General features: G+C 39.4%; 2 protein-coding genes across 2 annotated transcripts; one reads left to right on the top strand and one right to left on the bottom strand.

The window, feature by feature from the left end:
- Positions 1–6835: 6835 nt before the first annotated feature.
- Positions 6836–28294, bottom strand: FAM210A (family with sequence similarity 210 member A). Its single transcript, XM_063130517.1, has 5 exons — positions 28176–28294; positions 24859–25045; positions 19049–19544; positions 14886–14997; positions 6836–10166 (listed from the first exon to the last, which is right to left on the bottom strand). The coding sequence occupies exons 3-5, from the start codon at positions 19531–19533 to the stop codon at positions 9867–9869; spliced, it is 897 nt and encodes a 298-aa protein (XP_062986587.1). The 5' UTR covers positions 19534–19544; positions 24859–25045; positions 28176–28294; the 3' UTR covers positions 6836–9866.
- A 181-nt stretch (positions 28295–28475) lies between these two features.
- On the top strand, positions 28476–48659 carry RNMT (RNA guanine-7 methyltransferase). The gene is made up of 12 exons (XM_063130534.1): positions 28476–28565; positions 30554–30819; positions 32278–32475; positions 33408–33528; positions 34367–34489; positions 36127–36242; positions 37094–37275; positions 39510–39677; positions 42192–42309; positions 43253–43351; positions 45521–45554; positions 47665–48659. Exons 1-12 carry the CDS (start codon positions 28499–28501, stop codon positions 47700–47702), a joined length of 1530 nt encoding a protein of 509 aa, XP_062986604.1. The 5' UTR covers positions 28476–28498; the 3' UTR covers positions 47703–48659.
- The last annotated feature ends 16301 nt before the right edge of the window (positions 48660–64960 follow it).

The following is a 64960-nucleotide window of genomic DNA, read 5'->3' as shown; positions in this document are numbered from 1 at the left end:
TGCTATAGGGTAAAGCGAACATGTGAGAGCAGAAACAGCCCTATGTCTCTTGCAAAATAACATAGATTCACAGTTAGTCCAGTCATGCAACCTGTGTTAGTACTTTAACAAAAGACTTGCCGGTCATTTTCATATTCTTTCTTTCTTTCTTTCTTTCTTTCTTTCTTTCTTTCTTTCTTTCTTTCAGAGGCTCCCGGACAGCTAGGCAAACAGCTGGAACCTAGCAATATTTTAGTAACAGAAACAGTGTTTCTCCTCCCTGCTACAAGCCTAAGCAACATCCGAGAGCTCTCGAAGCCCCCTTGAGAGGTAGCTTCAGCTCACTCCTGATTAATTTAACTTTTACCAATATTACAGAGATTGACAGTTGAGTAAGTGGAAAAATCCCAATTTAATCTAGTGTTGAGTGTGCTGCAGACACGGGCTCAGACAGCTTGACCTACATTTAACCCTACACAGCAGGGATCTCTTAGGGGAAAAAAAGAAACTAATTTTATTCTCTTTATTGTGGAATGGATTTTTCAGAAGCATCGTGTATGTACACACTGAGGATCCAGTCCTCCTTTAGTAATACTCAGCATGGATATGAGTGTGATGCTAAAGACTTAAATACATTTTTTATAAAAATCCCACCATTCTGACAGGTCAATAGCTAAATGTCCAGAGAATGCTTGTTTTATTGTTCTCCTATTTGATGACAAGGAAATGCCTTCAGGAGAATAAGTGCCTCTCATGGGATTCTCAACCTAATTAAATCAAAGTCCTTGGATTAAGTTTATTTAGTTGCTCCTGTAATAGTTGGAACCAATTTACACTTCGGTTAAGACAAAGGATTTGTCTTTAATCTGATTTTGAATCATTGACATAAATGGGATTCCATAATTTTTTAAACCAAGCCTTTTAGTTTAACTGGGTTGGAGGAATGGGGTGTGTGGTGCTCTTAAAGTTGAAATCTTATCACAGTTCTATTTACCAGTGGAAAAACATGTTTAGCATGTTTAACAACTCGTGGGGTGTCAGACTGATTTATTTTTATTTATTTATTCTTGAGATTTATATCTCACACAAGGCTTTAAAAGGAGCCCTTGGAATAGCAAGCACAAGATGCTGGTGAAACGCACATTTCTGGCTTTGCGCTTCTTAAAAACTAGTCTGCATTGTGATCTAACCTGGTCCATGATGCTGGTCCACGAAGAATACTGAATAGGAAAACTGCATATTGCTTTAGATAAGTTGTGGCTAATTGGCTGGTGTAATGCAGTCCTTTGGCAGATCCGGTACAGAGTAGGAAGAGCCAGAGCCTCCCCCAGCTAAACAAAAGAACAAAAAACTGGAGGAAGGAAAGAAGGACAAGGGTGGGAGCTTTAGGGAGCTGGTGGTGGGGCAGGCTGGCCTTTCGTGAGGGGAGGGAGGGACAGCAGAAGCCCATCAGCAGCACTATGCCAATAGCACAGTGGAGTCTGGCACCTGTGCTGTAAGGAATCACAGGCTTTCTAGACCAAAACATCTGGTGGGCCACAAGTTGCTAACCCCTGATTTAAATTGCGGTTGGTTAAAATATTGTAAATACTAAAAGATTTAAATTTATTTAGCAAAAAAAGGCTCTTAAGGCAGCTCACAAAAATATTTCTTATGACAGTCCCTGCCCACAGGCTTACAATCTATAAACAAAACAAAAACATGACACAAAAGGAAAGGGGATTGGGAGGGAGGAGGAAAAAAGAAGAATCAAATTCAGGCACTAAACCACCTTTGTTTAAGATTGCACTCCTAAACACATTTACTAGGACATAACCCCGCTGAACATAGTGGGATTCACTTCTGATTAAACTCATTTAGGATTGGACTGTATAAATTGAGTCTGTCTGTCTCTCTGTCCATTCTCCTTTATGAGCGAAGTGTCTCATCTACATCAGGGTCCTCAACATGGTGCCTATAGGCACCTCCAATCACACTCACGAAGGAATTTCCAAAGTGGTGCCCATAGGAACCTGCAAAATGTTTTAACCCTGCCCCTCTGGTCCCCTTTTCCTGACTGGTCAGTGGGTAATTTGCCCATGACATAGACATCTTGGGAAAAGGGGACCAGATCGGCCACTTTGAAACTTGGTCGTCAGGGTTTGAAGTGTTGAACTGATCATAGAATCATAGAATAGCAGAGTTGGAAGGGGCCTACAAGGCCATTGAGTCCAACCCCCTGCTCAATGCAGGAATCCACCCTAAAGCATCCCTAACAGATGGTTGTCCAGCTGCCTCTTAAACGCCTCTAGTGTGGGAGAGCCCACAACCTCCCTAAGTAACTGATTCCACCGTCGCACTGCTCTAACAGTCAGGAAGTTTTTCCTGATGTCCAGCTGGAATCTGGCTTCCTGTAACTTGAGCCTGTTATTACGTGTCCTGCAAACCGGGATGATCGAGAAGAGATCCTGGCCCTCCTCTGTGTGACAACCTTTTAAGTATTTGAAGACTGCTATCATGTCTCCCCTCAATCTTCTCTTCTCCAGGCTAAACATGCCCAGTTCTTTCAGTCTCTCTTCACAGGGCTTTGTTTCTAGACCGCTGATCATCCTGGTTGGGAGTATACTTGGGAGTACTCTGGAAGTACTTGAGAGTACTCTGATTCCATTGCATACTTGCCCAAGTCTCAAGCAAGTGCTTTTAACACAGATGTAGCCTCTGCCTCCCCCTTTCCCAGCTCCCATTTGCAGTAACTGCAGCAGCACTTCCAGAGCAAAGTGGGGATGGGTGGGGGGTAGGATTGAGAAGTTATTTGACAAGTATGAGATATGGTTCTGCTGGGCTAAATGAAGTAATGTTTGGAGTGGAGGAAACTGACAAGGATATTGACAAGAGGGAATATGCTTCCATAGGGCTACATATTGGAAATGCACTCATGCGCAGTTGCACAAGAGCAGCAACAGAAAATAATGACATTTGTGCACATTTCAAGATCCAAATAGTTACAATTTGTGTAAATGGCAGAACCTGAGGGGAAAATGTGGACACTTTTCCCAGAATCTGGAAATAAATATCGAATGGAAAATTTATCTCCTTCCTTCGCTAGTTCAGATGAAGGGAAGCTCATCCCTCGAAAAACTGTGCTTTTTATTGAATGATTTTAACAAATATGTAACTTTTAGAACTGCTAAATTTCTTGTGCTGGCCCTGCTCTTGCGCACAAAGGCCAAGGGAATGAATAAATGAATGAAACACATCTATATGAAGCTGTATGGTGGCTGGTTGCTAAGTACAATAAACTTGACTTGGAAATATCAAATGTAGTCCACCCCCACTTTCCACTGGAAATGCTATGGAAATCCATTGGGCTTAAACGGAATGGAGGTCCCATTATCAGACTTCCCGAGAAATTCATGGTGTGTGTCCCCCCCGCCCCGCTTGATGAGCTCATATCTTTTTTCAGGACCTTAGAGTGGTGGTGCATATGTGCATGTTTTTAACAAAATTATACCTTACTCAAGGTTCCAAAATACTTTTAGCTTGCCCTGCTTATTAAGAAACCATTTGTTATAATTGCAATTCGCTACTTAATAATAATAATAATAATAATAATAATAATAATAATAATTTATTTATTTATTTATTTCATTTCTATACCGCCCAATAGCTGGAGCTCTCTGGGCGGTTCACAAAATAAAACTAACATATTAATGCACACAGTCTCCTGTGTTTGTCTTATCAATTAATCAGTCTGAGAAACAAATTCAATGTTACAGGCTCCCTTGCAGGCTTATACAATCAAGATGTGTTCTTTCTACTTTCAGAATCATCCTCATCAAAATAGCCAGATAATTGCTAGAGGTAATTAAGGTTCTGTAATTATTATTATGTCTGACAGTAAACGATTTATGAGAGATGATAGAGCTTGATTTTTATTAAGCTAAAACCCCAATGGGGTCATAAAGAATCAGCAGACCCGAACATTAACCCACCCTGACAGAGAAGCCAGAAAAGGGGGGAAACGTATAGGCTATGCCAATATGAAAGCAGGCTACTGAGAGTCTGTTGCATAAAGATTCTGTGCACACATAAAATTGCTGCTGTAGTGAGACCTAGGATGTGAGGCAAGCTGCAAGTTTAGTTTATCTAGTCATTTATTAGATGTAAAACTATCAAGCTAAAATAAATTCATATGTAAATAAGCTGTTGAACACCCATGTATGCTGAGTGTTTTCATTCTTTGGGGGTTTTAAGATTCAACATTTGGGTATTTAGAATGTGTTACAGAAATATAAACATTTGCTTAAGCCAGTAATTTTCTCCATGTTGAAGGTGTTGTCTTGCAAAAGGAGATGGAAACAATGATCATGAACCAAAACCAGTGCTGAATTTATGAAACTGACAACTCAGTACATGAGGTACTGTTCAGTTCAACTGAACCTAGTGGTTATACATCTATTGGTTTATGTGATCCTAGTCAGACTGAAAATATGTATAAAACACAGTTGTGTGAATGAATTAAAATAGTGACTGGAAAACCAGTAGAAAGGAATTGCTTAACATTTCCCCCTCTGGCCATTGTTCTAACGAATGCCCTCATAACTTTTCTCCCTGTGAGAGCCCCCACCCCGCCAGCCATATGTCATAGGTTTGTTAAGGTCCAGTTCTGAGTAGATGAACAACTGGATTGGGGGGGGGGAGAGAGGAGGAGCTCAAGCACCCTAATCTCTGCTGGTGTGGAGGCTCCCATGGCTACTTTTATAAATTATTATGATAATGAAGACAAAGGACACAGTTATGCAATTGTTATCATGTTTCAGCCTCAGAATAGTATCCCTTTTCTTCAGACATACTGGGGTTTGGCTTGTTTTTTAAAAAAGCAAGGAAGAAAACCCATTTATTGAATCAGTATTGGATTGGACCACCACACAGCTCAGTCAGTCCAACTTCATTGGAAGCTGGATTCCTACCTAAATCCCTGATCTCCAATTATGAATATAGCAATAAGATGTACGTTAGGCAGCAATGTTTGATACCTTTCATCTGGATGTTATGTGTCGGTTCCATAGATCCAAAGGCAAAGAACAGCTGTAAAGTGACATCTTTATTGGTTCACTGTTTACAAGCTGAAGCTTCTGAATGTATGCAGTTGTTTTTGTATGTGTTCAGAGAAAAACAACATTGTCTGAAACCTACAATTCCTTGTGAATCCTGATGCAGAAAATGTGCCAGTGGAGAGCTGAAACATTACACATAAAATTCATGTTACTAAGAAGCTTGCTTATACACAGCAATTACATCATAGATGGGGAATTTCTCTTGGTAGCAATGCAGAAATACCAAATGTCTCATGCTGTTTTAATATGAATTCCACAAAGCACCCAAACCTCTGTACCGCTCAATGAGTATTCTGTACTTCTAGAGTTTATTTTGGTATTTGCCATGGAATACTTAATTTTGTTTGGCTATGAAAGTCTTAATATTTCTTTCTTGAACTGAAACTCTACAAAGTTTTGGCTCCAGCCTTTGTTTCACAATGTAAGTCCTCAGACGGTTTTAAGCAGGATGTCATGGTCTGATGGGGTGTATGTTTTAATAGCTGTTATAGACAATGAGGGCATTTGCACAACATGGCAGCCTATCATGTGGCTGACATCTTGAATATGCAACCTCCACTCAGGGATTGTTGTGTCATACAAACCTGGCGAGCATGCATTGTGCAAGGGTTAAACATGTACTTCTGTATTTATGTGAAGTTAAACACATGGCCTGCTGGAGGAGACTCGTCAACTTAACAGTCTACTAGCATTCAAGAAAGCTATAAAGACTGATCTCTTCTGGCAGACCTATCCAGTGGAATTTTAAGATGTTTTTAGAATGTTTTTTAGGATGTTTTAACAATGTATATGTTTTAATTCAGTTTTGTGTATTTTACCATTTACTGTTCTCCGCCTCAATCAAAATGGAGAGGCGGGTAAGAAACATTTTTTTTATTATTATTATGGCCTGTTCTAGGGTAATGCCAGAGACAATAACTGGGTTTGCACACCATGACAACCCCAGAGCAGGGTTGGATATACAACCTGCCACAGAGGTTAAATAATCCATGGCGAGCTATAGAGTATCATCTGAACCCATATCAGTGTTCACTGCATGTAAGCACAACCATTAGAAATTGTTTTTACAGATATTAAGTTTTCTGTTATTTGAGACATTTGTGGGTAATTGATATAAATTATTTGGAGGTGAATGTACTGATTTTTTAGTCTTTTGCAATACTAAAACAGAATGCTTTAATGGAAGAAAGTATGAAAGTTTGGATTCTTGCCATGAAGGGTTTCCCTCCAAAATTATATATGTAAACAATATAGAGTACTTGAGTCACTGTATCAGGGTGCTTGCACTGCACATAGCTCCAGTGGACTTAGCCCACTATCACAAGTCTTACAGGATGCCCTCATTTTCTCCTGAATCCCATCCCCAGAAGAACAAAGATAACTAGCGTGTTAAAGAAAAAATAGTTCAAAGGAGCATTTATAATAGTCAACCAGTTACTAGGGAACAAGTGGATAACGGTTGTGTTGCAATTTGGTATTAAAATCATTTCACGTCCCCGTCCCCTCCAACTGGAAAAAAAAATGTCAATGTTCTGGGAAAAGTCTGCAAGTTCAAAGTATCTCAGCAGTAACAATACAAACCAATTATGAAAGGTGGTTCCCCCCCCCAATATTATTTCCGCTTTTAGTTGTGCCCAGTGGCAATAACCCCATATTTTATGTAGTAACATGGTTTTGCAGTAGACTGGAGAAAGGTAAAAGGCAGTTAAAACTTATAAATCCCCTCAGCCAATGTGACAATGAGAACTAACAGACACGAATGTGGCATGAGTAGTTTAATGTTTTGCAATATTAATACCAGTAAGAGCCATCTGCAGTGAATATAAGAAAAAGACAACTCATTAAGGAATTAATTGGTTGAATCAGAATATTCCACCAAATTCTGCTTTGCTATCTCTGTTCAATGTATCTGGTGTAGTGAGCCTGGGAAAGTCTCGTTGAAATGAATGGCTGTTGTGTAGCAGCAGTGGGCAGATATTGCTTCCATTTACTTCAATCCAATGTCCTCCCACTATCATTTTAAATTCCTGGCATTATTACTAGAACAAAACCCAGATACTGGAGGAGAAATTATTTCATTTTAATTATACTGGCATTGTCAGACTACACTCTTTAGAAAATGGTTTTAAAGTGCAGAAGCAAGCAAGGGGAAGTTATTTCAGTATTGTCTATTTCTAGGCTGAAATCCTCACACTACTTCCCACTGTGCCATTCTTTTGTTGGTTAATTTAGAAATACATTCTGTACTAGGGTGAAGTTAACATGCAGTTGTCATCTTGCAGCATAACTATTCACCATACCGCTTCTAGGAAAAACAAATAAATTTAAGCCCAAGCCTGCTTGCTTGGACTATACTTCCAACCAAGTCTCTTACTTCATTGTGCTACCTGTTTTGTATCCTTTTGTTGTGCCCACCAAGTTCTTTAAGCAGATGCCTGCTAGGCGAGTAACACCTCATTAATGAGCAGCTATCCACCTTGCATTCAGACTTAAAAGTTGGGCTGCTAAACTAGTCAACGGGCTGGTTCGGGAAATAAGCCCTACTTTCCCTAATTACCCTTGCTAGCATGGCTTGTTTGAACCTGGGAAGTATGGCTTGCTTGGGGTGGGCATCAATCCTCAAATAACCCAACAGGCCAGGTATTTCAAGGTTGCTGCCCTCTCAAACAAGCCATGCTGCCAGCAACATGGCAAGCAGATATTCATGGCATATCATCAATTCTCTAAAGCCATTTTCTCCCAATGTTTTCTAGTCAACTAAAATGGTACGAGTGAGAAAAGAAAGTTGTTTCATACAATGAAAAACGGGAACGGCTACTGAATCCTCACTCACCCATCCAGCCCATCCCTGTCAAATGAAGCACTCTTAAAAGAGCCTCATACTAGGTGGATACAGATTACTATTCTACCATATCTCTTTACCTGATTTATGGTAAAATTCATGGTACCATCTCTCAGGATTGTACAAACCACAAAGTTTCTCTTCGATGAGGACGAGTAAGCACTCCTATGAACTAAGGTATTTTGAACAGCTATAGGCCTATTTTAAATGCCAGGATAAACATGTAGAGGGAGAGCAGCCACTGAGCCTGATAGGACCACAGAAAGCATAGAGTATTAAAAGTCAAACTGCCATGGTGAGCACTTGGAAGATGGATTCAATAAGAGCAAGGCTGTGCATACATGTTGGATAAGGTCACTGTGATCACATTGAAGGAGTGCTGAGTAAATGAGGCAGCAGTTTATTCATGGTTCAAGATTAAATTACTTCATCCGATATGGGAGTCTGCGCTGGCACTTTCAGGCATTGAACTGGGGATTGAAGGATAGTGTTCAACTCTACTATAATACTGTATGTAACTCTCAGGCTTAGTTCTCAAAAGCATTAACTACTCTTAAACAAGTGTGGTTCAAGGGTAAGTGCTTCTTTCTTATACTGGACTTCACCCAAGAAGAAAATACAGTTCTCTAAATCAGCTTCCCTAAAGGTAGGCAGGGCATTAGGTTCTGCCATTAGACTTGCAGTTGCCTCCTGGATCTTCATCAATTCAAAGTAGCTTTTTTACTCTTTTCCTGAAAGAGTCTTTATGACATTAATAAGTGGCAGACGTTTTGTTGTAACTTGACAGGAATGACAGAAGCAAGCCTAGAAATAGACAAGTACAAATTCCTTTTCATACAATTTTAAGCCAGCTGGATTGTAAAACGGGCAAGCTGTTTCAGTTGCAACCCCCACACCCAAAATCACATTAAAAACATTTGCTTCAATAACAGCAGAAGCAGTGGTATATGTACAACAGGCTGCATGGGTGCACCAGGAGTTGCTTGAGTCTCTCTCCCTACCCCCCCTGATTCAGTGGTCCTTTACATTTCCAACCTAGATTTTTTTAAAAAACCAAGGAGAGCTGAAATGCCATGTAGTGGTTCAGGCAGAGCTTCTGTCACAGAAACAACAAAAATGATGGCGTCACAAGCTGTAGATTTTGACCAGAACAAGACTGGGATTAATCTACAGTACAGAAATGCTCAAATTTAGACTCTAGTGAAAATATTCTAGGATTCATCTGTGTATATGGTAGCAGTGTTTATTCTTCCCTCTAAACACAGCAATGGAGATGTAAACTTCTATTCCATGATTTTTTTCTCCCTTTTAAAAAACTTTTCAGTGGCATGAAATTCATCACTTATTTCAGCCTAATCATAGAAGAATCAATACCTATTCTGCATTATAATATGCAATTAAGTTCAGTATTGTTTTAGTCCATCTCTCTCATACACTATTTTAAGTCAAACTTTAATAATATGGAATAGAATATGTTTTGTGATATTCCTAGAATATTAAGAGTGAATGGTTTACAAATATTGACACCATCCCCTCAACATCAAGACAATGTGTGCATGACCCAACCATTCTAACACTTTGCTTCCAAGATGGTGGGTGGTGAAAGATGGAGAAATCAGTTCAATCAGATGTGTAGACAACCTGATTTCTTTCTCCATATAGATCCAGACACAACTAATGACCATAACTAGGGAGAACCACAGAATACCCTTCTGGGAGTTAACAATGAAGAAAGTTGTTGCTCTTGTATTTACTATATCCTACCCAATTAAGTGTGATAATTTTCAGAAGATGGATGTAAGCCTTAAATGTTATTATTTTAATTTTTAGATTACTGGTATCTTCCAGTCAGCCAAAACAGCTCAAACAAAAAGTAGCAAGAATACACAGACCAAATTTTCTAAAGGCTTTAGGATGCATAGGCTTTGCCATCCCACCTCCTTATTTTCCTACTCTTTCTTTTTTATAAAAGAAACTTTTTCTTTGGTTTCTTGTATCTTTTCTGTTATCCTCTCCTTTGTTTCTTCCATTTTTCCAGTTAGCTTTTCTTTTGTTTCTTCCATTTTGCCACTAATCATTTCTCTGGTTTCTTCCATTTTCCCTGACAGTCGCTCTTTTGTTTCTTCCATTCGGTCCTGAATGTATCCCTTCACCGGAGGTGGTGTAGACATGTAGCTATACTTACGAAGATACTTCACAGTCATAGATGTCCCTCCTAAAGTCACTGTGTATCTGGCTGGAGTTGCAATCTGGTCCGTAAAGGGGTGGGGTGGAAGAAAGTATACATGTGTAACCTCAGCAACAACATTCTGTTTAGTTTCAACAGCAAAATAATAAAAAAGACTTGAATAATGCCTTTAGAACTCAAGAAAAAAGGTTTCTGTTTATAAAGTAATGTTCTTGACAGGCCTGTTAATCTGCTTTAGCTGCAGCAGTACTTGTGCCATAAAAACTAAGGATTCATCCTAACTCAGGCAAAACCCCCCACACAACCTCTCAATATCATCCGTCTTTTTTGGAAGACTTTTTTGAAAGGCATGTGCAGGGCTCTGTCAGCTTTCAACAAGCTTCAATAAGTATGACCATAAGTCACTAAAAGAACAAGTGGTAGTATTTGTAGGACACCATGACCATATCAGGATTCCAGCTTGTCCTTAAATGACACTGCATGATGTTTGAGGAAAATACAGTAATTCATACAAAATGTAAACTTATTCAAATAGGCTGCATCCTTATGCCCGGAGGACAATAAACTTACACATAGCTCTGTTGGTAGCATCAAGAGGATATGACACAAGGTTACTAAGTCACAGGGCCACATCCAATTGTATCTGTCCACCAATCAAATGGCATCTATTAGTGGAGCAGATTACCCTTCCTCAAATCTCCTCTGGAGAGTTGGAGGGACTATCTGGAGAAAATTTGGGGGTGTGGAAGGAGAAGTTCACTGTAGCCCATAATGACTTGTCCGAATTACTGTTCTGTCCTTTAAACATCTACTACAGTAGAGTTGTGCAGCATCATTTATGGAACAAAATGGAATCTACCCACTGAAAGTTACTCACTGATGTTGTACTATGGAGATGTGACGCAAATTCAATAGAAAAGTAGCTTCTGAGGAACAAGTGATAACTTTAAAAAAATACTTTTTCAGAGCAAGAAGATAACTTTATCTTTGTAAGGGCTAAATAAGACCTTTATGTGCTTTTGAGTGTCCTTTTTAATGTTGTACCCTGTGTGCTCGCTCACTCTTTCCTCCCACCCAAATCTTTGTTCCCAGTTTTTGATTTCCACATAATGACATATAATCAGAAAATAAGTGGGAGGACATGTACTAATTCCTACTTCAATGAAGGCTGATGGTTCAGCAGTTTGTATCTGTCTATAAATGCTCTCTGCCTCTTGCATCAGAATATCCACTCACTTTACTTAATACTGCAGCACTGGGCAAGAGAGTCAAAGCTGAGAAAGCTTCATAAGAGTCTAGCCAGAAGTACAACATTAAAAAAGCATGTCCAAGAAAATAAAAAGCATTAAGACAGAAAACAGCAAATTGTATTTAAACAAGAAAGCAATGGTTCTGCTTACACATAAGAGTGACAAATCATGGGTTAATGGTGTATGTTACTTTTGCTTTGCATAATCAATTTCTGATCAGACAAATCAGAAGTTGATTCATGATGAGCAAACCTGGAAACTATGGGTTAATCCTCGGTTGAAGAACTCTCAGTTAACAAACAAACTGGGCTGATTTGCACAATTGAACAGACCCCCCATGGCTTATTAATGCTACGATGGACTGTGACATATGCCAGTGGCCATTTTGAATATTTACCACCAATGGCCTATTCTTGGATTATATGAGGATTGTTTAACCCTCACACAACCACCGCTTGCGTGGGTTCACACGGAACAACAAGCCACAGCCGCAAGGGGGGGAATATTCAAATCCCACTGGGCATGCACTACTATTTTGATCCTGTGAACCGGGTCATTGTAGGTTAACTCTGGATTGTTTAACCCATGATTAACCCATAGCATCCAGGTTTGCTTGTCATGAATCAACTGATTGTAGGTTGATTCTGAAAAGTCCTAGTGGCATGTGCTACAGCAAATCCTGAGTTAATTAGCCCACAATTTGCTGCTGTTATGTGCAACCTGGGTCAATGAAACCTGTTCTGTACTCATATGGCAAAACAAAGCTGTTCTCTTTAAAGTACTGATAGAACAGAAATTAAAAGGATAAAAAAAATATTTGTCAAGAAGGTAAACATTAAATTCCAGTTTTGTCCTTCAGTGCTGAAAAAGCTGGCAATTGCTGCATTAAATATATCACCTTTTTAAAGTTGCTTATTAGAAAATAGAGTAAAACCTAAAATCTCAGGTTTGATAGAGCTTAAGAACCTTTGAAAGGATTTTGAAGCCTGGGCCTCCTTTCTGGACTCGATCATATTCATTTCAACAGAAGTAAAGCTTTTAATAGGAAGGTAAGTATAAAACCATCCATTATGGTCTCCCTAGCAATTGAGAACACAAATGATTCTGTTTGAACAGACAAGCGAAATATCTAAAATATATGAATATGACAGTGGGAGAGTAACTACATAAATATTACTATTGATGCCATGTTACCTAGTGCTTTCTCTATACTAAGTACTTCACCTGGCTCACAGTGGTCAATTCCGATGTGCACGTGCTCATCATCACATTCCCTTAGCCACCCCCGCACAAGGAGAGCCCAAAATTGCAAGCAGCTCTATCGATCCATATCAATATACTAATTTTAGCACTTTCATCTCTGTCAGGAGCAAGTCTTTCGTAAAGCTAATGGGTCTTAATTGCCCATTTAAGACCAAGCCATCCCAAAATACTTTACAACAAGGAAGAAAATATTGTTGCTGGGAAAGTTCATTTCCCACCAGCTACTCTGGAGATTCCAGCTATGCTCAGAGGGAATAGTTAGTTCTGGGGAAACAGCCAGATGACATCAGCTTCCCTGCTAATAAAGAAGTGCTGGCACTGTGTTCCTACAAGCCCTGGCTCCACTACACTACTGGTTGCTCATCCTCGGAAGACGCTTGTGGAATCTCCATCAATCATCATCATCATCATTCCCATTGCAGAGATAAGAAACAGAGATAGCATCCAGCACTCAATAGTTCACTGATGATGAAGCAGATGTTTGATAAGTTCACAGGCTCTCCTCTACATAACTGAACTAGTTTTTTTTAAAAATAAAATAAAATATAATAATTCAGGAGAAATCAATATCATTAGCACTGCATTGTGTTTCCATGGTGTGGAGCTAATGGCAGTAACTTCCAAATCTTAGTACTACATAATCTAAATCTAGGAAGAAGAGAAATACTATGCACAGCTTCTCTGCTGGTGCTGTGGATACTGATGGTGAGTGAAGGCTCTCAGATGAAGAAAGAGATAGATAGTTGTGTGTATGCATCCCCACAAGTATTGAAGAAAGGCATCAAAACAGCTTTGCTGTTTTGAGAGGTTTTCTTCCTTTCTAGCAAGGAGACAGAAAACAAGAAAGCACAGCAAAAATATGGAACAATGGTCTGGTGGTCTTAAAGAGATTCTTAGGGCCTTGCTAGACCAATTTGAAAATCTGGGGGGAGAGGAGGGGAGAACTCGCGTTATGACTAACGCGAGATCTCGCCCTTATGCACACTTGAGCCGCGACGAGCTCTGGAGGAGAGCCGTCGCGGCTGCCTTTTTTGTTTTGCTTTAAAGCAGCAGCAGCACAGGAGCCAGGAAAGGTAAGTAGGTTTTTATTTTTAAAAGAATTTCTTCTCCCCCCACCCCGATCTCCTTGACCTCTCCCGCCAGGTCTGCTCTTTCCCCCCGGTCCCCCTCTCCCCCCTGTGATTCCCCCCAGCCCGATGGGCACAGCGCGAGTAAGCCGTGTAGCCAGGAAAAGCCCACAGAACCGGCTAGACCTTCTGCAGCCTGAGGAAATACCGGGCCACAAGTGGATCCGGTTATCCTGGGTCAAGGGAGGGTTTAGCCCGGGCTGACCCCGGGATCCCCTGTGTGTTATCTGGACGCACAGGGGTGAGCCCGGGTATCAGCCCAGGCTAAACCCTTGTCTAGCAATGGCCTTACTTGTGTGCCCTATTTTTAAGAACAGTCTCTTCTCTAGTTTTAGACTGGATTCAGACAACACGATAACCAACTACTTAAACCACCATTGGTTATTTAACCTGCTATGGGCAATTGTGTTGGGTGGGGGGAATTTTTTAACCAATGCTTGATTATTTGGCCAAAATAACCAATGCAAACTAATGCTGTGCAGAGTTGGCCATCTGAACCACCATTGGTTATTGTGTAGGGTGGAGGGCACCGTTGGTTATTTTGTTAGCCTCAGAGTTGCAAGGCAAGAATAGTCAATGCAGTTGCTGCCACTCTAGTCCAGCTGGTAGGATAGATTTTTGGCAGCAATGCCTGATGGGATAGTAGCTGGAGGACTAATGGGGGGAGAAAGGGATGAATAAGTCAACTCAGCATCGACTCATAGTCAACTCAAGGCTGATCCTAATCCACACTATGGTTGATTATCATCATGTTGTGTGGGGAGTAAATAAACAACTGTTGAGTTGATTATTACCCTAACATTAACTATCATTTTGTCTGTTATCTTTAACTTCCCAAGAACAGTATTACTTTTACCTGTCTGCATATGTTCATTCCCCCAACCTCCATGTTCTTTAAATTATATCTCTTTCCCATTGTTCCTCCTCTTTTGCCAACATTCTAGGCTAGGATCTGTTTTCTTATTAACTGCAGTATTATTTATCTATTCTCTGAGTAAGTTTATTTACTCTGTAAATTTTAATGTAAAATTCCAAACTACCAGTCATAACACAGACTACAGGGCTGATTTGTGGCCACTTCATTACCTTGTATTCTCTCAAATTTTCTTATAAAGTTCAGAAATCTATGCAATTACTTACCTTATACATGGCATATGCAGTTAATGCATTTCCACTCTGAGAATGCTTTAGAATATTTACAATGCTTTCTGGCAATCCTATGAATTCAAGGAAAGGAACCACATTTACTCCTCTGTGAAAGAGAGACAGATTAAAATGGGGAAAAAAAGTTAACATCCATATAAACATTTATTTTGGTGTGATTACCAAGCATAAATCCACAATACAATCAATCACGCTTTTCTTGTACTAACAGAGTAAGAATTTAATGATGCGGATGGAAGTGTCAAACTATGTCAATACATTAAGAGCACAATCCAATGCATGTTTAGACAGAAAAAAAGTCCTATAATTCCCAGCATGCCCCAGCCAGCATGATCGTCTGGAGAAATGCTGGGAGTTGTAGCATTTTTTTTCCTGTCTAAACATGAGAAGGATTATGCCCGAAACTATTCTGATGCTTCTGAAGCTGTTTCACTGTTTGCTATCTTTTCTTTACTATGTTAACTCACAACCAAGATGATGGAGGAAAGAAATTAAGATAAAGAAGGTCTATGGCTCAATGGCAAATAATGTGTTTTGAATACAGGAAGTCCTAGGTTTAATCTGTGGTATCTCTAATTACAAGGATCTGATTTTATCCTGGTTGTGCTTTTATATTGTATTTTATATCATGCTTTTGTACTGTTTGTTTTAAACTTTGAATGGTTTTATACTTTGAATGGCTTTCTCCGCTGTGGCACCCCGGCTGTGGAATGAGCTCCCCAGAGAGGTCCGCCTGGTGCCTACACTGTATTCCTTTCATCGCCAGCTGAAGACCTTTTTATTCTCTCAGTATTTTAACAACTAATTTTAACTTACATTTAAATTTTACTGTTTTAATTCTGTATTTTAATCTTATATCAACTTCTGCATGGCTTTATCCCGGTTGTGCTTTTTATACTGTATTTTGTATTTGTGTTTTTAGATTGTTGGTTGTTTCATTATGTTCTTCATGGTTTTAATTTTTGTGAACTGCCCAGAGAGCTTCGGCTGTTGGGTGGTATAAAAATGTAATAATAAATAAATAAATAAAATTAAAATTAAATTTTTTGTGAACTGCCCAGAGAGCTTCAGCTATTGGGCAGTATAAAAATGAAATAGATAAATAAGGATCTCAGGACATCAGCTTCAAACATTGAGGGCTGTTGCCAGGTAAGACAAGACTGAACTAGACAGGCCAACTTGCATAAGACAGCTTCATATGACCAAATAGGCCAGAGGTGAATTCATGTACCTTAGGGAAAATTTAGGTCCTTCCAAGAAAGGCTGCATATTGAATTTATCTCTGGCAATTCATCAAGTTTATCTTTTATATGTATCTGGAAAAAATCCATCACTTTTGACTGGCAGATTTTTGTTTTTCAAGAAAAAAAAATCCAGGCACATTTTTGTTTGGGAAATGTAGTTCTTTGCCCATAAATGAAGTAGAGCTAGGATAAGGTACATCTTTCAGCCTGAGAGCCAAATTAAATTTCATAGCTCTTGTAGGACTCATTCTCTTGGAGAGTAGGGTCAAAATACAAAACATATACCCCACCCCCATATTGCAGATTAAAGCTCTTGCTGCCATAAGTAATCCTTATGAAGGCATTTCCTTCTTTTAGAATGGGGAAAACCTGCACAAAACCTAGGAAACCACCAAACAGTTGGTGGTTCAAGGAAAGGGAGTGGGGCCAGGGGGAAGTGTTAGGATCATTTGGGAAATCCCAGAGGGCTGAATTGAGACTTCGGGGAGGCCAGATTTGGCCCATGGGCCTGAGGTTCCCCACCCCTGAAGTAAAGGGGTGAGCTTCGACCCTGCTTTACCATAGCCATAAACTGTTATGATAAAAACACACTGTGGTGTACCTTGACAAGTGATGAATGATTGAATAAACAATTAGTTGTGTCACTTACTGACTCTTGCAAGAGTTTAATGTTTGTCAGATTTAAGTGAAATATTATTTTTGATTATGTGTTACATAACAGAAGACATGGGACAATGATAATTTGTGGCTGGAAGTATGAGCCTTTGACATCAGAAGGTATTATAACTTAAGTGTTTGTTTTAGTTACTCTAACCAGCTGGCATTAAGTGCCCTTTCTAAGAGCTATGGATTCAAATGTCATTCTAAATTTATCCCTTCCGAGTAATAAAGGTCCCAAGGTAATTAATATTTAGCTTTAGTTAGATCTAAATAAATGTCCATCTCCAGGTATTTCAAACTGAGTAAAGGTTAACTAGTTTTTCTTAGATACCATACTCATTAACTCTCATTATGCCACTGACATACTGAACTAGAAATAAGTTTGTTAGATCAATGTTCTGACTTCCATGCTAGATAATGATTCTTGATCATGCAACTTGATGCATATGCAAATTATTCTAAATAACTAAATTGGGAAGTGAAACCCCTAAGATTTAGCACCACCATTTACATTCTCATACAAGATTAAAATTTTAAACATAAAACTATTTAGTATATTGCTTTGAGAAAGTTCTTTGTGATAGTATCATTTATATGTATACTCAGAAATAACCCTTCTTGACTTCTATTGGGCTTCCTCCTTCGTAGATAGGTATAGGACTGCAGATAATGGAATTAACGCTGCACAGAACCTTTAAAAACACATTTAGGGTGCAATCCTATGCATGCTTAGACAAAAAAGTCCTACAACTACCAGCATCTTCCAGCATTGCTGGCTGGGGAATGCTAGGAGTTGTAGAACTTTTTTTCTGTATAAACATGCGTACAATTACGCCCTTAGTGATTCTAAAACATTACCTGAAGCAGAACACAGATTGTGAAGATGTACAGAGAGAGCTAGAAACAGAAAAGTTTCATTTTAAATCTAGTTCTTATTATAAAGCATTTGCTTTACTTTTCAGTAGCAGAGAGATTAGGCAAGAGAACACAGGTTCCATTTCTATATGTTCCTAAGGTTGAAATCTTTGGATTAAAATGGAAACATTCACAAGGAACTCTCAAATTGTGCAACATGAACACTGAGCAAAATTAAGTAGACAGCCATATATAATCTAGCACTGAAATAGAAATTAAAATAGAGAAAGTACTATAAATGGAAATGCTCTTACAAACAATTGCATTGCATAACCAGATTGAAACTGAAATTTCCTTTCTTATGTCAATATTTTTTGCATTCAACCACTTAGAGATCTCTCTGATTTATGGAAAAACTTGAATGTATACTGGTCAGTTTTTCATACTTTGAAACTTATCAACTGTCTTATTTTCATTGCCTTATCACTTGGAAAAATCGTTTATTTCAACAGGAAAAAATAGTAGTACTTCTTTAAGACCACAGAGGCCTTAATAAGTACCCTGCGCTAATTCAACTTGTTCAGGTAAAATGTATCGCCTTCAGTGAGAATGTTAGTTAACCCACAGTTAGCAGTTTCATTGTTCTGAGGTGAAGACCTCTGAAGGGCCGTGTCCTCTCCTCACATCTTTATTTCCTCTAGCAGTGCCTGACAATAACATCTAATCCAAATATTAAAAGGGTGCAGTTAGAAGATGAAGTGGTATTTTCATAATAAAAACTATAACATGCATAAACAGCTGTAGGCTGCTTGAGAAGAACAGCAAGAGAAGCATCTCACAACTTCACATGAACAGATGATGTGGACTTTGAGAAGAGGACATAATCTTGGCATCTCAAACTGAGATTGCATCAAGTGGACTTTTCCCATAATCCCATCATTATGAAAGGAAGACACTGTTCAGCTGACACGCTAAGACACAGTGGTTAAGCATTTTGAGCTCAACATTATGGCTTAGTGTGTCATGTGAACCATTTCTAACCATGGTATCTACATAACCATGGTTTAAACATGCTCACTAGCAATTTGCTATAAAAGAGTTAATGGACTAACCATGGCTTAGCGTGTCATTTGGACACGGTCAAAGAATAAAAGTTGTACATTTTCAGTACAGGGAATACTGATACAAGAACACAGATGCACACATGGAGGGAATTCTTGATTGCTACTTGGAATACTTTTATGACTTGGGATTATAGTAAGTGATACCTGTAATGGAAATTTGCATCTCTTAATATGTAGCAAGAAACATACTGCAGAAATGTTCTTGTTAAGGTTTGATTGTAACTTATAATACAATGTCTGTGAATTCACCACTTACTTTAAAGCTGCATAGTAAAAGACTCCAAACCATATGCTGGAAGTCAAAAGATGCACTGGAATCAGAACCTTGCCATACTGTTTAAAAGTTTTCTTGAATCTCTGCACGAGACTAATTGATTTGTCTTGTAAGGGATCAAGCTCTAGAGGATTTTGTTCTTGATGGGCTTTCTGGTCTGTGTTACCCACTGGTGTGATAGGAATCTCTTTCTTTGGTCTTTTATTGTGAGGGTCTTCTGGTTGGGATGATGCCTTGCCCAAGAACTCCCGTTCCTTGGAAACACTAACAGCAGCAGATGCATGTAGACACTGATGTTGGAAGCTCAGAGCCAGAGAACCCATTTTCTGTCTAGTATTAAGCAAGGAGGGTTGTCCTTTTAAGTATGGAAAGATACAGGTACGATCCAGTATCATGCATGTCCTGTATGCCAGCTGAAATGGTCTCTGCATTCTGATTGATGGCAATAGCATATTGAAGATACTCATGTACACAGCCCCTAAAAAATGTTAACAAGTAAACTATTCAGATTAAGTAAAATATTGTTCCAGATACCATGATTGCAAGATAATAGTAAACACACTTTAAAAACAAAGCTTCTTAAAGCCACTTTTTCCAAAGTTGGAAACATATTAGCAATAAGAATTCTTTCCTAATTAGGAAACAGCAATACTATAATGAAATACAGAAAAACATGAAAACTTCTCTTCTGAACACAGGCAATAATATGTAGTATTAGTACTCCATACATACTTCAAATATTCATGCTTAGGAAAGTATAAATAGTCAAGTCTAATAAATTCATACTCAGACGTGTAGAAACGCACAGACATATAAGAAGTTGGGGTCACCTGGTGAGCTCTAAAGTTTTTATTATTCTAGCATGTTGGTACAATCTGTAATTAAAAAGGGGGATTAATATTAGTACAAATTCCCAATGCGTAGTGTTCTGCAAATCTTAAGTTTGGTTTATTAGCCAAATCTATTATTTATGGTCACAATGAACCTGCCCTGTCATGAGACATAGGCAGAGAACTTAGGGAACAGGTGTTTGTTCTTCTAATGGGCTTTTATCTACAAAAACCAAATAGAAGAGAGAAAAAAGGAAAGAAAAATGAGATGTTTTTTCCCTCCTACAAATTTGGCTTTAGCAGAAATCACCAGCCATGCCTTGCTGTTGCAGAAAACAAATGGGCAGAGAAAGGAACTACTTCTTTGTTCCTCTGTTTCTTCCTCTTCCTCTGAGTTTTTGCAAGAAACTTCAGCAAGGAATGGTTGGTGCCACCTGTAAAGCTTAACTTATGAGATAGAAGCCACTTCTTGTTTTCTCTCCATTCTAAGAGCTGGGCTTTAGGAGACATTGCCACCAGCACCTCACTGCTGCTTCCTGCTAAAACTGAACAGGAAGGGGGGGGGCACTTCTCCTTTCTGCCACAGAGAAGGCGAGATGTTTTTTCTCCCTATTAGATTTTTTTTTTTTTTTGGCAGGAAGCTGGTACTTTTTGAAAAAAGCCAAACTTGCAGAAGACAAGCACTTTATCTCTCCAGATGAAAGGAGAGGTACTAAGCATGGCTATGGGTGGAAGCACAGGGGTGCTTGCTGCTGGTGAGGAGGCAAGTAGGTTTATGGAACCCTGCCGAAGATTCAAGGAAATACAGTTAGTAATTAGACTGTCTCACTTCATTAGTAGACAACAGGTGAACAGAGACTTTTTATTTTGGCACCTTAATTCCTTATACATTTTAGAAAACAATTGGGTCCTTCTCATCTTGATAAGAGCAGGGTGAATAAATCAATTCTGTTGTTTTTGTGAACCGCCCAGAGAGCTTTGGCTATTGGGCGGTATAAAAATGTAATAAATAAATAAAAGTCTGTGTAGGGGTTATTAAAGCAGTGCATTGCTTTAAAAGGATACTTGGATCCAAATCTCCAAGTGGAGAAGAGTAGGGAGAGGGGCAGGTCTCCGAGAATACAAAACTGAAAAGTAACTTTGTAGGGGGTGATTGGCCAACCTCATCCACTCACCTGGGCTCTAACCTCTCTCCCCCATCCCCATCTTTCACAGGAATACAGGGAGAAGGGCTAGGTTTTAATAGCACTGCATGCTGCTCCTTCAAGCTTTGCCTTCTGGCTCAGAAGTTTCAGAGCAATGAGCTGCAGTGGCAGCCTTGCTTGGCTTTGCCCGTGCTTTCATGTTAAGAATAGAATGACTAAAGAGAACCAGGGAGGAACAATGGATGCTTCTGATTGCATGCCAGCAATTTTAACTAATCCCAAACACCTGTTTAATTTGCAAGCATAGCCTAAAGCCAATCCCAACCACCAATCATTCCAGGTCTGGATTGCAGATTTGATTTCTTGTACATGTAAGTAACTAGCAACACCTTTAATTTTTGGGATCGTAATCACCATTCTTTCTGATGTTCATTACCTATATACACTCATACATACATATGGTACATATGCACCACTATGAAACAGATTTCAAAATTATTTCCCCCAACTACAGCTTCTTGGACTTCATGAAGCATTCTGGGAGGTCCAATTTTCATGAGTGATTTGTATATGCATACATGCATGTGGTGTTAAAGAAACCCAAATTAATTACGTATTTTTGGCTTAAGACTTGTTCTGTAGTAGTTGAATGATTTTGAGGAAGTTACGGGGTTAAGGATAAACTGGGCAAAATCGGATTTGATGTTATTCAACTATACTAAAAAGGAAGAAAGGGAGTGGGAAGGGAAGGCTTCAGTTTTGAAAAGCAAAGAGAAAATTAAATATTTGGGTGTTAAGATTACAAAAAATTTAGAAGATTTGGGAAGTGAGAATTTAAATGGATTGAAAAAAGAATTGGAGGAAGAGTTAAAGAGGTATAAGAAACTGAATCTTTCCTGGTTTGGAAGAATAGCTTTAATAAAGATGAAAATTTTACCTAAGATTAATTTTTTCTTTAGAATGTTACCGATAAGAATTTCAGTGATAGAATTAAAAAGATGGCAGAATCTTATAAATAATTACTGCAATGAAGGGAAGAGATCAAGGATTAATAAAAGTAAATGGTATTTAAGCCAAAAGAGAGGCGGACTGGGTCTCCCAAACCTTGAGTACTACTATCTAGCTAATAGGTTAAGACATGTTGTTGAAGCAATTATAGGGGTAGGGGATTTGAAATGGATGGAGGAAAATACGCTAGGGAATATTGAGTTGAAATTGCAAAATGTGTTTTTTAAGCAAAAAGGGAAGGGTAAATGGCTTAATGATTTGGATAACCAATTTCTGAAGTTCCATTGGGAACTTTGGGATAATTATAAAAAGGAATTGTTTTCAAGTAATTCCCCCTTAACACCGGTGATAATGTTAAAGAAATTTCCTGAAAATTTAAAGATGAGGTTAAGCAAAGTTTTAAAAGAAAGAAATAAAATGAAATTAGGAGAGTGGTTAAGGGGGATGAATACAAGAGAGAGGTTGGAAGAAGTTTTGAGAGATTTGGAATTAACGTGGTTAAATTATTTTCAATTAGAACAATGGACTAAAAATTGGATAAGAGAAAATGGAGAATGTAAAGAGAGGACGAAATTTGAGGAATTAATTGAACAAAAAGAAATAGATAAGGGACAAAACATAGGGATAAAGGGGTTAGTGAGTCAAATATATAATATATTAATTGAGAAAGGAGGGCTGGATAGTGCTGGGAAAATGGTTTGGGAGACTGATCTGAAGATACAAATAGGACAACAGAGGTGGGATGGACTATGGAGACAGAGAGTGTTGAGAAATATGTCAGTAAGAATAAAGGAGAATTATTATAAACTTGTATGGAGGTGGTACTTAACTCCGGTTAGATTAAATAAGATTAATAAACAGCTTTCAGCAGATTGTTGGAGGGGTTGTGGAGAAAAGGGAACGTATTTACATATGTGGTGGGATTGTATACATGTGCAAAAGTTATGGAAGATGGTGTTTTATGAGATTGAACAGATTGTGGGATTTAAAGTAGAAGTTACACCAAGGATTGCATTACTCTCACTGCATGATGATCCTAAATGTAATAAAGAAATGAAAGAATTGATAACGAACCTACTGACAGCTGCGAGGTTGATAGTAACTAGGAATTGGAAAATTACAGGAGATTATTGTATTGAAGAATGGTATAAAGAAGTGTGGGACATTGCTATAAATGATAAATTGACATGTAATATAAAAATGCAAAGAGGCATAGTAAAAACGAATGATTTTGAGAGTATATGGAAAAAGTTCCTGGAGTTTGTATTTTTTAAAGGAAGGGGGGTTCCACCAACAGATGAAACTATGAGTTTTTGGAAACAAGAATGAGATCCCGAGGTGGGGGGAGCACTGTTATGTTTATTATATTATGCTTAATAGGTTAATATTGAATATATGATAGTAAGGTATGATAATATCTTGTATTAAGTGATTTTGATTTGTGTTTGTTGTTTTAATAATAAAATAAAATTAAAAAAAAAAAAAAAAAAAAAAAAAAAAGAAAAAAAAAAAAAAAGACTTGTTCTGTAGTACTGTTCCCTCTTACCTCCTTATGATTAGTGTTCTGCAAATTTTAAGTTTGGAGACCTAGACAGACCCATTTGAAGTTATGCTCTGCCCTCTATTGTATATTCCTAACATTACAACTAGTGTAGTGCATTTATCCTAATTAACCAGTAAGGGTACATTAAAACTGTGCTGTTAGTACCTCTACCCTACTATTCCACTTGTTCCAGCCTGTTTGGAACCTAAGTAAGTAGAGACAAATGGAAGTGCCAATGACAGCAGCTTTTAGTTTTGCAGGTACTTTATTACCTGTCCTAAAAAATTTGTTCAAGTTAAATATAAATCTTTTAAAAATAAATAAGGTATCAGATTGTAGTGTGCGTGTGTGTGTGCACGCATGTACATACAGAGAACCACCACTAGGTTAAATCAAAACTGAGTTTTTAGGTTTTCCTCTCAAGTAACTCACAGGAAAGGACAATATTTTTTTCTATAAACTGGAAGGCTGCTGGGTGGGTGGGTGTTGACACGATGTGATTTTTGCCCAGTGTTCTGAAAATTGGACTGAATTTGTTCTGCAGACTTATGAATTTTGAATCATACTACACTCACAACATTTAGAAAATTGTGGTATGTTCACAAACCCTAAAAAACTGTGATTAAAATCTTATACTACTATTGAAGTAAAGCAATCAATTACACCATAGGATAACATTTTAATGTATATCTTCTCCTCTTGCTCTTATAAAGCTTATGTTATAACCAAGGCTATTCATAGAATGTCAATACAAGGAATCATAAACAACTTTGTGAGGCAGGTGAGTTGAGAGTCGGAGACTGGCCCAAAGTCACCCAGTGAGCTTCATGTCTGAATGAGGCCAAAAACTCGGATCTCTCAGCTCTGTTTCCAACACCCTAACCATTACACCATACTGTTTCGAGTTGGAAACTGAGTATACAGAATGTTCCATAAGCTTGTGGAAACTACAGTAAGACATGTTTAACTATGAGGGAAAGCACTACAAGTGACACACATGTGTGGTCAGTTGGCAGAGAGAGTAGATTGTAAGCCTATGCGGCAGGGTCTTGCTATTTACTGTTTTACTCTGTACAGCACCATGTACATTGATGGTGCTATATAAATAAATAAATAATAATAATAATAATTTTTAACTCTTGAACAATAACATGTCATTGGCAACATGTGATGGTATGATTTCACTCAATGACAACGGCATAGCAACACTTTGGCAGTTGTATGCAAAGAGATCAATATTAGTTTTTAGGGAAAGGTATTGCTTACCTATTTACAACACTCCTGGAACTGAAAGCTTGTCACAAAGACAGTGTGATTAAAGATTTATTATGCTGCTGGACCGTGCTCATGATCAAGTCGTCGTATTTCTGCTGTACCAGGGAAGGTCATAAACACCCTAGACCAGACCATTCTTTCAATCTAAAGATTCTTTGGATTCCAGATAGAGCAAAACCTACATAAAAGTTAGAAAACAAAATTTGCAAGCAAACATCAATAAAGCAACAAATTATTGAGCTAAGCATTATGATGATAGTGAAGTGGCCTAGCTTGCATTAAGAGATCTAATTAGGTAAAGTATTTCCCACTTAGGTCTTTCCCATAGCTAGACCTAAGGTTTATCCCAGGATTGTCCTGGAGTCAAACCTGTTCATATAAGTGCCACACAGGGCATCCAGCGCTCAGGCAGGGATGAACCCGGGATGATCCTGGGATAAACCTTAGGTCTAGCTACAGCCTTGGTTGCAGATAATTGGCATAGAACAGCACCAGCTAACCATTAAGAATGTGATGGAGATGGGGTGGTGGTTATCTCACAAGACAATTTGCTTTACTGAAGACATCCAACACCTAAATGGTATATAATGTATTCATAGTGTTGAGGGCCAGGATTCATAACATTTCTAGCATGGTCTAAACAGTCTACAAACCTTGAAGACAGTATTCTTCCTTAATATCATCTGAAAATACTTTCTTAATTGTGCCATGTGCATGCCAGGTCCAAATTACAGGTCATGTAATTTGTGATGTTACGCATCTGCCCATACTGAGTTTATGCTTATAGCTGTGTATTCTTGTTATATCTCTATGATTTGGTAAGTATCTCTAGGGTGAGAATGGTGGATTTTCAGGTGTGAGTTGATTGGCTGAAAGAGTGAGGAGGGGGTGAAGTGTATGTGTGCTATATAAACTGGGTGCTGTGCCTGTGGGAGGCAGGGATGAGATAAGATAGGGATTTGTTGTGAGAGTGTTTAGATCAGTTAGGACTGAGGACTGTGAGAGAAAGTCTGTGTGTAGTAATTGAGAGAGTGATTTTTGAGTATTGTATATGGAACAACATATATTGATATGAGCCATTGATAGACCTGTTTATTATTTAACAATTAATTAATGTAATTAATAAAGCTTCTTAAATCCTACACCTTCTGCTCTTGGCTACATGTGGTAATAAAGTGAACAGTACAAGGTTATAAAGTAAAGTATGTGTGTCCTTGCAGATAGAGGACTGAGTAAAGGGCTGGGCCTGAGCTTTAAAAGTTCCTGGTGGCAACAAAATCTAGAGTGTGTAAGAGAAGGTAGTTCCTGCTTAGACTGACATCCTAACAAAATTCTACTGGGATAAAGGCAGGAATACCACACTGCTCTCCATGTCTGCTCTACTAAATGTGGAAAGCTGTTATAAGACTTCCTTATCTGAACTTTTAATGGCCAGGTTGATGACACGGGGTAAATTTCAATCAGTTTTAAAATACGTTTATATTATTATTATTATTATTATTATTATTATTATTATTATTATTACTTTAAACTTTGTGTTTTATTCTCTTAATTTTGTTCTGATGCATTTTATAGTGTAGTGATTCCTAAAACTGTGTGGCAGGATAGACACCTCACAGCCAGTAAGTCAATTATCATAACACATGTATGCTTGTCATTTTAAAGAACCAAGCCAAGTTGTATAACTCTTCTTTCTTTCTTTCTTTCTTTCTTTTGCCAACAAGGTTCAGGGCCACCCTCCATACAGCTACACCCCATCACCCACAGACACCAGATCAGCTCCCTCCTGCTCCTTCAGGAACCACCACTTCAAGGTGCTCCTGGTGGGTTGAGGGGGAAGTTCCTGGAGATGGTTCTATGTCCTGTTGCCTTTCCCTTAGAAACCACCATTTCAAGGTGCACAAGGCACATAAAGATGGTGTCTCCAAATGGAGCTAGCTGCTCTTGTCCTTTTCTGAGGGGCAGGGGGCTTTGAGAAGGAGGTGGGGGCTTAGTGAAGGCTTCTGCAGGCTGGCTGGAGAGACCTCGTGGGCTGAAGGTTCCCCACTCCCTTTAATATCTTCTTGTGTTCAGCAGGTAGAAAAACAAGCCTAACCAAGGATCATTTTTGACTGTCAGTGGCAAGGCAATCTCTGCAGCTGTTTAGCTCTTCTGCAGTTTATATTTCAAGTTTTACACAGTCAAGGTCAGTCGTCTGGTGACATCAGTTGGCAGAGCAAGAAGCTGACAAATATAGATGGTTAATATGGCATTTCTTTTTTCCAGTCCACACTAACAAGAACAATTACCTCAAGCATCTGGAAATAATTCGCTACAAGTAAACATTCATTCGTGAAACGCCCAGAACAGCAGCTAAGATAATATTAAGTGTCAGATGAAATGGATAACCAATAACATACGAAGTGCTGCAATGAGAGGTTTATTTCTAAAGGGAAATAAACGGAATGCCATGAGTCTGAGTCTATGCACCTTTATTTGCGAGTATATCATTCGCCGGTGCTTATTCCCTAGAAAGTGTGCAGAACCCTAACCCCCACCCTTTGTATGTCACTTCGTGGTTTTTGCTTAACTTCTGGTCAGAAAAAGAGTTCTGATGCAAATCAAAAGTTTGCTCATTTCTTGGAGTCTGTTTTGTTTTTTCCTTAGTGCCAATAACTTATGTGCATCAAGCATGTCTGAAGAGGCAGAGTGGAAATACTGCGCTCCCTATTACGTAAGCCACCACAGAGGAAAAACTCTTGTCCAAGCCACGCCTGATCCTTGGAACAGGGACTTACACAAACTAACCTCGGGGAGAGGGAGATAGAGCACAAGGGCTCTAAAAAGGGAGCAATTTCCAGAGTCCTCAATTCCTGAGAGAATGTACTTCGGGAACACGTGTCAAGGCAAGCCTTTCACACGTGACGTGTGTGGCAAGGGGACTCCTGCTTGAGATGAACCAAAGGTTTCTTTTCTACAGCTCCTGCAATCTTAGGGGCGATGATTATTGCGACCCTTCCGTGGAGCAAAGCCCCCAACTTTTTTTTAAAAAGTAATTTAAATGTCAAGTCTGTTACGGGCTACCTGTCTGAAGCGCTCTCATTGCACCCAGTGGGTGAGGCGACACTGGGCGCAGCCGGCTGAGCAGCATCACCTCCCCTGGGCTTTCCCGCACAGAGACGCTTCAGGGCTTTTGGGAAGGACGCTCAGCTCCCCACTCCACAATGGACACTGGGCCGAGGCACGGGAAGTGTTAAAGCGCGGTAAACAAGGGAGGAGAAGCAATCCTCTCCTCTGTATGGTAGCAATAACAACAACAACAACTCTACCTTTGGAAGAAAGCAGCATTCCTCTCAGGCGCAGGTCAGCAACGGGGCGCTCTAGGCCCACCTCTCGCCTTCCCTCCACTCACCCTCACACGAGCCGCGTGCCATTTGCTGTCCCAGCCTCTCCGCCCACCTGAGCAGAAGCCTAGGCCGTGCGCATGCTCGCCCAAGGTTCCTCTGGGACTTGTAGTCCTTCCGCTTCCCGGCCGGCCGCATTTCTTACCAGGTCTTGGAAAAGAAATCGCGCTTGGCACGTACGCCCACAGACCGCCCGCCTACTTCTTTTGACCTTTCGGAGGAAGAGGAAGTGGCACGGATGACCCCGGATGCAAAAAGGTGTATTGTGGTGCCCACTTCCAGAGAGCGAGACGGTGGAAAACTCAACTTTGGCGGGTGAGGAGGTGGATTCCGCAACGGGGCCGCCGAGGGGTTTGCGTCGCTGGTGCTGGAGGTGCTACGGGCAGGCAGAGTTAGGCGCGCTTCGTTCAGCGTAGGGTTGGGCCTACATACGGGCTCCGCTCTCCTCCCCCCTGCTTCCGAAGTACCGTAGTTTCTTTTTTCCTCCTGTGGGGCCTTAAGAGGAGGGGATGCTTTTATACGGGGAGACCGAATTGTAGCTGTTCCAAGAATAATAATAATAATAGATGATGATGATACCGGGGCTTTCCCCCTTCCTCCCATCGTGGTGCGTGAGAGGCTTTGGGATGTGCTCTGAAATGGGGCTAACGACGGAGCCTAGGAGGGCGAGTGGTGCAGAGAGCGGCTTCCCGCTGCTGAGGCGCTGACAGCTTCAAAGAGGCGGCAATCCCGCTATGCGGGGGGAGGGGAGGGGAACGGCCTGCGCTTGTCCCGCGGCCAGAAATAGGCGGGAATAGGTTCTGAAGGCACCCAATCCCGACTCTCAAATTGGAGCAAGAAGTCGGGGCTCCTGCTTGGCTGGGTCCCTAGGAAACTTAGGCAGCCTCTCCGACACTATGCACGGTTCCTGGGTGTATGCCGTCCCCCTTGAGTGTGGTCTTGTGAGTAAGCGTGCATAGCGTTGGTTAACGCTAATCACGCACTCCGGTTACTATCTCATTTGATGAGTGTTGACAGGTTTGTAGATAAAATGGGACCACTGAGAAATGAGGGTGGGTGGGTTTCAGAACAAGGTTTGTGGAAGTTCAAAAAAAAAGTATTCGGAGGTGGGGGACGTCAAGGTGCAATCTTCCCTCCAAAATAGGCCAATGGGGACTGAGCATGCTCAGTGACTACCGAATGTTGAGTGTCTGTTCAGGGGTGGGGGTAGGAAGACATAATGAACTTGCCATATTGCCTATAATTGTTGTTTAACAAAGCAGAGCTTGTCATTGTCTTTGTTAGGAGGATGTCCCTGGGAGATTTGTTCCTGCAGGAATTTGTGGGAAGACAGATGAAATGCTGAGATGGTTTTAAGAATATTGTAATATTTATTGCTTTAACTAGGCTTTATCATTTGTTATTTTAATATATCAATTTTTTAAAAAGATGCCACCTGGGTCTCTTTCAATAGATGGGCTTTATATTCAGATGAATAATTTCTTGGTAGGTCTTGTGATACAGTGCAGTATTCAGTGTTGCCTGCGAACCGCCCAGAGAGCTTCGGCTATTAGGCGGTATAGAAATGTAATAAATAAATAAATAAATAAATAAATAAATTGTTAGCAGGACCGGTTGCTAGTGCAGCTGATACTGTGGGTCCTGCAGCAGTAAAACACTCATTCACAGAATGGGGCCCTTACTAAAGGTTGCAGAAGGAAGCTCTGCTGACCTGCCCCAGAATGGAGCATTTTCACTCATTTCTGGGATTGCTGTCTGAAGTGCTAGTACCTATTGTGCAAATAATAAGTCCATCTAGCAACAGAAACAATGGGAATGCAGTAGCGGTATTGGATACTGCCCTCAGAATCAAGTTAGATTGAATATGACCCAATTCTTAGGTTGAACATACTGAGTGCAAATATAATACAAACTTTGTTTAACGTTCAAAGTAACACAATGCTTCTGTTTGCATGTAATGGTGGCAAATCATTGGTGAATTAACCTATGATTTACTGTGGTGTGTCCTACTGCCATTTTGAATATGCAACCTTTAGTCGGCCCAATTGGAGGTTGCTCTGTGATATCCAATCATGGATACTGAATTGTAAGTTAATTTGAGTGATTTAACCCATGATTAACCCATAGTGTCTGGGTTTACACTTAATGGAACAATGTTTTGCAAATTGTAGCTTAATTAACCCATTTTTTTTGTCAATGCCTCTCTTATAATGTTGTTAATACGGTATCTAGTATAGCTGACGTTTGTGTCTGAGGTCTTGCTTTAACAATAACTGTAACAATTAAATAATTTCTGTTTGTAGCTGTTCATAAGACAATAAGATTTCTAGCTAACATGGCTGAGGTACTAGAGAGTGGAAAGAAAAGAAGAAACAAAATTGAAGAAGCTGATAGTGCAACTTCTGAACACTTAAAGGCTGATTCTTCTGTCATTGGAAATGATGATAAAACTTCAGATAAAACACATTGTGATGAAGATCAAATGGGAGATGGGAATGCTCATGGTGACAAAAGACCAAAAAAGAGGACCCACGATGATGAGGTTGAAGAAATTTCTGAACAGAAAAAGGTGACTACAAGGCTTTATTCTTAAGCAGAAATTGTGCATGTATTGTAGATATGTGCGTATTGTAATATATGAAAACAAAATCGTTGAAGGATAGTTTGAATTCTTACAGGATTCATATTCTTCCAGACACTTTTTCTTTGAATTGTTGCTGAAATGTGACTCATAGGACCAATGATCACCATTGCACATACATAGTGGTTTTATTTTGAATATGTGGCAGTGCAACTAGATATGCAGCTGAGTATGTAAGCATCTTTTGATGCTCTGTTATGCATGACTGTCAAGTGTATGCCTGTAAATTAAAGTGGTTTGGGATTGGATGTTTGACCAGTGAAAACATTTTAATGAATGATTGTATAATTTTAGAACATGAACTTTATTAGAACAAAGTTAATCAACAAGTTTAGTATTTAAACTAATTACAAACCAAATGTCTTAATTGTTATGAAACATTAGAATTTACTCCTTAAGATATGTAACACATTATAACTTTTAACAATAGTAAGGAAGGTTACTCTTTGACTTTTATCCTGGAGCACCAGGGTCAGCCTAAAGTTGTAAAAGTAAGGAAAATTTTAGAATAAAAATAAAGTATACAGCTGTTATTTAAAAAGCAAAACACCAGCTCTTGAATCATCAGCATCGTGGGTTCATGGCATATTTGTCAACAGCCAGATAATAGGCAGTCAACTAGCAATATTTGATTGATAAACTGACTGGTAGGCCAACCACTAGGTAGCATTCCAGTTTCTAAGAGACAGGCTATTGTTAGAACAAAGGTTTAAACTCACCTAGTTTCAGAATTTATGAAGTGAAACTCACTACCCCAGGAGGTCCACATTTCCTCTGTCACCTTTTGAAGCATTTTTATTTCAGTAGGCCTTTGGCTTGCATTCTGTATCGTTGTGCTTTTGCTTCCTCCATAAGTAGTTTTGTAGTTGAAAAAATGAAATCCTGACACTTGTTGTATTTTGGCTTTTTTTAAAAAAATTCTTTTTCATTGTGTTAGATCCAGTGTAGTACTTAGCAGAGTTAAGCTTGCGCTGGAGAAAGAGGATGGGGAGGCAAACTGCCATCCTTCCTTCCCCGTGCAGCTCCTTGTATTTCATGAAAAGCTGATAATTGGAGTAGTATTAGAGATGACCCAAAGGGAAGGGGAATTAGCAGAGATTGCCTTCCAGCCCCTTCTTCAGTGGAGAACTTCTGCTGTGTCCTGGAGACCTTGCTTCTCAGAATGACCAAGCTGGATTTACTCCTACGTTAATCACCCGGGGAGCATTCTTCAAGATAAAATGGTGGGATACATATTGAGGGGAGAAACTCAGTAGTGCGTGTACAAAGGTTTCATTGAACCTCATAATGTGAGCGGTGGGCTGAGAGAGACAGTGAATTTATCAAGCTTCTTGGATGAACCATGAAATTAGGATTTTTTACATCCTAACTTGATAATTTTTCCAGGCTAGGTTTACAGAAGATGGAAAGAACTTGGTTGAAGAAGCAAATAGAACAACTTTGCCAGACTCTGAAATAAAGCCTATTGTTGTGGAAGATAATAAAACAAATAAAGCATATTGTGACACAACTGAAAAAGGAGAGGTCAGTGCACTTAGCAGCAGAAAAGGAGAGAAGAGAGAACTTGATTCTGAAAAGAAAGCAGTGAGTATTTCAGCAGCAGCTTGGTCTTGATCATTGAGCTGTACCAAGGTGGTGACACCATTGTATCAAATTCAAGGCTACTCTTTATTTGCTCTTACTATGTTTTGAAACTCATGAGAATTTTGCATGGAATACTAAGGGCAGTATCCAGTTACATTTATTTGGTTGTCTACTTTTTAAAGAAGTTGTAAACTACATATGGCATGTTCTTTTTACACTGCTATTCATTAAGCTTATTTACAAGTGTTAGGAACCATCAAATAATGAGTTCAGATGGTGGTAGCATTCACACGTAATGCTAAACTATAATTTAGTGCTACATGCGTGAACAGAAAAGAGCCCGTACATTCCCTTCTCCTCCCGTGTTTCTGGGAGGGGATACAAGCCAGAATGCCATTTCACTTCAGTGGATTCCTGATTTGTTGTTACTTGTTCACTTGGAATTGTGGTTTAAAATAAACTCTAGATTGTTAAGCAAGCCAGTAAAACAACCCAGGGATTTTGGGTGGTCTTGTTTCTGCTCATGCATGTAGTACTAACCCATAGTTTAACTTTACGTGAGAACATTCCCAGTGACTTCCCTATGGCCACACCAAGTAAGTGCCTTGATTGACCAGGAGATTTTAATGCAGATTTTTACATCACAACCACACATTCTGTCTGCAAGCAGACAGGCTTGTTTTTGTTTCCAAGTTTATGGAAAGTTTATTTTTACAGGCTGTTGGAATGATCCTTCACTGTGCAGGTGCTGCCACCAATTAAGGAAGATTGTAGGAATGTGAAGTTAGAGATGTGTGGTTGGTGTGGGGATGGTGAAGTAACCCCCCTGCTATTCTTTTGGATCCAGAGATGCTGCATGCCTTAAGTATGAACTGAATGTATATAAAGCCTAATATTTTGTGATTAATCTTTTATTTGATGTTTCTGAGCAGCATTCAGAAACTGTAGCAGCACATTATAATAAGCTTGAAGAGGTTGGATTGGAACAACGTAGTATGAGTCGCATTTTCCATCTCCGAAATTTTAACAACTGGATCAAAAGTGTGCTCATTGGTATGACTGTCTTTTTAAAAAATTTTTTAGGGTGTGTTCATGTATTAAAATATTCAAACATTCACATCTTTGGAAGAATGTAAAAACTGCACTATTTGTGTAATTGTCTGGGGTGGGCAGGTCTACTGGATTCCTGAACACTAAATATGAAATCTAGTATCTAAAGCCAAATAAGTACTATTATTCACATTTGGTTCTGTACTTCACTTATTGGCATTATATTACTTACTGTTGCTATATAATTCAGAGAACTACTTACCGTTGCTATATAATGTTTAATTCAGAGAACTACACCTATATATCAGGAATTCCAGTATCATGGGCTGGAAAACGTGTGATTGTAGTCATTAATATTAATCATAATTTTTTTAATCAACCCTTTCTTTCAGACATGGCAAAGGTATATGCCAATTCAATTTATTAATATTCAAAGAAGACTAAAATAAATAATTAGAAAGATGAGAATTCAGTAATAAGTAACTTTCCCAACTTATAAGATCTGTGTTTGAAAAATTCTTACGTTGTGAACTAGCTTGCTTGGACTGCAATCCTGTATGCATTTACCAGTGAGAAAGTCCTATTGATCTCAGTGAGGCTTACTTCTGAGTAGGCAAGTATAGGATTGTAATTTCAATGTCAATTTTAATGTCAGTCAAAACTTCTGAGTTGGCCAGCATAGAATTGCACTTTTAAAATCCCACTAAATGTTTCAAGCAAGTGAGTTTGTCTTCCTTTTTTAAACGGAGTGCAATAGTTTGGTATTTAAATTACCTGTAGGATGATGCACTATAGTAAAAGGAAAATTTATTCTAAATATGGTGTTTATTTTCTTTTCCAGGTGAATTCCTTGACAAGGTACGGCAGAGGAAACAAAACATGACAGTTTTAGACTTGGGATGTGGCAAAGGTGGAGACTTACTGAAATGGAGAAAAGGCAGAATCAGTAAGCTTGTGTGCACAGGTAAGAATTCAAATGAATTTCATAGGGGGAATTCCATAGTTTCTGGAATAGAGTTGCCATTTAGATCCTGAGGTGGTATTTTCTGATGGCCTAGAAAAATCTGATTTTTAATTTGCATTGCCTTGGTTAAATTAGCACATCAACACGGAAGGGAACATTTCAAATATCTTTACTAGCTATCCGTTATCTCAGTTTGACCAAAACAGTGGGGGAATGAGGGTGTGCGAGCACTGGGGCTTCCTTGCGCTGGGGAGAATGATTGCTCTCTTTGCGTGTGGGTAAGCCCCCCTTTTCTTCACACACCCTGTCTCCCTCTTTCAATGGGGGAAGGAAGTGGGGCAAAGTGCAAGGTGGCTGAGTCCTCCTTTGTTTATCCTTTGCATGTCCTACCTCCTTCCCTCATTGCAAGTAGGAGGTGAGGCATACAAAGATGGCTGAGTCCCCTCCGTGCCTCTCTTTCATGTGCTGTGCCTGGGATAGAACTGAGCTAGTCTCTGTCGCTCCCCATCAGAAGACTATACTGCTGACTAGAATATTTTGTATATAAATCGAATAAATAATGATAAAAAGTTAGAGCAAAGGGGGCTAGTCCAGTTTGGCTTTGCTGAGCATGGGACTTTCCTATCCAGGAAAGCCTGAGCGCAGCGAAGCCTGGTCCCTAGTCCAAGATCTACTCAGGGTTTGTGCCAGGGAACAACTTCAGTGGCCATTTGATGTCATTATGGCCTACGGAGGGCTGGAGGGTGTGTGTGATTTGGTGGCCCACCCCAAAGTAGTTCTCTATCCCTGCTCTACAGAGAGCTTAGCTGGAGTAGCTATGTCAAGCATTTGTCAAATATTTATTTACAATGTTTATATACTGCTCCACACCTAAATAGATTCTGGAGCAGTGAACAATAAAAGAAGTAAGATACCATATTAAAAGTTTTAAAAAACCAATGCCAATAAAACCAGGGCTGGCTAATCAAGGTAGGCTTCTTGAAATAAAGATGTCTTTAGCGGGCACCAAAACAACGTGTTTTTGGTGCCTGCATGACTTCCAGAGGCACGGAGTTCCATAGCGGGGGAGCCACCACATTGAAGACTCTACTCTGGGTGGACTCCAACTAGGCCATATGTCCATGCGGAACCACCAGGAGGCAGAGCATCCAATCCGATGATTTCAGAGATCAGGCAGGTTGATAAAGGAGAAGGCCCTCTTTCAATTATCCTTGACCCAAGTTGTTTAGGACTTTATACACAAGTAGCAAAAGCTTAAAATTGGCTCAGCAGTGAATAGGTAGCCTGTGCAGCTTCCTCAGCAAAGGAGTTACATGCTGAAAAGGGGCAGCTCCTGATATAAATATATTGTTTTTAGGCTGTAGTCCTGTACACACTTACCTGGGAGTAATCCCCATTGAACTTAATAATTATTTCTACGTGGAGATACATGGGGCTGCACTGTTAGGCTGCAATCATATACCCATTTATTTGTGATTAAGTCCCATTGATCTCAGTGCAGTTTATGTCTGAGGAGACACCTGCAGTATTGGACTATAAGCCCGAGTTTATGTGCACTGGTGTATGACTGTTTTCACCTCAATTATACCTTTCTGAAGAGATTTTTCCCCCATTATGATTTAACCCCCCCCCCCCAGATATTGCTGGTATTTCTGTACAACAGTGTGAACAGCGGTACCAAGATATGAGAAACCGTGGGCGTCACAATGACCGAATTTTTAGTGCAGAATTTATAGTTGCTGACAGCACCAAGGTATAGTCTTTCTGTGCCTTTTTTGAAGTCACTTGTGATTTTTGTTGTGTTTTTAATTGGTATAAAACAGCCATCCCTTACCTGGTGCCTGCCAGATGTTTTGGACTACCACTCCTAGCATTGCTGAGTATTGGCCATGCTAGTTGGTGTTGATGGGAGTTGAAATCCAAAACATCTGGAGGACAACAAGATGGGAAAAGCTGGTATAAAATTTTGGAAATAACTAGAATGTAAGTGAAAGAAAATACTAAAAATAATATAAGTAAACCAGGCATTGTATTTTTTTTCTACATTAAAAGTTGCATATTTTAAACATTATATTTCATGGTTTTGCATAATTAAGTGGGGTGGGGACCCTAATTATAAAACTAGTTTCAGTATGACTTGTTTTAATGAAATATTTGAAGAATAAATTTTGTAGAAGGTCTCAATCCTAAAAATGCTTTTGGCTCTGAATCTCTCAGGTAGATGTATTTAAATGTGTAGAAGAGTCAGTGTGAGACAGGAATACATTTAGGGTCCCTTTTTCAGAAACTCATAATACAATGATGTTAACTATGCTAATATGTGCTATATAACCAGTAATGGATATATGAATTAATGCAGGAAAAGAGTTGTCTCCAAAATGTGTCTTTTTTTTCAGCAAATGCAACTTTTTTAAAGCATTTATCTCCTAATGGAACAATTGATTTTAGAGGTGGTAGAGTGTAAGGGGCTACAGCAGCCTAACTTTGAGGTTGTAAGATGGAAAGAGATGAAAGACAATCAAAACTCCTTGGGCTGGTATAATGCAAATTGTTTTTATTTTCCTATCTGGCATAAACATAAACTTTCTCTTGTATTTGTGTCAGGAACTTCTGTCTAAAAAGTACAAGGATCAAAAGATGCACTTTGACATCTGCAGCTGTCAATTTGTGTACCATTATTCATTTGAGACATATGAGCAAGCTGATATGATGCTTAAAAATGCTTGTGAACGACTTTGCCATGGAGGATATTTCATTGGCACAACTCCAGATAGCTATGAACTCGTGTAAGTATGTATGAATGAAGTATTAGGCGAGAACTGGGCTGCTTCTTGTAAATGTATATAGTCTTCAAGCCGAATATTTGCAAGCAGAATATTTGCAGGCTTGTATAATAGGAGAAGAATCACTCCTACTTATACTGATAACATTGGAGAAGAATCACTCACCCACACTGTCCACTTGAAAGTAGTGTCGTGTTAATTCCCTTGCCTGCAATTTCTAACTTTTTTGTTGTTGTCATGCACCAGTTAAGAAATGGTCAAGAATAAGCTCTCTCACTCTCTAGCATTATCCAGAATACCAGCCATTGGAATGTTGGAGCAATCCATAACAGATTCAAATGAGTTTGGATTTTTATCAGTTTGACTGTTTTTTCCTCCTAGTCTTGTGGATTCCTCTGCATATTGCTGAATTAGTGCTAATGTGTATTAACTAATATGGATTAGCACATTTGTGCAAGTAAATATGAATGCTAATGTGCATTACAACAAGTAGAATGAAATTCTGGTAAAAAAAAAATCTGATTCAGTGAGCGGATGATGTAACGAAAGACACCTGACAATCCACGAAACACAAATGGAATGGTTTTAACAATATCTATACATTCCTAACAAGCCAGGAAAGTTCTAGGCTCCTTCCGTGCATGTTCAGTTTTTCCCCCTCTAAATAAGTCACCAGCCCTTTTACCTATGGAGATTCAAGGAAAAGCATGAAGCCAGCATTCTGCTCACTAAGAAAGAGCCTGCTTCCACTATTCTAGCCATAACTGGGATGAGTGACAAAAGGAGTCACTTTGTTTTTAAACTTTATAACATTTATGTTTTTGTTTTAATTATTAAAATTAAATAACACAATTAGGATCTGGATATTCTGCATTAATTTTCACAAACCTCTCCCCTCCAGTGTAGCCTTAATGCATCTGGTCACAAAATTTCTTCCTATAGGCCTGATGCCTGTCTTTTTACCATCCTGAGTAGTCTACTTTTTACCTCTGGAAATGTAAAACCCAGAGTTGTCCCATTGTTTGAATACAGCGAGGCAATGCATAGAAAGGCTTGATTGCATTGGTCTTTGCACTGAGATGGCTGTTCATAGAATCAGGTCTTGAAGTGCGAGTACTACCTGTGGCTTTATGTTGGGATGGCTGTGTCCCATCACCAGTGCCACAACAACTTTTCCACTAGGCGCTGCCCCTTGCGCTACACAGCCATATTCAATGGTAGGTTGACTGGAGGTATAATGAAGTGACCCCTCTGGCTCCCTTGCACAGCATCCTATGGGTTCTAGTCCAAACATGCCCCAGCTATTAATGTGGGTGTTCTGGAAAGTAGTGCAGAGCCTCTTGATCTGCCATACGTGCTAGAAATACAATCAGAACTTAGCTACGGAAGGACAGTAATTGCACTTATGAAATTAAATGCCAGATTTATAGCACTGAGCTATTTTTGTACTCATTTATTCTTTGGTGAGAATCAAAATGACTTATGGGCTCCGTTCAGACAAGATGTTATTCAACACAGTATGAAAACTCCACTCAACAGTTGAGTTTTTAGGAACAACATGCTCTAATTCCAAACAACATGCTCTAACTCCACCGTTGTGTGACTGTGGGCTACCACGGAGTTGAGTAAAATCCATTGCAATGTTTGACATTGCAATGGATTTTACTCCCTCCTCCCCCGGTCCTCCCATCAGTCATGGCTGTAAAAAACTAATCCTGGTGGCTCTCCTAGAGTGGCACTCACTCCTTTTGCTGCTCTTTTCAGGGAACTCTGCAGCCAGTGGGAAAAGTCAACTCCATGGAGCTGGCCACACAACATGCAACACAGTGGTTGTGCAGGAACTCTGCACAGCATGGATGTTCTGCATAGAGTGTTTTCCAAAATAACTCCACCAATGTGTGGAGTTTTCCCTTCAGACATCACATTTCTCAATGGTGGTGTAGAAACTCCCCTGTGGAATTCTAAAACCACCACTGAGAAATGTGTTGTCTGAACTGTGCCATGGTGAAATAATTTGAGTGATATATTTGGCAAAGAGGAAGATCTATTATTATTCCAACAGTACTTGGACAGGATTCTATCATTTTTTTGATGTGTCTGGTTTCTTTAATGATTAGTGATCTTTGGCCAGGTCATATTGTTGTGCTTCATTTTCATCAAACAATTAGGAGCTTTAATAGCCTTGGTTTTGTGGGTTTAAAAAACTTAATTCTATCAATTTTTGTATGTTGCCATAGAAAACGCCTTGAAGCTTCACAGACAGACACATTTGGAAATGAAATATATACAGTCAAGTTCCAGAAGAAGAATGGAGATTATCCCTTGTTTGGCTGCAAGTATGAGTTTAACTTGGAAGGCGTGGTTAATGTCCCAGAGTTCCTGGTCTATTTCCCATTGCTAGTAGAGTAAGTTCTTATTTTTTTAACCTTTATTTTGTTTTTAATTTAAAAATGGTTGCTAGTGGTGCCTTCTTTTGGCTTTTTACATCCATGAGATGGGTAATGTGAGTTTGGTCCTTGATAGCCTATGCATCTGATAACTTCATACCTCCCTTCTGCTTTCTTTTTCCTTATGTTTGCAATTTGGGCAGGACCTGACATTGATGCTAAAGCTAGTGTGCTTGGTTCTATATGGAGATGTGAAGGCCTGTAAAAAAAAAAAAAAACTCAGAAAAATGTGGGGTAGGGTGGGAAATGATTCAGTTAGATTTCTTTTTTTCAAAGTCCATTTTTATTTATTTCTGAAATATTGGAAAAGTAGAACAGCTTTGGATTATGAAATATCTCCTTTTGGAATAATATATTTAAAACTAGGCATTTTTATATTGTTACCTGGCATTGACTCCCCCAAAGATTTCTGAAAACTATGTAGTAAGACTTTTATAGAAAGGCTAAAGGTGTGAAATTCCTGGAAAAAATGAAGTTGTGGGGAAAACATTTTTTATCCTCTCTGTAAGATTCTCAGCATAGTTATTTCTTTCATTCCTTATTAAGATTATTGTTCTAATGTATTTTTACTAATAAACATTTAGGGATGCTCCAAATTATGCTCAATTTCCCAGCATGTGAGTAGAGCCATGACATCATAATATGGAAAAACGGAGTATAGAGTCCTGCGTTTCCGGGCTTGTTCTGGTAAAATGCTGTAGCAGTAATTAATATTCTAAACTGAAGCCCATATTTTAAAGAAACTGTAGAGTTACCTTGTCACTGCCATCAGATGTGACGGAACAGCATGTGAGTTATCCCACTTATTTTCTTTTTTTTAAAAAAGCCACTTTGAGGCTTCAGTCTATGGAACTCACTTCCACAGGTTTTTTTTTTTTAAAAAAATGTTCTCAGTTAAACTACAACAATAGGGAACACTGCCTCAGCTATAAAATCTTTTAACTGCTGCCACTAGAATAAACAGTTTCTACCTAAAGGAACTCCGTAGTCTGGTTCTTATCACATAAACAACTAGAGACAACCTTTCAAAATGAATAAAAAAACAAGATGCTCATTAATGGAAATTATTTACAAAAGTGAATAAAATGCCACTCTTCAAATAATAGGTTGAGATTTTTTTAAGTTTTTAAGTTAAATATAGCTGCTTACTATTCCTAATAGGTGAGAGAATCTTTTCCAGCTAAATAAAATCTCAATAGTTTTTCCTTGTGACCAGGTTTCCCTAAACTTCACTCCACAAAACAGTAATCAGATCAGGAATTTCCCTATACTTTCTTAGGAACAGATGCTGTACACCCGCCTTCCTCTGCTTCCAGTTGTTCCTGCTTCTTCTGGCTTCTAGGATGTTTCAGATGTTTCAGAGACTATTTGCTGAAACTCTCTCTGGTCAGACATAAAATCGAAACCTAAAATGTATCATGTATAATTTGCTCATAGAATTATCATGTTTGGTATATTAAATTTTAAAAATATAGGTTATTCAGACAATAATTACAAATGTACCAAGCAAGTTTGCTTTTAAAAGCTTTTAATTTCAATGATAATTTTATGAGCAGAACAAGTTATACATATCATTTATATTCCTAATGCAGCTTTGACCCAACCTGGTGTTCTCCAGATGTTTTAGATTTCATTCCTGACCATTGGCCACAGTTCCTAGGGCTGATGGGAGCTGAAGTCCAAAACATCCAGAGGGTACCAAGTTGGGGAAGGCTATCCTAAAACCACAAAGAGACTTTGGATTTGTAAAGAGCGCCTACAAAATAAATTCTGCTTGTTTTTTTAATTTCTCCCCAACAATTCCATTTTTTTCTGACCCCCCCCCTCCAGGGAAAAAGTGATTTCCCCCTGTGGCTTCAAAATTTTCAGAATTTTGCATCTCTAGTTCTAAAGCCCCATGGTGAACTCTTGCCTGGATTCAAACGTTTTCTTCCTTATTGTGTGGCTGTTCTGTGTCTGTACTGGATCCCACGCTTCTCTGCAGTGGTTTGTCTGTTCTATGATCACCCAGGCCCTTCATAACCTATTAGAAGGGGCTTGCAAACATATCCATAGTTGTAATCGGATGCATCACTAAACTACACATTATATTGAGAGAACATAACTTGTAGTGGTTGAAGTACAGTTAAAAATATATTACTGCATTTCATAATTATGCTAGCTTTTAATATTTAACTCAGCTGAAGTCTGTGAGTATAATTGTAGTTATAGTTGGGAGCCATTAGCTATATGCAAATTGTCTTAAGATACATATCAGATACATTATACATCCTTTTGAAATGTACTTTCATAATTTTGAAAGTGGCTGCATGTTCAAATGAGGTGTAAGATGCATATAGAAGAATGGCTGCAATTTTCCTTCAGACCATAAGATGTCACTGTGATACAGAACTAGCATTTGTAAATTTAGATAATGCTGTGAGTTAGTGCTAATTAAACATGAATGTTCTTAATAAAATGTTCTCTTTGCAGAATGGCAAAGAAGTATGGCATGAAACTAGTCTACAAAAAGACTTTCCGGGAGTTTTATGAAGAAAAGATAAAGAACGAGGAACATAAACTGCTTTTACAACAAATGCAGGCATTGGAGGTTAATACTTAAATACATCGCTCTCTGCTCTAATTGTCAGTCTTGTCAACTGTTCAGCTGCTTTTTGATTAATATCCATTTGGATAGTGTATTTTTTGCTGTGTTTTATTTTTCTTACTCTAATATATTTCAGTGCTCTATATCAATATCGCCAACGTGCACAGAAGAAAGCTCTGCTGGAGTTGTATCACACGTTCACCTTAGACACGTGCACTTGGGAGAGTGTTTCTTTTGATATCAGTAGAACATAATTTTAAATTAATGTATTTAGAACTGCTCCATTTCAAGATTTTCGGCTTGTAGTGCTAGTGGGTTACATATTGTGCATTAAACAATACTAATTAAAGCATGATTGTTATAAATATAAAAGATGGTTATATGGGTACAGAGCATTGCTGTCGTGATCGCTTTGTGATTCTGCGCATACATATAGAAGGATGCTATACAGAAATCAATGAGACTAACAGAAGCTTCTTGACCAGCATATGCAGCATCTCTGCCTGATGATCCCAGAGGGTGCGCAGTGCAGACCTTGCTGAAGCTAAGCAGGTCTGGGTCCAGTTGCTGCCAAATGAAAACTGCTTGGGAGCCCTGAGTGCCATCATAGAAGAAAGGAAGGATATCCGGCTTTTAGTCTTAATGAGTTTTACCATTAAAGGCAGCCTAAAAAGAATTTAAAGATAATAAATAGAATGCAAGATACATGTGTCAGTGACACAATCCCTTTTGTTGGGGTACCCAGTAAATAGTGTTTGAAGTGTCAATTTTCTGCTTACAAGGTACAAAAATTACTGTGACACAGAAGAAATACTTCTTTTTTATCACTGCTTGCTGTGTAAATAACTTAAAACACTTGTGTCTGAATGTTCATACAAATGGGTACCCACTTATTTTTAGTTTACCAACCTATGGCTGTCTCCTTCCTGTTTCATCTTTTTTTCAGAAATATCCTGCTGATGAAAGTTCCAGGTTAGTCTCAAATAAAGAGGACTACGAGCATGCAGAAATCCTTAAGACTGATGGAAAAGCAAAGCTACCTTTGGTAAGTATGTGCTAAATAAGATTTCTACATCTGAAGCTTAAGGCCAGGTTTTCCCAAGAAAATTAAATGCAGACTCAGTGCGCTGCTGGTGTAAGAGAGAGAGCCACCATGTTTGGAAGTTGGCTTAGTCTGTACCTAGATTGCCCCTGATGAAGGAGGTTTTTATTCCTAAATGCACTGGGTTTGTTGATAAAATATTTTTCACTGGCACCTTTGAGAACACATTCACTTTTCACATTCCATCCTGTTTTGGTGCTTCATTTCTGGTTTTGTCAGATTTTCCAGAGACTTGCATCATTGCGGTTATCGCAATATCCTGTCCCTGTGCCCAGATTGCTCTGGTTGTAGCTCTGCAAATTTGAGATATTTATTTTCTCCACACCGTTGAGAGATCTACGCTTGTAGGTTTGGCCCACGGAACTGCTCTGAGTACTCATTGGTGGCCATATGTTAAGTAGTGTTGCTCTTGGAACAAGGGGCCAGTGGCAAAGCTTCCTGCATTGATCATAAATTGGGCCTCTGTCAGTGTCCAAAGGACAGAAGGTGTTTTCTCTCCCCACTCTGCTTTCCCTCCCTTTTGTCTAGTTTCTGCGTAATTGTGAAACGATACCCCTGTCAAAATAATGTGTTCCTAGTTTCTCTTGCGTGGCTGAGCTTTAGAGCAGCTACAGCGTTTACATGTAGTGTCTGCTTGTAAAGGCGGTAGCCTCTTTAAAGATGCTACTTTGAAAATTCTGAGCATCAAAAGCAAGAGGGAAGTAGTGTACTCTCTTTATTTAGTGTCCCAAGTTAGAGAAGGGTGGATGGCATTTCTGAAAAGATAGACTATGACTACAGACAATTATCTAAGGTGCTCAAGAATACAGAGGAGCCTTGTATATAAACGTATAAAATTATTTGCATAGAAAGTTTACTAGCCCACTAGCCCATATCATACTAATTTTAGTCATTTTGAGAATGTCAGCAAACTGAAAATGAAGAATAAACTGTTTAAATTTACATAATCTTGTTTCACCTTTTCTGGATTCATTGAGTGTTTCCCATAGGCAAGTAGTTATTTTCAAGCCTGCCATAACATTAATTAGCTATCTCTTGAGATAACATACTTTAATGTATGCAGAAAGTTGCATTGCATGTTTGCACCCTTGTGAGGATGCCTTCTTATAGTATTGGGCATCTGTAGTGGGATACCTGTCCAATGTTTATATACCTGCCTTAAGGACATCTTCAGAGGCCTTCTGTGGGTTCTCCAACCAATTGCAGGGTGAAGCGGGTGGCTACTAAGGAGAGGGCCTTTTCAGTGGTGGAATGCCCTCCCCAGGGAGGCTCACTTGGTACCTTTGTTTTGGACTTTTCTGTACCAGGTGACAACCTTTTTTTATTCTCAGACCTTTTTAGTTTTTCCATTTCAAAAAACTGTTTTAAGATCTGTGCACTGCTGCTGCCTGTTATTTTGATCTATATTCTAGTTTTACCCTGTTTTGATTCTTTTGAATGTTTTTATATTACATTTTATTATGTTCTGTTTTATGATACTAAGTCTCGTTTTGTGAACTGGCATTGGGCAATATAGAAATGTAATAAGTAAAATCAGTGTTTAGGTACGTGGTTTGAACCAGGTGCAAGCATGCACTTTAGTATTTGAATTGCAATTTTTATTAAAAACAATATTAAAATAAGTATATGTGTTAGTGCTCTACACACAGGGCAAAGATAGCATAGGGACTGTGTGGTAGATACCTGGGATGTAACACAATTTCTACACCTCAAAGAACACTTCTTCTTTAAAAGTTTCTTCATATAAAAATGCTTTTCTCATTACTTCATCCAGAGAGGTGGCATCTCTTAAATATCTATAATCAAACTTGCAATCCTTTATAGCTAAAATAATAATAATAAAAGTAGATGTTCCTAAAACATCTACTTTTTAAAAGTAGATGTTCCTTCTAACCCACTCTCAGCTTCTCAATGCGTTTACAAATCATACACTTTCAAAAAGAATCTGAAGTACAGTGGAACCTAGTTTCTGATACCTGAAAAACTTGGGGAAGAAATGTCATTATTGATAACTGAATCACTACGTTAGAACAGGAGGAAGAAAATTTGCCACTGAGCACAAAAATAAAGAATTCTTGCTGTCTGTAATTGTGACATATGTTTTGCTTTTAGGGAACCTTGAGTAAATCTGAATGGGAAGCAACAAGTATGTACTATACTGTTTAATTATTACTAAAATAGTTTAATTTCTTAAAATGTATATGCCTATAATGCAGCTTAACACCTCCACAAGACCAAGTTGCAAGTGCTCTATTCTCTTCCCCACCCCTCACCACCCATGTCCGTTTTCTTCAGCTGCCAGGCTAGTGTGTGCTTAAGAGCAAAGTTCGCAGGAAAAATGTAGGTGATTCACAGAGGCCTCTGTATTGCAGCTTTATTCAGTTTAGGTACTTAAGTGACCAGATTCATTTTAACTGCTGATTAATAGCAGTGAATACTGAATTTCCTGATAACTTATGTAAATCAGAAAGGAATGAACTAAATTGATAGTTTGATTGCAAGCAGCCTGTGAGAGCCAATTGAAACCTGGTTTAAATGTACTGAAGGTATTGGGAATATATCTGGCCTTGTATCTCCTTCAAAAGTCTATATATAGCATCCACTACATATGAAGTTGCCACATTAGCATGCTGGGATGCACTAATCTAAGTCACTGATCACGGAGCATAGTAACATTGCATGCAGGTGCCTTGGTGTGGCACACTGAATAAGTGCCTTTTGAATGAGATGGCAGATATATGGATAAGCAGCCTCATCTCATTCAAAACAGGCCGAAGTTGCACTTTATTTGCACGTATATTCTTATTTTAGATCAATTTGAAATGCCCATTAGCCCAATTATACTAGCACAACTATACTAGCACAACTTGGTGTTGAGCCGTCCTGATCCATTATTTCTTATTTAGGACCTAGTAGATGGTATTTTATATTTTTCTGAAGTCATTTTAACCATGCTTCCAATGAATGTTTTTGTTGTGAGTGTAATGGTAAGGCATATGTAGTCACAGATTGTTCCAATTAAGCACAGCCTGACAACTTTGGTGCTGGAAAATGTGTTTTAGCTTGCTCTATGGATTTCATCGTAAAAGGATTTGGAGGCCCATAATAGCTGTCAAAGCTCTAATAAAAATGGAGTATATAGTTCATTCTGACACAATAGTTCGGTGGATCTTGGTTGGTATGAAATTATTCATGGTTTTGCATTTTGCTTCACATGGGCTCTTTTAAGTAGTCAAGATCCAGAGATTATTCAGAATAGACACCAAACTGAAACAGCCGTTGTTTATGTGGAAAAAGGAATTGGCTTGCATCTGTCTCACACATTTGTTAAGCATCATGGTGATTCTGCTGCTATGAATTTCATGTACCAGGGATGGCAATCATTGTTTATCCTCACTTATCCTGGGGAGCAGCTGACTCAAAAGTTTTGTATATTCCTTTCGTCATATAAATAATAAGAGGTTGAAGTGAGTTTATGGGTAATCCTAGAATAATTACTTGCACTGAAGATTCTAGATTAGTTTAAGCCATTTGTTTTGCTGATGTGTTGTTCTATTTTAGAATTTAGGAGCCAATTCCTCTGTGGATCTATTCACTAAATACTAGAACTTAGCCTACTGTACAGTTATTGTGTTCACAAATTGTGAAAATCATGGAATGTGTTGGGTTCTTTTTTCCCTCTTGAATTTAAGAATGGGAAGTGTGACCTAGTGGTATAATTGTTTTAATAATGATGGTAATTGCATAATCACATAGCACCTGCATTGCCTTGATCTGTGTGGCATTTACCACATGTCAGTGATGCAACAATTAGCATGTATTATCATACACTTCTAGTACAGAACCTTCTAGACTGCATATCATTGCTTGATATTATTTATGGAAGTAATTCCCAACCTTGAAGGGAACATGTTTAAAATACCAAAATGTCATTGGGTATATAATGTAATCTCCTTATACATTGATGTATAGCCACTTCAAAAATGCTGCATTCCATTTTCTTTAAAACTGTACTACTGTATACAAATCTTTCCATAAACTTCAGGCACATTACTAGAAAGTGCTTGAGATAGTGCTTCAGCAGCTTATTCAAATAATATTAAATGCGTGGGACATTGCACTTGAGCTCTATTAGAATATATACTCAAGTTTTATTGTGTAGCAAAAGAAATAAGAACTAGGCACAACTTGATTTTAGTAAAATTTCAGAAGTGGGAGAATGCTAATGTCTGGTGGTTTTTTTGTCTTTTCTCCAGGTATATACTTGATTTTTGCATTTGAAAAGCAACAGTAAAAAAAGACCGCAAAGAAATACAGTTGATGTGATCTAGCATCCAAAGTGACAGCTGTTTTATATTTTTATGTTTAAGAATGTGCGGGACACAACCAAATTGGGCAAACTTACTTAGGAGTTATGGTTGCCTGTCTGTGACAGATGGAATATTTGTGTGTGTGTGTTGTATGTGTGTATATATATATGTAAACACATGAAATAGGAATTTGAATTCTTCTGGGTGGGATAGTTGGGTTCCTACTTTTTAAGAAAGAGCATGTTTTCTGAAATACTCAGGGTGTTTTCAGACACACATTTGCTACTTATTGACAGCTTAAAAACGTACTTCATGGCAGCTATCATAGTATGAAGATCTGCTCATATGTAACTTCCATCCATATGGTAATGCAACTTGCCAAGCTTGAAAATCCAAGGAATTGGGGATATGGGTAATTGCATTGTCAGAGGCTACAGATAACCAGCTCTACATGTTGTTAGAGCCATACCAAAATAAGTTTTGAAGTGGTCACCATGCAGCATGTGTTAATTTGAATTTGCCCATTGTGAAATATTGAACTGTGTAAAGTTGTAAACAAGTAAATTCTTAAGTGTTGAAATGACTGAGGCTGGATCCAGTACCCACAGCAATCAGTAGAGAACTTGCTGCCCCTGTTTCGGAGCTATATAAGTGGTTGTCTACTTTCAGAGAGGAAACCTTTGTCAAGCAATTTAAGTAAATGAAGAAGCTCTTGCATGCGTGAGTTCTGTGTGCATTAGAATGCCAGAAAACATTGCTTGGGCTTTTAATCTCCATTTCACAGTGCAGTATTTTCAGTGTTAAATAATTGTGGATCAACCACAAGGTGGAGTGGGGGAATACTTTTGAGAAATACGAATTTGTTGTTTGTGCTCCTTGGTGTGTAATTTCCTTTCATAGTATGTGATCAGGATTAAATAGATTTCTGTTCTGTACAACTGTTACGTGTCTGAGAAGTCATTTCCCTAACTGCATGGTTGTTTATGCAGAAACTTCCAAAAAAAGAATAGGATGTACAAGTAGCAAAATCACTGCTAGGATAACTCGCAAAAGAGATTATCCCCAGGAACATTGGCAAACAGTCTCTGTGTTGGAAAGCAGAATGGAAACAAAAAGGTATGACATTACACAGCGTACCCATGAGTATTTCTGTGTGAGCCACTCAATGGAAATCTCTTGGCGAAAAATCTTTGAACAGGAGGTACTTCAAATACATTAGAGGGAGTGAAGCATCAAGACTGCCTCGCAAATTAAGATTTTTTCACATGGACGTTACTTGGATATACACCAATATATGATTAACAAATGCGTTTATAGTTCTGAGTGTACATGCACAGCGATACATAATAGTACATGTGGTGAAAATACATGTTTGTAGTCATTGTTCATAATATACATTTTCTGATATGTGTAAGAGAGATGTAGGAAATTATTAAGACCTAGTTTTTGCAAAGAAGTGTTGACTACCATTTGATAGCATAGGAAGGAGCACACATGATTAAAGTCTGCTTCATACTATGAAATTATTGCACATAGGATTTCAGTCTAGCTTTCCTACCTCACTGTCAGTTGCCTATATGCTGGAAGCTGTTGTAAGGAGAATTACTATATGAGCTCCTCTACAGTCTCAAGTAGTACAGTCGAGAATGTGTTGACATTTCATTTGTTTTGCATGAACTTTCTCAGAAGACACATGCAGTGTGTCAACTATAGGCACAACCTTTACTTACAGGCTGCACTGATTTTAAGGAAGTTTAACATCTTTGGGGCAGTTCAATCCTGAGGAAGACCTGTATTGCTGCTGTGCATGCATGATCTTAAATGAGATATTTAAATGTGCTAGATCAGGGGTAGTTTACATCTTTATTCCTGAAGGCTACTCCAGATAGTCATCTGAAAATGACTATCCCCTTCCAAGTGTTCGCATTTCATTTTAGATTCCATCTGGCAGTATAAAATAGAGCATATGTGTTCACGAGAAGCATTACATACAAATGTGCACATCTATATCTTGCATGATACACATTTCTGAAGAGATGTTATATTAAAGCACAGAATTGCATTTCCCAATTGGAAACAATTTTCTTACAACTGGAAATTTGTCCAAACTCTTTACTGTACCTTGATATGAAATTGTTGTAGCAACAGCAGGGGCCAAATAAAATGTTTCTGTGCTTGCATCTAGCCTGTAGGTTGCAGTTCCTGCTCTAGTTGAAAAATCCACTGAAATGTGGAGTTCTTTTCTCATTTGAGCTGGGTTGATGATCCTCTGGTTTGATCAATCTTAATTAACTTTTCTCTCTATTTTCATACTTACTGGGAAGGCTGGATTTAGCTTGACCAGGAAACTCACTGGATGATGTTAGAGTGAGCTTAACTAGCTCATTTTAACCTGAGGCTAAACATCCTATATGTTTCTTTCCTTGTACTACCTGAAGAAATGGATGCAAATAACATAAGGAAATTAATAGGAAATGGATGTAAATATAAACAATCTTGATGTTACATATAATTTATTTTGCAATATTTGCTGTGAGCTTACTACCTTTACTTTGGCACATTTAAATATATTTTAAAAAGGTATTTAAATGGGGTCAGACAACATGCTGCGAAAGAGCTGGGGCACCCATGGGCATCAGGTTGCATATCCAGCCCCGCTCAGGGGTTGTGTCTGGTGGGAAAAGCCCCTCCCTACCACCCACCACCATTCTCTGGTGGGAGTGGGCAACTCTTGATCTCATTGTTTTCTGTACACTGTTTACACTAAATAAACTTAGAGTGTAAAAAGGGATGTTTAAAGAAAGTTGTGTGATTTTTAAAATGAATTCTCCTTTAGCAGGCATACAAGATGTGAATGATTTCATTCTCAGCCTTGTTTAGCCCTTGCATTCCCAAGTTATAAGCACTACCCTAGTAACTTGAGAACCTTTAACTGCATAAAGGTCAGAACTTGAGGTGTTATATAGTTCTGGACATCTCCCAGTTTGTTTAGAGACATGCTGATGAAAACAAGTATGTCCAGTATTTTGATTTCACCACAAAGCTTCTAGTTGTTTCATAGACTTGCTTAGGTCTATAATCTAGAGAAAGGTGGGTGTACTAGACATATAATAAGTGTGTGTGAGTCAGCAGCAGCAAAACTCCATTATTAAAGCAACCTTTTGAGTATGTGGATGGTAAAAAACAGAGATAAGTTCAGCTGCCTTAAAAGCCAGGAAGGAACTGGCATTCAATTGTTCAGTTACATAGACCGCTTTCGGAACAAAATAACATACATATGCTTGAAATAAAAGTGTAGTGTTGAATGCGGTCAAAATGATGCTTTCTTCAAGTTACTGACAGCATTTTTCTCAAGTTCAGATATTACAAACAACATGCACACTTAATCTCACCATTATTGAATGTTCGTTGAATTCCATGAAAACCCATTAGAACAGGAATTGCTAAAAAGGCAAGCGTAAAATATGTTAACCAGCATTCCCGCTTCCAAACAGCTCAAGCATGAAATAACGATGGAAGGAGAAAGCCCAGATTGCTAATGACTTGTTCACACTACAGCAAAGAGCTGCTTTGCCACTGATGATTCTGAATACTGCTCCATCCTTCTCATGGATTGAGGGAGAATGAGGGGGCAAGCAGCTACTTCGCTCTCCTAGGCTTGTCCTGTCTGTAAGACCAGCTTCTTCAGGGGCGCTGACTGACGGGCGAGCTAGTCCATCTGCTCCCCTCCCCCACCCTCGCCTGGAGCCTTGAAAAGCAAGGGTGGAGCTGCATTTAGGGAGGCCCTGCTTCAGGAGAGATGCTATTCCAACCAAGTTATTCCCCCCACCTCATCTGTTCTGTTTTGCTGTAAATTTGTGTTTCGTATATTTTTTAATATTGTGATATTGTTGTTTAGTATATTGTTAAATATTGTTAAACTATACTGCTGAATATTTTTGTGATTTTTTTTGCTGTAAATTTGCACTTAGTAGAGTTGAATGTATTGCTGACCTACATTATTTTACATACAGCACTTTGTTATAAAGTGTTATATTATTATTATTATTTGTTGCAGCAAAGATTTGGCTCTTCTAATATCGAATTGGTCAGAAATGTAGAGCATGTGGTATTACCCATTATCTAACTAATAATATCTTCAAGTATGTCACTCAATTAATGTCAGCATCCTTCATAAACATGTGGAGGGAGGCTGAACCCACTGCCCCACTTTCATTATTCCCATCCCATCTTGCTTCACCCTCCCTGCCTTCATGCACTTGGAAGATCTTAAGGGGGAGCTGTTGAACAGAAATGCCTCGCAGACAAGATGTTGGGGGGTCCCTGATCCAAAATTATGGCTCCTAATGTGTGTTCAAAGTCTTCTTTATATACTCTTGAGAGGCTATCAAATATGTTTAGATAGTTTTAACGTCAATTCTTTATGTCCTGTTAAGCTATATTCTTAAGGATACATTTCTGTTCTTAAATCAACTTATGTTTAAAAAACATTACTGAAATTTAAACCCTTTTATCAAGAAAAATAACATACATATAAAAACATTTCAGCATTCCATGACATGTTATAGGCATGCATGTGACATGGTATGAAAATTGTTTCTTTGACACCATCCTTTCCCGTGAGTATGCGTTCTCAAAAGATGTCTTTTGAATTTCCAATCTGAAAAGATCCTCTTTGTTACCTTATTTGATCACATTCCTGTTTTTATGATTCATCTAATTACTTGTATGGTCCTGTAAATTTAATATGAGCACTGACCTGAAGGTACCTCAAGTGCAAATCCTGGCACCTATTTTGTTTCTTTTCTTGTCAGTAAAGACTACTAACGAGCCAATCATAAATAACAAATTATCTGTCGCTCCAGTTTCCCATCTGAGAAAGCTTCAAAGATAAGACAAGTTTAATTACTTTTGTACCAAGAGACCAAATTGAGTTGCATTGGTTTTTGGGATTCCATATTTCAATCCAGAATTCTAATGGAGGCATTTAATTACTGAATTCTTAATTAGGTGTCAGGAAAAAGGTGGTGCAAATATAAAAGATTTGTCCAATCTATCACAATATACTACTGGAGAAGAAAATAGTGGACTTCCCAAAGGATTTTTTTAAAAAGATCTTCTAAAACAAACCTTTAGTATAGTGATAAGTTTTGCACGCATGAATTATTCAGTCAAATCAAGTCTGCTTTCTATTGTAAAGAGTTACAAAAGAATCTTGCAAAATTAGGCGAATGGATGAAATTGCAGGTGAAATTCATTCCTGATATATGCCAAGTAATGTAACTTGGGAAAAGTAGTCAGTACTGACTTTTAGGTGAACAGCTTGGGAGTTTGGAGAGGCAGTTGGTTTTAAGTTCCCTTTAAAAGACCAGCCCCATCCACTGTTCTAGATGGGTATTTGTTTGTTTTGGCATTGTAGTCCCAACTGGCCTCCATGCATGTAGCAACTATGACCAGTTCATGCTGATCGGTCAGCTGCAACCTTTCTTGGACAGAGAGAGCCTGGCCACACTTCTCCATAGGACTACTCAAATGTATTACATGTGAGGCTGCCTTTGAAGACTTCTTGGAAACTTCCACTTGTCCAGAATACAGCTGCTAGGTAGACAACTGAAGGAGAACAACTTGCCAATTTTGAGGCAGCTTTGATGCCTGCAAGTTTCTAGTGATGTATTCATAATGTCACATGTATACCAAGCTTGGGTAGCTATCCAATGAACAAGGCACCTGTGTGGTCTGCATGATTAAAGCGTCTAACTTTTACCTGTTCTTTTAGCAGTGTAGATCTCTTCTCAGGAAGTGCTTCTGGACTGAAAGGCTACCCATGAAAAGACCTGCACTGTTGAGAACATGGACAGCATTTCAAGGAGAAGGTTGGGAGGGGAGTGATGCAGTCTGGAGCCACTTGCTGGCGAGCGAGGAGGAGAGCTGGGCTTTGGCATCAGTTTGTATATACACAATGAGATCTTGAAATATGAAGAACTTTTATCTGAGATTGGACAGAGGCATTCTTCACCTGGTATAGGGTGACCATATGAAAAGGAGGACAGGGCTCCTGTATCTTTAACAGTTGCATAGAAAAGGGAATTTCAGCAGGTGTCATTTGTATATGTGGGGAACCTGGTGAAATTCCCTCTTCATCACAACAGTTAAAGGTGCAGGAACTATACTAGAGTGACCAGATTTAAAAAAAGGGCAGGAGACCTGCAGCTTTAATTGTTGTGATGAAGAGGGAATTTCATCAGGTTCCCCATATATACAAATGACACCTGCGGAAATTTTCTTTTCAATATAACTGTTAAAGATACAGGAGCCCTGTCCTCCTTTTCATATGGTCACCGTGCCTGATAAGCTAATTACGATTCCTGCTGTGGTAAATTTGCCCATTGCTACTTTCTGAACCCAGTTCAAACTGCTGGTGCTTTTCTTTCAAGCCCTACATCCAGAGGGCTACCTTTCCCCACATGGACTTGCCCGTGCATTAAAATGATTGCCAGAGGCTATTCTTCAGCTACCACTGCCCCTGAAGTAAGTTGGTTGGCAAGACGTGACAAGGTTTTTTCTATCCAATCAATAGAACACTTCCCAGGGAGGTTTACTTGGTGCCTACTCCTATTTCCTTTCAAGATCCCAGCAAAGAGACGTCCGTTTTCCCAGACCTTTAAAAATATTAGCTGAATCTGGCTCTTACTTTACCTCACTTATTTGCTTTTACTACCTCAACTGTTCAATTATGACACACTCTTTTATATTTAAGGTGTTTTTTCAACTGATAGGATATATTACTGAAAGACAGGATATTTTTTAAAAAATAAATAAAAATAAATGTAATTTATTTAAAGCATTTTAATCTGGCTACAGCCGAAAAGGACTTTAGAGCCCATACAGATAAATAAAAACAAGACAGTCTTTGCTCTCCATCTTACAATGTGTATCTGGTCAAGAGGGCAGATCTCCTGCAGCTTTAACTGTTGTGATGAAGAGGGAATTTCACCTGGTGCTGCATGCAGACAAATGTCACCTGCTGAAATTCCCTTTTCTACACAACTGTTAAAGATACAGGAGCCTTGTCCTCCTTTTCATATGGTCACCTTAACATGTTCCAATCTGTATTTTTATTTTATTTTTTAAGACAGCATTCCAAAATTTCTGTAATAAATCTACTTCAGGTGTTCAAGTACCATCACAGACTTGCATAGCATTGCAGTCTGGCTTATCTTGAAATGTTTTTATACATGTTCAGGATTTGAGATCTCCAAAGGGAGAGGCGGATAAGAAATCATCATCATCATCATCTTTTGTAAACCGCCCAGAGAACTTCGGCTATAGGGCAGTATATAAATGCAATAAATAAATAAATAATAATGGGGGTTTGGTTAAATTGTCTAAGATGATCCTCCTGAAACTAACTAGTCAACCTTTTAAATTACTAAGCTGAATTTATATTCTAAAAGTGAAATCTCCTGTATCTCCTATAATTTACTTTAATTTATCCTGCTTTCTGCAGTAAGCAAAGTAGTTTTCAATGCAATCCTACATATGTCTACTGAGGCTGTAATCCTAAACATGCTTACCTGGGAGTAAGTCCCATTGCTCTCTATGACAGTTCTCTGTAGACATGCATAGGGCGGCACTGTTGATCTATTAACATAAGAAGAGACCTGGGGGGAATCCGCACGTCATTCCGAGATCGCTTCTAAGTGACCCCAGTGCGGCATGAAAGTGAGCGTGTAACTTGCCTTTTGAAGAGCCGACGAAGAGATGTCCTTCCCGCCGCCGCCGCCGCCACCCAACTCCCTCCTCGCCGGCTTGGACGGAGAGCTCGGGGGAAGAAGGTGGGGTGGAGAGCTTCTTCCGCTCTCAACCCCGCCTTCTTCAGTCGAGCTCTTCTCTTCTCTCATCTAGCCCAGCACTCTGTTCACACAGTGGTCAACCAGCTGTTGACCAAGAACCCACAAGCAGGACACAGGTGCAACAGCACCCTCCCATCCATGTTCCCCAGCAACTGATGTACATAAGCTTACTGTCTTGGATACCGGAGGTAGCACATAGCCATCAGGAGTAGTAGCCATTGATAGCCTTTTCTCCAAAAAATTATCCAAATCCCCTTTAAAAGCTATCCAAATTGGTGGCCATCACTATATCTTGTAGTGAATTCCATAACAACAATATCTCTTTCTTGGTTGGTCACTGCTACCTCAGATCCTATCAGATTATACTTGATGTTGGAAGTTTTTGGTCCCAATATACATCACTTTACACTTGCTTACATTGAAGTACATTATGAACAAGTTGAAAAGCATTGGTCCCAATACAGATTCCTGAGGGACCCCACTATTTACTTCCCTCCCTTGGGAGAATTTACCATTTATTCCTACTCTCTGCTTTCTGTTCTTTAAACAGTTACTGATCAATAAGAAGACCTCTCCTCTTATTCCATGACTGCTAAGTTTGCCCAGGAGTCTTTGCTGAGGGACTTTATCAAAAGCCTCATGGAAGTCCAAGTAAATAATGGCTACCAGATCACCCCTTATGTCATTAATGTAACTGGAGTGGCACTGTTGGATACAGCTCAATATGTTAATTGTGTAAATGACAAGGGGATAGATGTTAATTCTCCCACTTTCAGATCACCATCCTCCTGCCCAGGCTGGTGACATGTTGAGACAGCCCCATGGTTTTCATGACAGCCATGAAATTTTGAGCCACTCTGGATACTATGGCTTTGGTATGGAAGTTGAGATACTCCACAACACCATTATCCCAGGGGTCCTCAACACCAAGTCTGAGACCACCTCATGCAGGGAGTCTTGATGGGTAGTGGGTTGGGTGATACATCAGCAGAATCTCTCATCTATCCTGGGTATCCAACACAAGGCATAGACATTCAAGATCCACACTCGAATGAACAGGAAGTCTAGAGAAAGAAATTGTATTCCTATAAACCACAGCAATCACCCCTTCCCAACCCTTGAGTCAGTGTTGGTGCTGCACTGAGTAGCCGGAGAGGTCACCTAGGCCTCAGTAATACATACTAGGACAGCCCCCTCACCCACAATCAAATCATGGATAAGGGAGATTTTAGTTTTGACTGTCCTGGCATTTAGCAGCAGCAGCGGCAGCATCACCACCACCAAACCTGAGGGCCAGCTGGTAAGGCCATCAGGAACCATTGGTTGGGGGTAGAACCAGAAGAGGAGATAGCCATAAGGTGTCTAGCTCCTCTCCTCATCAGCTGGTCTGTTAATCCCCCAGTGTTTTACATCTCCTTACCCATCACCACAGTTGTGAGGGCACCCCCTTGCCCCCTGAGTTACCCACTATATTTCTCAGGAACATATCAAAATTATAGAAATATAAAATAATATAAAAGAGAGAGAGAAACAGCAAGTGAAGATCCACATTTGCCCCTTTGTTTGTATTCTTCAAAGCTGTTGTCCTTAGGTGCTGCTATTTGCTGCTATAGGCTGGTTGCAGGTATTTCTGGGAAGGCGATAGGGCAGGTCTGGTGTGCGCTACTTTGGTGACATGAGTTGTGTGCAGAGGTGCTCCCTCTGGCAGCCCCTGCCCTTTAGTACCTGGGCAAAAGAAGAATCGTTGGTCAGCTGATGATGGCAAGAAGGTGGGAGAAACTTCAAGAAAACAGGCTTTGATAAAAGGTCACACCATCAAACACGCTCCAACTCCTTGCCTCTGCTACGTTAATTGCATCCACACCATCTACTGTGACCCATAATCTGACACTTTTTTGGTGGGGTGGAGTGGGGTGTATTTTTCTATATTTTTCTCTGGAGCTGGACGTGGACATTTTATTGCTTCTCAATTTTTATTCTGAAATACTTTATTTGAAGCTCAGTAAGGCTAGGTCATCTAGTTCTAAAATTATATTGCTATCGTGGATAAAAGAAACCTCAGCCTTGTGATCTGAGCTTTGCTGTTGATAATATAATAATAAAAAAACCTCCAGTGATTCGTAGCTGGTCTCTGTCATTAGTATGATATGTGGAAATGGAACATGTCGGTCCGTGGCGAAGGAAATACTAATCATGGGCATAAAGAAACTTGCTGAGAGATGATAATGAATAAGACATAGTTCTTCAAAGAATTCCTGCCGGCAGGAGCTGGTTGTGGGCATTTCTGATATCAAAATGGTTTTGTTAAACTACTGTCAGCTAAAAAACGATTAGCCTGTCAAGCAGAGGTTCCAATGCTTTTGCTTCAAAGCTCCATCTGACAAGCGTTTTACTGCATGCTCGTTACTGAGCACTCACGGGTTGCTCACATGACATCGTCTGCCTCTCGTGCGTCTTCTGCCCCTTCTGGCCTTCGTTGCACCTCAATCCCCCCACAGAAAAAGTCCGGTTGCTGCTCAATCCTACTAGACTGAATGGGCTTAATTACCTCCTGTTTTCAGGAACCGATGTTGGAGTGACGACAGAAAAGGGATGGGAGCTGCACGTTTCGACCTAGATGTGGTGGGGCTTTCAGTTGTGGTGACTCATAGCAGATGTTTGTACTACTACTGCAGTTCCCATTGGCACCAATGGGAGCTTTTCCTGCTAAAATTAATTGTAGCATGGGGTGGATGGGGGGATTTTTAAAATCAGGATTGTAGTTTAAAATTTGTGAGGCTTTTAATAAAGTAAATAAAATAAAATGTTTGATTCTAAAATCCCCCAGTGTAGTTGTTAGCTATGTGATTAATGTTTCTGTTTGAAAAGTTGTGTCCGTGGGCATGTGGAGACTTGGACTGGGTGCTGGTTTAGGGATGTAATGGTTTCAGTGGCACCATTGCCCAAGTGGGGTCGCAGTGCCTACTAGTGCTTCTGTTCAATAAAGCATAGGATCACCTGGATTGCAGAGTCTTTTGTCTGAAGCTGCAATTGGAGCTCTGTTTTTTTTGGGGGGGGGGTTAGCAGGCACTTGAGTGCATCTTCTGCTGGAACTGAAGCATTTTGCTTCATTCAACATTGTGCAATTGTGATTTTAAAGGGCTCTGTTAGCTGTGATGGCATTATGCAGATGTCAAATTAAAATGGCATTCAAATTAGATTTAAAGATAAGGAGGCTGAAGGTGTTTCTAACAAAATAATGACTAGGGCCTTCTCACAGTGATCAGGACTTGGTGACTGTGTCTTGTCAGAATGACATAGTAGTGCCCCACGTATCTTCGGGGCTGTATCACTAAGACGTTAAGGAGGTATTATAACCCGATAATTGGAGCACAAGGCCTTGGACTTTAACACCTGTGTTCAAATTCCCTTAGGCCAAATCAACTCCCAACAAGTCATCAAAAGCCTAAGATTCCCTGGAACAGCCTTCTACCATGTTTTGGATCACAATTCCCAGCATTCCTGAGCATTGGCCGTGCTGATTGGGGTTGATGGGAGTTGAAGTGCAAAACATCTGGTTGGACAAGACCGATGAGGAAAATGGACAGAATGAGACAGATGAGAATGGTTTCCACTTTTCAAACCATAAACTCCATCATGTTGTTAATTTGCCTTTCATGAATGAGATGAGCTTGACATTTTACTTAACTGACTTGTATAAGCATTTCTCAAATGCTTATGCAGCTTTCCAGCCCTACTTCTTCTCAGGCTGCACCAATAAACTGTCTTGGGGGGCCAAACCCAGAAGACTTGGTTTAAAATTCCCAGAATTCTCAAATGTAGTCCATTATGCCTTAAAGTTTGTCTTTTGGAGCAACTCAGCTGGGCTAGTTTGCAGCACCCACACCAGCTCTCTCCTGCCTGCTTCCGCACCCTCTTGCCAGCATGAGCCACAGGGCAGATGGCTGAGTGCAGCCACCCATTTTCTTTCTGAGGATCCCGCAGAGCAAAACAGAGGCTGGCTGGCTTAGATGGCTGCTCCAGTTTGCCTGGTGGATGCACACATTTGTGGGAACACAAAGTTTGGTTGGCTACAAAGGCCAACTAAAATGTGTGGACCTTTGTCCTTTCCAACACAGAGAAGTGTATTAAGCTTTCATATTTAAAGATATCCAGATAAGAACATAAGAAGAGCCATGCTGGATCAGACCCAGGGTAAGTCATGATTCACATGACAGGCTAAGTCATAATGACCCTGTTCAAATGACACTCTAAGCCACGGTGGTTATACATTTTTAATGTTAAACATAATGTTTAACATTAAACATTATGGCTTAGCATGTTAAGTGACACAGTGACTTAGAGAGTTGTATGAACCATTCCTAACCATGGTGGCTAAATAATAATAATAATAATAATAATAATAATAATAATAATAATAATAATAATTTATTTATTTATTTGTTACCCACCTCTCCCTCTGGATAATTACAGCCTAAACCTGTTTACTAACCATTTGTTGCAAAAGGGTTAGTGGCCTAACCATGGCTTAGTGTGTCAATTGAACAGAGTCAGTATGTTTATTGGCTCACCATTGCATAGAATTGTGTTACTGCCCAACAACTTCTTGGGAATAGCAACTGTTAAGGTAATAACCACTGTTTGTACTGGGGGGGGTTTGGTTTTGGGTTTTTCCATTTTCAATTCCCTCTGACAACACTGTCAGTCTCCATCTACCCCAGCATGTGCAAATAGATTGGCCAATTTGAGGTTGATACTTTGTGCATCTGTTGAAGTGGACAGTGCCTAAAAAGCTTATGTCAGAATATACACATTTGTTACTCTTTAAGGTGCCACAAGTCTATCCATTTCCCTCCAGCTTCACATCTTGCCCCTTCCCCAGGGCCAGAGGAAGAGGGAATCCGGAAGAGTTATGTCCTCTCGCCATGACCTAGTCTTCTTAAGGCGTCTTAATTTTTATAGCAACATCTTACCTGTTGTTTACCTAATGCAGCTTTGTGCTGGACAGTAGTTTTTGACCACTTTAGCAATCTTCTCTTGTCCAACCCCAGTTTCACAACAGTGTATCATATGTATGGCTATTAATATTCAAAATGGGTAATTTTCACTGCCCTTAAAGGACTTATAGAGTTAGGCAAAGATTTAGCAAATCTAGGGCAATATTCAGCACTAGTGTTTGCTGGTTTTCTGGGGAAATCCATTGCACCAGCAAACACTATTGACATTGTACTTATATGCTAGTGCAGTGTAATTTATGTTTGTGCTAGTGCCAAATAGGGTACTGCCCAGAATTATCATGTGTTGTCCAGAAGTCGACCCAGATTCAGTTTGTTTAAAACAACACAAACCCAGTTCCATATTTCCATCTATGAAAATCAAAGACATATTTCCTATTTATCCTCCTGGAGCTGATTTGGACTTTCACCAGCATTATTCAGTCATCTGCCTGTCTTTAATGAAAATATAGTCCCCTGGTGCTAGATACAACAGCTGGTTTCCTTCATCTCTTTGTTTTTGTGGGGTCATGCTGGAAATGGAAATAGCCTATCTCAAACTTCACATTTTATCATGGCTGCTCTAGAAAACTACTGATTCCTAGTTGTAAAATTGGCCTGAGCTTCAAAAGAGGTTTGTTCCCCAGTTCCTTGGGGAACTGATGATTGAGTTACCTGAGTTTCACCTAGTACTTGGAGCGAATTTTATTTTATTTATTATGTGGTTCTTTGGCCCCAAGCTGTTCTTCTTCTGTTCTTAATGCTAGTTAAAAAGAGTGCTTTTAAATGATAATAGAAAAAGCAGCCTGTATTAGTCACAGTGAGTCCTCAGCAGTTAATTTCTCCTCTGTGAGGTGTGAGGCACACCGTTGACTGTGTATCTGGCACTGTAATAATTGACCGTTGCTTCCAAAGGACAATTTACAAGTACTCCAGTACTTGTAAAAAAGAGATGACACATCTAGCGCTAACAAGTAGTTGTCAAAGAATACTTGCTGCTTTTGCAGTGCTAACTTACCTTCAGAACTGTTTAATTGCTATTTCTTGAAATGTATACCACTCAATAATTAGCCCTTCTGAAGGCTGACTGTCATGGACCTTCCAAAGGGGCAGAACAAACAAGAAGAGGGAGAGGCAGGATATAATAATGCCTTCTCCAAAATGCTAGCGGAAATAGTTACCTCCTTTTCTTTCTCAAAGCCCAGTCTTTTCTTATCCATGACTAGTGCCCAATTTATGGGTTCCTCTACCGATGCTATGCATCCTAGGTCTAACCGTTAATACACCCCCCACCAATATTTCTCCTCTGCATCATGCAAAGCAAGGGCCATTGAAAAGTTGCTTTAGGGGCTCTTTAAAATCAGGGGTGGGTAACATGCAGCCCGGGAATAGCATGCAGCCCCTGTGAATAGCATGCCACTTTTTAAAAACACACACACCAAAAATTAGCACTATGGCCATTTAAAACAAACAAATATATAAAGCTGGGTGCCCTGTGGAGTGAGGCCTTCGACGGGATTTAGGAAGGGACAAAAATGACCCCCAGATGCCCTGAAGTTGCCCACCCCTGCTTTCCGTCCTCCATGTTATGAAAAATCTCAGGAATTGGTGCAATATAATCAATTATTCCTGCCTATATTTTGTGGGATTCCAGTACAAGGAGCTGACTGAGTTCACATGTGTCAACCACTTCTGGATGTACTCTTGAAACATCTGTGCAGTGACTAGAAGTGGTTAGGGAGCACATCACGTAGCTGCTATAGTGGACTTGGAAAGGCGGGGAGGACCAAACAGTTAGCTCCTGGCACACTGTTAGCTCATTGTTGTGTTAAGGTGGTCAAAAGACCCCCTTTCTGGGGGGGGGGGGGAAAGTGTACACCAAGCACTCAGGGCTCTGCCACCAGACCCCTCCTTTCCCTCTGTTCATTAATAAAGAGTCATCAGAATGCAGTTGGCAAGTTGCTCTGCACTTTCTACCCCTAATCTGCCTGGTCAAATGTAGCAGTTTCCAAAAACACAGCTGTTGAGTCTTGGATCCCAGATCCAAGTTGCCATTATCCCAGTCACTTCGGCACCGCTCCTTGTTATCATGAAAACCACCCCGTGGTCAGCAAAGTCAGCTTCGCCTGCCCTTGCATGGGGGGGGGGTGTTATCTGGTACAGTAAGTTACATAAACAGGGCATAGTTGTCACAATATTATGTATTGTTAGCTGTTAGTTTATTATTATTATTATTATTATTATTATTATTATTATTATTATTATTTATATAGCACCATCACTGTACATGGTGCTGTACAGAGTACACAGTAAATAGCAAGACCCTGCCGCATAGGCTTACAATCTAATAGAATCATAGTAAACAATAAGGAGGGAAAGAGAATGCAAACAGGCACAGGGAAGTGTAAACAGGCACAGTATAAAGTCAGAACAAAATCAATATTTAAAAGCTAAAGGGAAAAGAAAAGTTTTTAGCTGAGCTTTAAAAGCTGTGATTGAATTTGTAGTTCTCAAATGTTCTGGAAGAGCGTTCCAGGCGTAAGGGGCAGCAGAAGAAAATGGACGAAGCCGAGTAAGGGAAGTAGAGGCCCTTGGGCAGGCGAGAAGCATGGCGTCAGAGGAGCGGAGCGCACGAGCGGGGCAATAGTGTGAGATGAGAGAGGAGAGATAGGAAGGAGCTAGACCGTGAATTTATGGAAAATGTATAACTCTGCAATCAATAACGGATGGGAGGAGGGATGAGCCATGAGCTCATCAGGAGGGGCATGGAATGTTATAAAAGATGTTGGTTGTGGATGATGGGTAGAGAAGCTCATCTTCAATCCATCAAGGGTGAGTTTCCTCCTACACATGTAGTTCAATAAAGAGTAGTCACTGAATCTGGACTTGTCTGGTTTTCCTGTTCTCTCCCTTCTGGTTGGTTTTTTTTTCCCCCTAACAGTTGCTCCTGGCACATGATAGAATGATCCCATCAGTCCAAAGACAGACACAATCCTGGTCTCAGTTTTGGTCAACAAAAGGGAAGGAGGCTTCTTTGTTGTTGTTTATTCATTCAGTCGCTTCCGACTCTTCGTGACTTCATGGACCAGCCCACGCCAGAGCTTTCTGTCGGCCGTCACCACCCCTAGTTCCACCAAGGTCAAGTCTGTCACCTCCAGAATATCATCTATCCATCTTGCCCTTGGTCGGCCCCTCTTCCTTTTGCCTTCCACTTTCCCTAGCATCAGCCTCTTCTCCAGGGTGTCCTGTCTTCTCATTATGTGGCCAAAGTACTTCAGTTTTGCCTTTAATACCATTCCCTCAAGTGAGCAGTCTGGCTTTATTTCCTGGAGTATGGACTGGTTTGATCTTCTTGCAGTCCAAGGCACTCTCAGAATTTTCCTCCAACACCACAGTTCAAAAGCATCTATCTTCCTTCGCTCAGCTTTCCTTATGGTCCAGCTCTCGCAGCCATAGGTTACTACGGGGAACACCATTGCTTTAACTCTGAGGACCTTTGTTGTCAGTGTGGTGTCTCTGCTCTTAACTATTTTATCAAGGGGGCTTCTAGAACTGGATATATTGATGTAACAGATGAGCCAAAGATTGTGGAATACCTTCCAGTCCTTCTTTCCCTAACATAGACATTTGCTAGAGCTGTGGTTTTCTCTAGTCCCTCCATAGAAACCAAATGACATAGTGTTGTTATAGGGTGTTTTTAGAGAAGGGTTTCGATCAAGATTTAGGCACGTGGAACTGGGCTGGCAGAAGTAGGCCTCCCCCTCCCCCTCCTCACAGCAGCCCCCTGAAAATGCTACACAGAGGATAGGGGGACATTGCAGAATGGGGTGAGCTGTGGTGTGGGGTTTTAAGGTGGTTCCCTGAAAATTGGGCAGATGCACATTTTGTGAGTGGAGCCGTTCAGTCCATGGAAGGCAGATCCTGGACCCAACCCTAGGACTCATTGTATGATTGCCCTACTTCATGAAATTTTACATGGAGTCCAGATGCGTATAGGTGGAAAATGAATACAAAAATATTGAAATATAATAAAGTGGTAGAAAAATGCAGAGGGAACTGTCAGAGACTTGGGAAATTAATGAAAAGGGTGGAACGGTAAGGGCAGTTGTTTGGGATACCATGAAGGCGGTAGCAAGAGGGATTTGTATTTAAGAAATGTGTAACTTAAGGAGGCAACAGTTTGCAGCGCAGGAAAAGTTGGAGGTAGAGATTAGGAATTTGGAGAAAGATTATTGGCAGTGTAAAAATAAACATAAATTAATAGAAATACAAGCAAAGAAAAAAGAATTAGAGAATATAAATTTAGAGCAAGTTCAGAAAAATCTAATTTATATGAAAAGGGTGTATTTTGAAAATAGTAATAAAAACTCTAGATTGCTTGCCAGACTCACACAA

Source organism: Elgaria multicarinata, chromosome 7, assembly GCF_023053635.1.
Source record: "Elgaria multicarinata webbii isolate HBS135686 ecotype San Diego chromosome 7, rElgMul1.1.pri, whole genome shotgun sequence".
Classification (NCBI taxonomy): Eukaryota; Metazoa; Chordata; class Lepidosauria; order Squamata; family Anguidae; genus Elgaria; species Elgaria multicarinata.
Note: the sequence above shows the minus strand (reverse complement) of the source record. Positions and strands in the feature narration are given on the sequence as shown.

What these genes read in the sequence shown, in the direction of transcription:
- FAM210A (XM_063130517.1), bottom strand. Translation starts at nt 19,533, where the DNA reads ATGAGTATCTTCAATATGCTATTGCCATCAATCAGAATGCAGAGACCA. An exon ending in TTTTACTATGCAGCTTTAAA is followed by an intron (nt 14,998 to 19,048) that starts GTAAGTGGTGAA and finishes TCTCTTTCACAG; the next exon opens with AGGAGTAAATGTGGTTCCTT. An exon ending in CTGCATATGCCATGTATAAG is followed by an intron (nt 10,167 to 14,885) that starts GTAAGTAATTGC and finishes TTTACGGACCAG; the next exon opens with ATTGCAACTCCAGCCAGATA.
- RNMT (XM_063130534.1), top strand. Translation starts at nt 28,499, where the DNA reads ATGCAAAAAGGTGTATTGTGGTGCCCACTTCCAGAGAGCGAGACGGTG. An exon ending in AAATTTCTGAACAGAAAAAG is followed by an intron (nt 30,820 to 32,277) that starts GTGACTACAAGG and finishes TAATTTTTCCAG; the next exon opens with GCTAGGTTTACAGAAGATGG. An exon ending in TATTTCCCATTGCTAGTAGA is followed by an intron (nt 39,678 to 42,191) that starts GTAAGTTCTTAT and finishes TTCTCTTTGCAG; the next exon opens with AATGGCAAAGAAGTATGGCA.